Source organism: Akebia trifoliata, chromosome 14 (genome assembly GCF_017979445.1).
Source record: "Akebia trifoliata isolate Shusen 1 chromosome 14, ASM1797944v1, whole genome shotgun sequence".
NCBI classification, from domain to species: Eukaryota; Viridiplantae; Streptophyta; class Magnoliopsida; order Ranunculales; family Lardizabalaceae; genus Akebia; species Akebia trifoliata.
Window position 1 is genome coordinate 23,798,478 of NC_141388.1, and position 72,089 is coordinate 23,870,566.

At 35.6% G+C, this 72,089-nt stretch overlaps 1 protein-coding gene across 1 annotated transcript; it reads left to right on the plus strand.

The window, feature by feature from the left end:
* Positions 1 to 5,498: 5,498 nt before the first annotated feature.
* On the plus strand, positions 5,499 to 51,101 carry LOC147386579 (furostanol glycoside 26-O-beta-glucosidase-like). Its single transcript, XM_086423579.1, has 13 exons — positions 5,499 to 5,819; positions 12,917 to 12,986; positions 13,082 to 13,116; positions 39,663 to 39,738; positions 43,405 to 43,476; positions 43,575 to 43,662; positions 43,752 to 43,968; positions 49,467 to 49,585; positions 49,678 to 49,895; positions 50,138 to 50,169; positions 50,292 to 50,391; positions 50,515 to 50,614; positions 50,815 to 51,101. The coding sequence occupies exons 1-13, from the start codon at positions 5,565 to 5,567 to the stop codon at positions 50,999 to 51,001; spliced, it is 1,569 nt and encodes a 522-aa protein (XP_086279705.1). The 5' UTR covers positions 5,499 to 5,564; the 3' UTR covers positions 51,002 to 51,101.
* Positions 51,102 to 72,089: the final 20,988 nt, after the last annotated feature.

Below are 72,089 nucleotides of genomic sequence, written 5' to 3' on the forward strand. Positions count from 1 at the left end.
TTATCCGATTCCTCTTTTGTTGTCCAGCTTTTACAACAAAATACGATGGAGCCGTTGGATATTGATCGAGGGTTTGAGAGAGTGCGAGAGAGGGGTTCTGTCGAGAGGGACGTAGTTGCAGCTAGAGAGCGATAACAAGAGAGAATGAGAGAGTGAGAGAGGGGGTTTCAATGAGAAAGAGAGGGTTCCACAGAAATCTCTGTTTTTTTTATTTTTTTGTTCGATTGAGTTTAAAGAGAAGAGGGAGGAAATACGAAATAATATGTTATTGAGGGATGGCGCTGTAAATAAATATAAAGTTTATAACTTAACGCAGATAGGTGTTGGTTTTAATCTTGTCCGTCCAATTTCTTCGTATCTGACGGCTCTAAAATGTTTGCCAAAATGTTTGTTACGTGGTAGGGCGCCGAACGGGACCCATATATATATATATATATAGGGTCCCGTTCGCCACCCTTAGTTTTACCACACACTTTAACAAACGCGTTTTGTCTTACATGGGTTAGAAGTTTCGGAATGAGCTGATTTTTGGTGAGGATGATCTCTATGGTGAGGAGATCATCCTCACCAAAAATCAGCTCATTCCAAAACTTCTAACCCCATCAAAATTGATTTACAAAAAATGGACGGTCCACGATTTTTCAACGTGTAAACATGGGGCTAAACATTTCGGAATGGGCTGATTTTTGGGGAGGATGATCTTCTAATCATAGAGATCATCCTCACCAAAAATCAGCTCATTCCAAAACTTATAACCCATGTAGGACAAAAAACGTTTGTTAAAGTGTGTGGTAAAACTTAGGGTGCTGAACATTTCCCTATATATATATATATAGGGAAATGTTCAGCACCCTAAGTTTTACCACACACTTTAACAAACGTTTTTTGTCCTACATGGGTTAGAAGTTTTGGAATGAGCTGATTTTTGGTGAGGATGATCTCTATGATTAGAAGATCATCCTCCCCAAAAATCAGCCCATTCCGAAATGTTTAGCCCCATGTTTACACGTTGAAAAATCGTGGACCGTCCATTTTTTGTAAATCAATTTTGATGGGGTTAGAAGTTTTGGAATGAGCTGATTTTTGGTGAGGATGATCTCCTCACCATAGAGATCATCCTCACCAAAAATCAGCTCATTCCGAAACTTCTAACCCATCTAAGACAAAACGCGTTTGTTAAAGTGTGTGGTAAAACTAAGGGTGGCGAACGGGACCCTATATATATATATATATATATATATATATATATATATATATATATGGGTCCCGTTCAGCACCCTAAGCTTTACCACACACTTTAACAAACGTGTTTTGTCCTACATGGGTTAGAAGTTTTGGAATGGGCTGATTTTTGGTGAGGATGATCTCTATGGTGAGGAGATCATCCTCACCAAAAATCAGCTCATTCCAAAACTTCTAACCCCATCAAAAATGGTTTACAAAAATGGACGGTCCACGATTTTTCAACGTGTAAACATGGGGCTAAACATTTCGGAATGGGCTGATTTTTGGGGAGGATGATCTTCTAATCATAGAGATCATCCTCACCAAAAATCAGCTCATTCCAAAACTTCTAACCCATGTCGGACAAAAAACGTTTGTTAAAGTGTGTGGTAAAACTTAGGGTGCTGAACATTTCCCATATATATATATATATGGGTCCCTATCCGTGGCCAACCGTTTGGCAAACATTTTGGCAAACACTTTTTCAAAACATGGGTTAGAGGTCTTGGAATGGGCTGATTTTTGGTGAGGATGATCTCTACGGTGAGGAGATCATCCTCACCAAAAATCAGCTCATTCCAAAACTTCTAGCCCCATTTTACAAGTTGAAAAATCGTGAACCATCCATTTTTTGTAAATCATTTTTGATGAGGTTAGAAGTTTTGGAATGGGCTGATATTTGGTGATGATGATCTCCTCACCATAGAGATCATCCTCACCAAAAATCAGCCCATTCCAAGACCTCTAACCCATGTTTTGAAAAATGTGTTTGCCAAACTGTTGGCCATTGAACGCTACTCTATATATATATATATGGATCAGGTTCAAACGACAACCATTTCAACACACATATAGACAACGTGTTTTGTCTTATATGGGCAAAAATGTTTGGAATGGGCTGATTTTTTGTGAGGATGATCTCTGTGGTGATGAGGAGATCATCCTTGTCAAAAATCAGCTCATTATGAAACTTCTAGACCGTCCAATTTTTGTTGAAAAATTATAGACCGTCCAATTTTTGTAAATCAATTTTGATGGGCTTACATGTTTTGGAATGGGATGATTTTTTGCCAGGATGATCCACTCATCACAGAGATCATCCTCACAAAAAATCAGCCCATTCCAAACATTTTTGCTTATATAAGACAAACACGTTGTCTATATGTGTGTCGCAATGTGTGTTGCAGGAACCCGACCCTATATATATAAATGTAGGGTCCCGTTCAGCAACAAACATTTTGGCAAAACATTTTTCAAAACATGGGTTAGAGGTTTTGGAATGGGCTGATTTTTGATGAGGATGATCTCTACGGTGAGGAGATCATCCTCACCAAAAATCAGCCCATTCCAAAACTTCTAACCCCAGTTTACAAGTTGAAAAATCGTGGACCATCCAATTTTTGTAAATCATTTTTGATGGGGTTAGAAGTTTTGGATTGGGCTGATTTTTGGTGATGATGATCTCCTCACCGTAGAGATCATCCTCACCAAAAATCAGCCCATTCCAAAAGCTCTAACCCATGTTTTGAAAAATGTTTTGCCAAAATGTTTGTTACTGAACATTTCCCATATATATATATATATATATATATATATATATATATATATATGGGTCCCGTTCGGCACCCTAAGTTTTACCACACACTTTAACAAACGCGTTTTGTCCTACATGGGTTAGAAGTTTCGGAATGAGCTGATTTTTGGTGAGGATGATCTCTATGGTGAGGAGATCATCCTCACCAAAAATCAACTCATTCCAAAACTTCTAACCCCATCAAAAATGATTTACAAAAAATGGACGGTCCACGATTTTTCAACTTGTAAACATGGGGCTAAACATTTCGGAATGGGCTGATTTTTGGGGAGGATGATCTTCTAATCATAGAGATCATTCTCACCAAAAATCAGCCCATTCCAAAACTTCTAACCCATGTAGGATAAAAAATGTTTGTTAAAATGTGTGGTAAAACTTAGGGTGCTGAACATTTCCCTATATATATATATATATATATGGGGACGGTTCAACAGCCCTAAAGTTTGCCAAGTTTGGTGCCAAACATTTTTCAAAATATGGGTTAGAAGCTTTAGAATGAGCTGATTTTTTGTGAGGATGATCTCTATGATGAGGAGATCATCCTCACCAAAAATCAGCTTATTCCAAAACTTCTAATCTCATTAAAAGTGATTTACAAAAATTGGACGGTCCACGATTCTTCAACTTGTAAACTAAGGTTAGAAGTTTCAAAATGAGCTGATTTTTGGTGAGGATGATCTCTTCACCGTAGAGATCATCCTCACAAAAAATCAGCATATTCCAAAACTTCTAGCCCCATAAAAAGTGATTTACAAAAAATGTTTGGCACAAAACTTGGCAAACTTTAGGGTTGCCGAACCGCTCCCATATATATATATATATAGATATATAGGGAACGGATTTACATATGAAAAAACATGTAAAAACAATGTAACATTAATAAATTTTCAAAATATGGGTTAAAAGTTTCGGATTGAGCTTATATATATGGGTTAAATGTTTGTGCCAAACATTTTTTGTAAATCACTTTTGATGGGGTTATAAGTTTTGGAATACGCTGATTTTTTGTGAGGATGATCTCTACGGTGAAGAGATCATCCTCACCAAAAATCAGCTCATTTTGAAACTTCTAACCTTAGTTTAGAAGTTGAAGAATCGTGGACCGTCCAATTTTTGTAAATCACTTTTGATGGGGTTAGAAGTTTTGGAATAGACTGATTTTTGGTGAAGATGATCTCCTCATCATAGAGATAATCCTCACAAAAAATCAGCTCATTCCAAAGCTTCTAACCCATGTTTTGAAAAATGTTTGGCACAATGTTTGACAAACTTTAGGGTTGTTGAACTGCTTCCTATATATATAGGGAACGGATTTACATATGAAAAAACATGTAAAAACAATGTAACATTAATAAAATTTCAAAATATAGGTTAGAAGTTTCGGATTGAGCTTATTTTTTGTGAGGATGATCTTTATGATGGGAAGATCATCCGAAAAAAAAATCAATCCAATTTGAAACTTCTAACCCCATTAAAAGTGATTTAGAATGTGGACCGTCAACTTTTTACCAATTTTTACCAATAATTTATAAATCACTTTTAATGGATTTAGAAGTTTCAGATTAAATTGATTTTTTGTGAGGATGATCTTTTCATCATAGTGACCATCCTCGCAAAAAATCAGCTCAATCCAAAACCTCTAATCCATATTATGAAAAACCATTGTTTTTACATATGTCCCATGAACCGCCCCATATATATATAAATTCAGAAAAAAAAAAATATTGACCCTGATCCAAAGTTTTGCAAATGGGATGGCTATCAAACTTCTACATAACTCCCAAACTTAAAATTAAAATTTAACAATGAAAAATAATTTTTTTTTTAGATTGTTTTTTTAAAGTTCATAGAATTTTATCCTCTACAACCTGAAACAATGGATAATGTTTTTGAATGCCACAAGTGAAGCCCAGGTACCCTTAGTGAGGTGAAATCCTTACTAAGTATAGGCAGTCGGACGAAAAAAAAAAAAATTGATCCAAAAATAAATGGGGTTTTCCTCTATTTTTTTTTCTTTAAACAAAAAAAGAGGAGAGAGAGGTCAGCTAGAGACCTATGTGTGGATGAGGGATTCGACAATGAATCCCTAGATGAGATCATCAGCCAACGTATGTGTTTTTGAAGTCGTGTTGGAGTAACATTGAAATATATATCATGGGGGACATTTCTAACATGGATGTGTATGTCAGAATCAAAGATACTTTTCATCAAGATACAAGTGCGATCTTAATAAAGGCATTTATGATTCTAACACACATCCACATGACAAATATCCCTCATGATGTACATTTTAATGTTGCTTCAGCATTATCTTGTTTTTTTTTATTATCAAACAATCATAATTTTCCGGAAGAACCTAATCGGCACATTTGGCCCTATCCCAAAGTCAAAAGCAAACACAACATAAACCAATGGCACCGACCCGTTGTTGTCATGAATCATGACTTCCAAGAAAAAATAAGTAAATAAAATATCTAGAATCTAATCAAAGGCTGATATGGGACGATTACCCACAAAACTTGTTTTTCTCATCATCTCTCGTATCGAACACAGGATGGAATGAGGGTTACGTAAGACGAAATAATTCAAAAGAAAAAGGACAACCACTTAAGAAAACTGTATCTTTTTCCACATGTCACGATCAGGTTTGTTGCTTATTGGTCCCTTATAATTTAAAAAAAAAAAATATTCTGCAAACAAAACTCCTCTTACTTTCTCACACTTAGTTTCTCTTTAACCTCCAAACATGGCAGTTCTTCTCCCCCAGTGTTCATCGTTATCTTTTTCTCGATTAGAGAGAAGTCATGTTTTTGTTAATGGAGGAAAGACGAGATTACCTTGCAATCTCAGTGCGAAACGGAGTCATTCGATAAGATGTGAATCTACTGATGAAGTAGTAGTGCCTGCAAGTTCAACGATTGCTCCAGCTGAATATCCAGCAATAAAAAGAAGCGACTTTCCTACTGATTTTATGTTTGGGGCGTCGACCTCTGCAGTTCAGGTTTGTTTTTGTTGACTTATTGTTTGAAATGACTGCATGTAGTTTTCAGGATCAGATCATGAGTAAGACATACACTTTTCTATTGTATCAACAGAGCAACATGTCCACAAGACTCTGAATCATGGTTTTAAAACTCGTCCGAGACCGAGACTTATCAGTATCGGGGCTGAACGAGACCAACTCACAAACCTATTTGATATGTCCACGTATCGTGAGATAATCGAGATGTCTCAGACGAGATTTTGTAAAATCTTGTCCGAGACAAACGATACCTAACAGCAATGAATAAATCGCTAGACAAGCGATACATATAAGACGAGATTTTCAAAATCTCGTCCGAGTTAAACCAGTTAAACGTTTTTACCCCTATATTCTTTCACCAAAATCGATTTTTCTTTATCTTCTCAACTAAGTGAATAAAAAAAAAAAAAAAAGGTTTTGGGAAAAAGCTTCATCTTCTTCATCCGATTTAATAGGAATCATTTCTGTTTTCTTTTCAGATTTTTTAAATGGTTAAAAACCATTGTCTCAATGCTGAACGATCGTCTGAGTTAACTCAGCATTGGGGCTGAACGAGGCGAGATGTGAAACTGAGTTTCAAAACCATGCTCTGAATCACTCCATTTAAATTTGGGAGTTCATTTTCAAAAGCACCTTTTGGGAGTTACATAGGTTCCATTCTCCTATGTTTCTAATGCAGCAGGGAGATCGAATAGAACACATGAGAAAATGGAATAAAAACTAGAGAGGATTACACACCCAAACTCTCTCTAGTTTAAGTCTTCTTTCACAGACAAAATAGCCAAAAATCCCCTTTTTGTTCTTTACAATCCACCACTTTGTCGATACAATATAATAAATAAAATTATTAAATTACCCTCTAAAGACCTAATAACATAATATGAAAATTAAAAATAAAACCAACTAATTAGATCATAATAACTCATTGCAACCATTTGAATCATTTTCCTAATTGTGCTTCTTCATATATGGAAAATAGAGGAATAATTAATGATTTGGTTTTTCAAAATTCAAACAGCCTTTATTATGCTAATAACATAATGGGGATGGTTCAGCAGCCCTAAAGTTTGCCAAGTTTGGTGCCAAAAATCAGCCAGTTCCAAAACTTCTAACCCCATCAAAAGTGATTTACAAAAACTGGACGGTCCACTATTCTTCAACTTGTAAACTAGGGTTAGAAGTTTCAAAATGAGCTGATTTTTTGTGAGGATGATCTCTTCACTGTAGAGATCATCCTCACAAAAAATCAGCCTATTCCAAAACTTCTAACCCCATCAAAAGCGATTTACAAAAAATGTTTGGCACAAAACTTGGCAAACTTTGGGGGCTGCCGAACCGCTCCCTAACATAATATATATATAGGGAAATGTTCAGCAACAAACATTTTGGCAAAACATTTTTCAAAACATGGGTTAGAGGTCTTTGAATGGGCTGATTTTTGGTGAGGATGATCTCTACGGCGAGGAGATCATCATCACCAAAAATCAGCCCATTCCAAAACTTCTAACCCCATAAAAAATGGTTAACAAAAAATGGACGGTCCACGATTTTTCAACTTGTAAACTGGGGCTAGAAGTTTTGGAATGAGCTGATTTTTGGTGAGGATGATCTCCTTACTGTAGAGATCATCTTCACCAAAAATCAGCTCATTCCAAAACCTCTAACCCATGTTTTGAAAAATGTTTTGCCAAAATGTTTGTCAAAATGTTTGTTGCTGAATGGGACCCATATATATATATATATATGGGCATGTTCGGCACCTTACTATTTACCCTGCATTTTGCCCTATGTGTATATATATATGCGCATGTTCAACCCCCTACTATTTACCCTGCATTTTCCCCTATATGTCTTGTCCTACATGGGTTAGAAGTTTTGGAATGGGCTGATTTTTTATGAAGATGATCTCTATGGAAAGGAGATCGAGGAGATCTTCCTCACAAAAAATTAGCCCATTCTGAAACTTCCAATCCCATAAAAATGATTTACAAAAAATGGACGGTCCACGATTCTTCAACTAGTAAACATGGGGCTAGAAGTTTATGAATGGACTGATTTTTGGAGAGGGTGATCTTCTCACCATAGAGATCATTCTCACCAAGAATCAATCCATTCCAGAACTTCTAACTCATGTAGGACAAAACGTAAAGCAATAGCGGGGTGCCGAACATTTTCCATATATATATGGGTGGTGTTTGGAGGCCCTAAAGAGAGCCAAACATTGTGCCAATCTTTTTTTAAATGTATGGGCTAGAAGTTTTGGAATGGGCTGATTTTTTGTGAGGATGATCTCTATAATGAAGAGATCATCCTCACTAAAAATCTGCTCATTTTGAAACTTCCAATCTTTATTTTGAAACATGTTTGACACAATGTTTGGCTCTTTTTAAGTCCTCTGATCGGCTCCCTATTATATATATATAAATATAGGGATGGTTCATGAGACAATAATTGTGATAAAATCTGTGACAATGGTATTTTGTAAACCACTTTTGGTGGGGTTAGAAGTTTTAGAATGAGTTGATTTTTGGTGAGGAGCTCATCCTCAACAAAAATTAGCTTATTTCGAAACTTCTAACCCCAATTTACAAGTTGAAGGATCGTGAACCATTAATGTTTTTGTAAATCAATTGTTATGGGGTTAGAAGTTTTGGAATGAGCTGATTTTTTATGATGATAATATCTATGATGAATAGATTATCCTCACAAAAAATCAGTCCAATCTAAAACTTCTAACCCCATCAAAAGTGGTTTACCAAGTTGAAGAATTGTATATCATCGATTTTTATCATTAATTTGTAAATCACTTTTGATGAGGTTAGAAGTTTCAGATTGGGTTAATTTTTTTGTAAGGATGATCTACTTACCATAAAAATCATCCTAACAAAACATCAGCCTAATCTGAAGCTTTTAAGACATTTAATATAAATTTTATCTCCCAATGTCGTCCCCATAAGATTGTCTATTGAACGCTACCTATACAAATTTTGGAACAGTTGTGTGTGTTAAACCTCTCATTAGGCTATAGTGTCATGGGACACACCTAATTTCCTTTATTCTTCACCTCCTCTAATTTTATTATATTTTCTCTTCTACCATTTTAATCCATTTTATTAATTTTCATATTTTCTCTCTTTAATCTCATGTTTTTAATAATACCCCTCTAACTTTATTTTTTTCCACTTTTACCCCCCTTAATCGAAAAGAGATGTTCCCCTTTACTGTATTTTCTCTTTTATCCATTTAATCTACTTTATTATTTTTCATCTCTTACCCTCTGTAATCTTAATTTTTTTAATAATACCTCTTACATCAAGTTATAGTTTCTTGAGCTCACTTTATTACATTTATTCTTCACTTCCCCTAATTTTACTATATTTCTTCTTTTACCCCTTAATCCATTTTATTATTTTTTAGCTTTTGCCACTCTAATTTCAAATTTTATAATAATACTCCTCCAATTTTATTTTTTCTTTTTAGCCCCTTAACTCCATAGAGAATGCCCGTGCCATAAGCATGGGTGAACTCTAGTCTATATAATAAAATGCAAATTAATTGGAATAATTGTACGTGACACAAACGTCCAATCAACTATAGTGTTATGGGAGACAAATTCAACTAGGACAAACCTCTCATAATCTACAGTTTTGTGGGTTAAACCTCTCATCAATCTATAATGTCATGGGACCCATTTTATTTCCTTTATTCATCACATTTATTAATTTTACTATATTTTCTTTTTTATCCCTTTAATCCATTTTATTATTTTTCATCTTTTACCCCTTTAATCTTAATTTTTTAATAATACTCCTTTAACTTTTTTTTTTCTACTTTTACTCTTTTAACTCGAAAGATGATGCCCCTCTAACTTTACTATATTTTCTCTTTTACCTCTTTAATCTCCTTTATTGTTGTTTATCTTTGACCCCCTTTAATCTCCATTTTTTTTAATAATATCCTTTCAATCAAGCTATAGTTTCTTGGGACCCATTTTATTTCATTTATTCTTCACCTCCCCTAACTTTACTATATTTTCTCTTTTACCCTTTTAATCTACTTTAATTTTTTTTATCTTTTATAACCTTTTAATATCAAATTTTTTTAAATATTTTTGTGCGTTAAACCTTCCATCAAGCTATAGTTTTATGAGACACACTTTATTTTTTTTATTATTCACCTTCTCTAATTTTACTATATTTTCTCTTTTACACCTTTAATCCACTTTATTATTTTTTATCTTTTGTCTTTTAATCTCAATTTTTTTAATAATACTCCAAATCTAATTTTTTTTTTTACTTTTAGCCCCTTAATCCAAAAGTGGATGCCTTCTCCTCTAACTTTACAATATTTTTGTTTTTACTCCCTTTAATCCATTTTATTGTTTTCATCTCTTACCCTTCTAAACTCAATTTTTTTAATAATACCCTTTCCATCTAGTTATAGTTTCTTGGGATCCATTTTATTTCATATATTCTTCACCCTTAACTTTACTATATTTCCTCTTTTAGTCCTTTAATCCATTTTATTGCTTTTCATTTTTTACCCTTTTAATATTAATTTTGTCATAATAATACCCCTCTTGCTTTACACTTTTGACTTTTGCCTCCTTAACCCGAGAGAGGATGCCCGTGTCATAAGCACGGTTGAATTCTAGTACATATAACCCCGAGGGGTTGTCCTAGTGCCAAGCTGAGCCTTAATAAGCTCCTCAAGAAGGGTAGGTTGAGTGTTCGAAACCTCACGAAGCTAAGAATTCCTTGAGGCCACCCTACAGGGTCCAATTGACCCTTGACTCAACCAGTTGCATGTAGGACTTTTCGAGGGGGTGGTGCATGTGACTGTGGGATTAGTCTCACCCAAAGGGTGGTGATACCTACTATAAACACACACAAAAAATAGAAAATATACGTTGTTATTTTAAAAGTGAGTCGTGCTGGAGCGATTTTAAGATTGACCATAATTCACAGTTTGTTTACGTGGAGGTGCGCACAGAACCATAGATGTTTTTCCCTCGTATCCCGATGAAAAGCATCTATAGTTCCATACACACCTCCATGCCAGCAAAGTGTGAATTGAGGTCAATCTTGAGGTCACTCCAGTATAATTCTTTAAAATTTTAGAAATTTTAATTTAAAAAAAATTTAAGCCATTATTTTCAGCTCTTTTCTTTAAAAATAATGATGAATGTTCAAATTAAAATTCTGAAAAATATTCCATTTCAAAACATGGATTTTCAACTTAACTTTTTAAGGGACTTGTACATATCACCTAGCACAATTTCACTCCGACCTAAAAAATGTCATTTTATCTTAAAAGTTTACATCACAGCCCCAGTTTACTTCACAGCCCCACTTGTTGCAGCCCATATAATTTTGCTCCGGAACTAAGATATAGTAGAACCTGTCATTAGTAAGAGTTCTTGCAAAATTTTACAACAAAACTCTCATTAGCAAGAGTTCCTTCAGATTTTTACCCGACTCATAAATCATGAAGCTTTGAAAGCTGAACCCAGAAGTCATGAATCTTTGGTATGGTGAACTCTCTTTGATTTTCAAGAAGAATTGTGCTAGAGTAACATTGAAATGTACATTGATTCTGACATTTTGATGTATCTCAATGAAAAGCATTTATGGTTATGTGTGCACCACCACATCAGAATGTACAATTGATGTACATTTTAATGTTACTTCAGCATTTTTCTTTCAAGAAAGATGAAAAAAAAATGAGTCGTGCTGGAATAACACTGTGGGGGACATTTCTAACTTGGAACTGTGTGGGAATCATAGTTGCTTTTCAACGAGATACAAGTTCCACATCAGAAATGTCTCCGCACGATGTTATTTCAGCATTATAAAAAAAAAAAAAAAAAACCCACTTTGAATTGAGAGCAATCCGTGCTAGGTGATGTGCAACCAGTCAGTCAACTTTCATTATTATTGACAACGTAGCCCATGAGACCATAAAAATGTTGGATTTTATAGGTATCGTGGCCTTTCAAAATGTATTCCGTTTCCCTTAAAATAAAGAAATAATGTGGGAGAATGATGGTACTGACCTGAAAAGAAGTAGGTCCACTTTGTATTAATATTTCCTTCTATTTAAATTTTTATTTCATACAAAGGGATCAACATCCAACCTTGATTAAAAGGAAATCACCAAGAGATGAATAACATGGAAAAGGCATGTTAAGATGGATGTAATGGATTTCATTATCATTTAGGATCTAGGAAATTCTGAACCTGAAGACAAGGTCGCTTTCAAGAGGAATGAATTGATGCGTTCATGCACGTATGAGAAAGAGAGTAGAATAATAACCGTTCATAGGGTTGTATGGGATAGCTCCTATATGAGGTAGGTTAGTTAGATGGTTTGTGTGGCGTGGGATCATTACTTATTTTAAGAAGATGGACTCATGTTACTTGATAGACTTCCATTACCTTTGATCAATCCTCAAAATTTCTATTTCATGTAAAGGAATCAAGACTCAACCTTGATTAAAAGAAAATCACCTAAAGACGAATAACATGGAAAACGCATGTGAAGATGGATGTAATGGATTCCATTATCATTTGGGATCTAGGAGATTCCGATCTTGAGGGTAAGATCACTTTCAAGAGGAATGGATTGATGCGTTCGTACACGTATGGGAAAGAGAGTAGAATAGTCACTGTGCCTAGGGTTGTATGGGATAGCTCATCGATGAGGTAGGTTAGTTAGATGGTATGTGCAACTTGTGATCATTCCTAATTTTGAGAGAATGGATCCAAGTTACCCGAGATGAGATGGGAGGGTAGTTCCAAACGTGGGTTGGAATTTAAGGTTAGTTGGGTTAACACTTGTTGTCTGTGGATGTTATATTTAAATTTAGAGTGAAAAATTATTAAGTCCTAATTGAATTTGGAGATTGAGCATCTCAAATTGATTAATTTGGAGGTCCGATCTTCTTCGAAAGAGATCACTTTCTCATCTGCATCAATTTTGTTCTTCTATTGCACTCAATTATCAAGTTACGATTTAGGTTCGTAACATAATTCATGGCATATGATGATGTTGATTTTTTTATTTTTGTGGTGCAGTCAGAAGGACCAGCTGATATAGGAGGGAGAGGACCCAGCACTTGGGATTTTATTCTCACACAAGGATCATGTACCTAACAACACTTTCCTATTGTATCTGTTTCATCATATTTGACTTTCTAAAATTTAGGCTTAATTATCTAACTCTGACTTCCTTCTCTACAGACTCCAGCGCCGCTCTTTCATACCTCTACTATAAAGTAAGTCTTTACTAGCTATCTCAAAGATAAATGTACATTCTACATTTTTAATGAAATATGTGACTTTGAAGAAATCAAAACCGCTTCAAACTTTTGGGGCACTCCTTTCAAGGAATGGAGATTTGTTGTTTCGAAATTTATGTACCTAATTTAGTGAAGCAATGGCATGATGACATATGTATTGAAACTCAAGTAAAATACAATGTTTTAAAAACCAGACCGATAATCAAATTGAAATTTTGCTTAATAAGTCGGACTAGGGTCCAACCGGGGTTTCAATTTGATCAAATCAATTTCTAATTATATATATGAAAAATTTATAATCATTAGATCATTAGAAGTTATTTTCCAAAAAAAACTTAAAAACTTAACATATGGTAAATGTGGGGGTCAAATTCCGGTGAACGGTGCTAATGGATTCTACGTCACAGATCCGAAGTTGTTCCCCCTACCTCTCTTTTAGCATTGGCATGGTACCTGTCAAAAACTCTCTAATGCTTAAGTTAGAGTAGCAGATGAATAATTGATATTACTAGTTAGACTCTCAATTGGCCGAAAGATCTTTAAGCTTATATTCATTGTGCTATTTATAAATCTTTCATTTGAATTAGGATTTTCGCTTCTCGTGGGGGGTAATCCTGGAGGATCCCTTAATCCCTAGGGTCCTAAACGGAATGGGGATCTTTGGGATTGTATTTGCTATGTTGGGGGCATCTCCTCTGAGATCTCTAGGCATGATGTGCTCAAACCAAAATTATGAATATTCTTTGACCAGGTCTGCCCTATTTGGCAGACCAGTTCTTGTTTAGTGTTGTGCTACCCTTTTAGGCAGGCCAGGCGCTCTCTACCTTGGCCTGCCCTTCTACATGGCAGCATTATGTATCTTGATCTGCACATGGTACCACTTAACTGGTTGGATATGTGTACGATCTGGATGATCGTGCGAATATTACCCTCTAGAATTACCCCCTCTTGAGGAGACACGAAGTCTCACCGTCTTCTCAAGACACGTATCCTCCTTCTAATTGGCTGTCATGATTTTCTATTATTACTTCTACTCTTAATGAATCGATGCATTCAATGCAGCGTTGTTTAAAATCTTTTTTGACAGCTGAGGTGAATTGTCTCTAATCTATGGTCATCCATGTGTCCCACTAACGTCTGCATTGCATCCTAAGCTATGATGGTTAGGTTGGACTAGGCAATCCTTTCAGGCGTACATACTCTTTTACGTTCTTCTATAAATAAAAGACTTGTACTAGCTTTTCTTCCTACTGTGCTATTGCTTTTGCGATCTCATCTCTTTGTTTTACCGTTATCTTTACCTTTTTCAGGCTGAGGTAATCTTCTGTTCTCACCTTCTTTTTTCTACAAACTTAATTTTTCAATGGCTGCCAATATGACTTTACTTTGGAGGGGACTTTATATCCTTGCCTCTATGTCTATTCGGGTTTGGAAAGACCCCAACAACTTTGACGAACATCATCAGGGGAAAATCATGGTTTACGTTGGCCAAATCAAGGTTGGCCTAAGTTTTCCTCTATCTCATTTCCTTAAGGAGGTGTTGAGTAAAATAATTCAGGCCCCAAGCCAAAATTCTAGTAATTTTTATTGCCTAGTGGAGAAAATGGGTATAACCCCCAATGACTTCCTCTCCAAATATAACTTCAAAGCTATCCCCCAGCATCTTGGGTACTACTTACTGTCCTCCAAGAATGCAGTAGCTGCATGGGTTCCGTCTCTCCTTAAGACTGATAAAGAGAAGTACAAGGACTCCTTGATTGTTTCCTGAAACTAGGAGTTTGCCCTTGGCATTTCTCGTGAGGGATTTAGGGTTCCTCTGATCTTCCAAGGTAAGTCCAGCTTTTAGGCACCTAACTACATCCCATTTTTCAGCCATGTATAAAGTTTAATCTAACTTTGACTTATTTCCCTTTTTACAGATTCTTTTGTCCTTTTCGTTGTTGAGATTAGGAAAGAATAGTATAGAACATCCAAATATAGGGGCTAGTGGTAGTGGGTTTCAAAACCAGACTGACCGATGGGGTGATCGAAGAAGATTAGACCTATCCTTCCCCTTTTCATTTTCCTTGGCCACTTGCACAACCGACTCCTTTTGATCAGGTCGAGCAGATCTCGGAAGGCTTTCCTTCACCCCCTTGCTTCTATACCTACCCTTCCATCTCTTTTATTTCCCTTAGGGTCTACTGACGCCATGAATATTGATCTCTCGGAGTATCTTCCTCCCTTGACTTTGTCGTTAGGGTTACTCCTCCTTTTGACCAAGGTAAGAAGAAGAAGAAGAGGAATCTAGCATCGTGTGCCTCCATCTACACTAGAGAAATATGTTAGTTGACACTGGTAAGTGGAGAACAGGTTGCTCCTACTTTTGTTGGTACTGCTTCTGTTGCTTCAGTGGAGCTTCTTGATGCTCAGGTAGTGCAGAGCACAAACACCATCAGGGAGCACAACCCTATTTTTGAGCTCTAGCTGCGCAATAGGCGCAAACTAATAAGGAAAAGCTTGAAGAGCCTTTCACCCCGAAGAGAGTTCAAGCTAGAGGGCCCTAGTGACTTCATGACTTTCCTAGAGGAAGCAACATTCTTTTGGAGGAGTCGTGTGGCATTCCTCCACCAGGAGTTGTAGGGTAAGGAACCCTGTTATTGCTACCTCCCTGCTCTTCCACTTTATTTTCCCCAAGGACTGGGCCAATGTTGATCTGGTCTATTTGTTCATGGCCTCTACCAGGTAATTCTATGCTCTTCCCTCTTTGCTCCTTACACTTTGTGCTTTATTCACTTAGCTACTTTATTTTCTTGTAGGCCAACTCCTACGGTACCTTCCTAAAGTGGCATGAAGTTGATGACCAAATAGCCATCCTGATTAGGGAATATGAGGAAAAAATCACTCTACTCCAAGTTGAGGTGGTCTCCTTTAGCCAATTTTCTCAAGAGGCCAAAGAAGAGATAGAGGCAAACTTGACACAATTTTCCAAGGAAAACTTAGTCTTGAATGCCAACAATAAGAAGCTGATAGATTCCCAGGGTGTTTTTCAACTAGAACTGGCCAACTACAAAGAAAGAATGTAGAGGAGAGACGTAGAACTTGTGGATCTCCAAGAGAAAGTACAACAACAAAAGCTTGAGCTAGCTTCCTCAGGGCTGGTCTTTCTCTGAATGAGGACATGTCTCTTGTTTTTTTGTTGTACTCTGTTTTTACTGGTTTTTTTTTTATACTCTTCCATTTTTGGGATTTCTCTTGTACATCTTTCACTATTAATGAAAAAACTATATTTTTATGCCAACTGCTACTCAACTCTTAACTTAGCTGAATATTAAAGACTTTACTCTTTCGTACTGTTTGCATTGTATACTTTGTTTTACTTAAGTACTTCAACAAAAATTTGATCTACTTTTTATACTATTTGCGTTGTATACTTTGCTTTACTCAATCACTTTAGTAAAAATTTGATCTACTTTTTGCACTACTTGCGCTGTACACTTTATTTTACTTAAGCACTTCGGCAAAATTCTAATCTACTTTTTGCATTGCCTGTACTTTACACTTTACTTTACTTAAGCACTTCAGCAAAAATATGATCTACTTTTTGCATTGTTTGCACTGTATCATTATTTCTTCCCCCCAGGTTCTACCTTATGCTTTTATTACGTAGGTTGAATCTTTTTGAAAGTAGGTGCGTAGTGAATATCACTTAAGATTTTAGGCAACATAACATTCTATTTTAAAGAGATATTTCTGAATTACTGCCCTCCAATAAGGCTGTAACTCAATGTTACGACCATTAAGACAGTGCAAGATATCTCTCAATACTATTAAGGCATAGTGGTATCATGCACATACTTGTCCCCAAAAGGATGCAAATTGCAATTGTGCAAACCTTCAACTTGTTGATTAAGACGGAGAGGAGATTTGATGCCCTTATTTATGAGGGAACCCAAGTCTTGGTCCTATCTTTTAGGACAAAGCATGATCGTCCAACTCTTTTCTTTATCACTATAGGTAGAAGAGAGCTATAAGAACCTATCTCTCAAATGAGTCCTTTTTTATGCTCTGTTACTCATGACAGAGCATGGTCGTTCAACTCTTCATTCCACTAGTTAAGGCATAGGAGAGCTGCGAGGACTTGACTCTCGAAAGATCCCAACTTTGTGTTTTGTTACTCAGGACAGAGCGTGGTTGTCCAACTCTTTACTCTACCAATTAAGGTAGAGAAGAACTGCGAGAACCTGACTCTCGAAAGAGCCTAACTCTGTACATTGTACACTGTACTCTGTCACTCAAGACAAAATGTGGCCATCCAACTCTTCATTCTATCAATTAAGTAAAAAAGAGCTACGAGGACCTGACTCTTTGAAAAGCCTAACTCTGTGTTTTATCACTCAGGACAGAATGTGGCCGTCAAACTCTTCACTCTACTAGTTAAGGTAGAGGAGAGCTGCGAGGACCTGAGTCTCGAAAGAACCCAACTTAGTGTTATGTTACTCATGTAAGGCCCCAACCAATTCCAAACCTTACCAATTAAGGCAAAACATAACCACGTAGATCCGGACCCAAGTGGAACCCAATTTAATACTTTATTACTTGTGACAGAATAAGGCATCGACTAGCTCCGTACCTTGCCAATTAAGGCAGAACAGAACCACGTAGACCCAAACCCAAGTGGGGGCTATCTTAGTACTTTATTATTTGTGACAGAGTAGGGTCCCGACTAGTTCAGTACCCTGCCAGTTTAGGTAGAACAGAACCACGTAGACCCAGACCCATGTGATGCCTAATTAAATTATTTTCACGCGCAGGCTATCACCAATCAAGTGAGCTTTCTTTTATTGATAGTATCTTTTGAGATTACAAGTATTTCATGGTCTATGCAGTTCTTGATTGGACATTGTTATTAAGTAGTATACTTCCTTCTGGCCTACTTTTGCCATTCTATATGACCCTTCCCAATTTAGACCTAATTTTTCATTATTCTGTTCTTCTATATTCTGGAATACTATGCGTAGCACTAAGTCTTTTTCTTTAAATTGCCTATGGTGGACCCTTTTATTGAAGTAATTCTATAACTTTTGACGATAACTCTCTAGCCTTATCAATGCTGTTTCTCATTTTTCTTCCAACACATTCAACTTTGTTATTATTTGTTGATTATTCTCGTCAATCTGCACCACCTTTAACCTTATTATAGGGGAAGCTATTTTTCGTTTGTATTACTGTTTCCATTCCATAAGTTATGGCGAATGAAGACATCCTGATAAAAGTCCTAGTAGTTGTCTTGTAGGCTCATAGTACTCTGTGTAGGACTATTGTTTACCTACCTTTCCATTCTCCTATCCTTTTCTTTAGTATATCTATCAACATTTTGTTTATGACTTCAACTTGTCCGTTGCCCTGCGGATACTATGGTGTGGAAAATAACTGTGTTATCCCATGCTCTTTAAAAAAATCTTTGATTTGTTCTCCTATAAATTGCCTCCCATTATCTAAGATTATTGTGCGTGAAAGACCAAATTGATAGATTATATTTTTTCAGATGAACTTCTAGACTTTTTACTGGAAAATTTTGGCAAGAGGGAGTGTTTCTGCCCACTTTGTGAAGTAAACTATTGCTACTACCAAGAAGGTTAGGTTTTCTAGTACTCTAGGGAGAGGACCTACCAGATCAATCCCTCATTGTGTAAATGATTATGGGTTGATTAGGGAATTGGTGAGACTATTGTTGTTATTCTCACCGGAGTTAATATTAATCTTACTTTTACCTTACTTGTGGGGCAAGTAGGGGATTGAACCCATAAGAAATGAGGAGTAGAGTTAAGCTAAGAGAATAAAATTCAAATTAACTAAAAGGAATTAAAACTATTTTTTTTTGTATTTTTGAACTTATAAGAAGATGTAAAATTGATAGAAAATGAACTAAAGTAAATGAAATTAAAAGTAAGTAAACTTATAAAATTAAAGTATCATTGGAGGTGGATCTACTTAGAACATGTTGGTGAGAAATTTCTAGTCTCTAACCTTTTTATATCTTAATTGTAAGGGCTTGGTGTTAGCTCCTTAGATCGGAAAGTTTTGCAAATGAAATCAAATGAGGGAACATAAACAAAGTAGAATTATTTAAAAACTTCCTACTACCAATTATCTAGTTTAAGCATACTTTATCTTGATATAATCTAAGCATAAAGTACTTATATTAAGAATAAAAGGTGCAAGAAATCTTAAAGAGAACTCAAAAACATTTTAAATAAAAGAAAGACATGAAATTAGAAACAATACAAGAACTTGCTCTAGGCTTTTTCACTCTCCAATGGAGGGGAACTTAGCCTAATGTCATTGCAAGAGAGGGAAGATAAGAGATGAAAGAACTTTTCTTCATTTTATAGAGAAACTTACAACTTCTTCTTCTTCTACTTCTTACAAGACTTTTAGCCAAAAGAAAATAACTAGAAGATGAAAATACAAAAAAAATAAGAGAATAGGCTAAGAGTTTTGGATAAGAGAATCAAGAGGAGATGGAGAGAGCCTCTAGAGATTGAAGCTTTATTTATAGAGAAAAATCTGTGTAGAAGAGTCTAAAAGTAGCCTCCAATTTTCTTTGCACAAAAAGATAAAAGTTGTGAACATTAGTTAAGGATTAGGGCATTCCAAAGTGGGCTCAAATGCTTTTGTCTTGAGATTTTGATTCCAAAATGTTAATTTTCTGTACAAGAAACACACGTAATTAGATTTATCTAGTAAATGAATTTATTTATGTAGAATTAAGCCTAATTAACATACAACATGGTGTTTCGAGGCTTATAGTGATTATTACCTTAAAACGGGGAAATAGGGACAAAAATCCAGATAAATGTTCAGAAAATGTGTTTATAATTGAGTGTTTCGAGACACTCATCACACCTCAAACTTACATTTTTCTAGTCCCTAGAAAATAAAACTACCACTTTCACAGGCACCTCGACTGCATTTAGCTAATGCAGCAAGCCCTTGAACCGTTAGGTTACCCCTAATGGACGAGGTTGACTCGTGAGGATTTGTAGAAAATATACGCACAAAATTCAAAAACTTTACAAAACTATCAAAATCAAAGTATATAAGACGAACATAATGATATTTCACAAATCAGTCAAAGGTTATTTACGTTTGAACAAAGTTCTAATTTTTTATTCCTCATTTTAGAAAATTTCAAAGATAACTTGAATGCTTGTGCGATTTTATGATTTTTTTCTTTTTAAAAATAACATCTTTTTGAGGAACAAGATTTCACCTTTTAATTGTTAAGAATGATCGATTTTACCTAAGTTCTAACTCAAAACTAGGCATCCTGTCTAGGATTGTGAGAAGTATGGATGTTCACTTTAATACCTCTAAGGGGTTTTATATGTGATATTCCAATTTACTCATGTTTTTACCATTGACGGATTTCACCCTACTAATTGGTCTTATTGGACTCTTTTTCATTTTTGTACTTTTTCAGTTTTAATCTTTTGGTTTTACTTTGATTTTTTTTTCACATCTTTCTGCTTTTTATTTTCTCAACTTTTTCATACTTCACTATTTTTTGGTGTTCTTTTTACAAAAAGTAGGTAGCCTTTTTCAAGGTACCCAGTCTAATCCTATGGTTGTTGTCCAAGTCATATTAACCCCAATTCTATTTTTCTTCTAATCAGCCAACCAAAGGACAATGAAGTCATAGTTCACTAAATTAGGTTTCCCCTAACACTCTAGACAAAGAAGAGGGTCAATTCTTGTTCCATAAATTTTTGTTTTCCAAGTACTCAATCAAAAGTGAATTTTTCAAAGTAATTTTTTTATGATTTTCTTAATAAGGAACAAATTAAAAGAATTTATGATCAAAAGTTAGGACATGAGTCAGATATTTGAAATTCATATGTAAAAAATACATACAAAGATTTTGAATAAATATTTCGAAAGAGTTAAATATTTTTATATATTTTTTTTTAAAATATGAAACTAAACTAGAATGCTATGTAATGAAATTGTGAGCTAACCTAATACCCCCAAACCTAAATGAAATATTGTCCTTAATATACACGCAGTAAGGAAAGAGAAAAAAATGTTAGATCACACCTGAAACGGATTGGGCATTAATGTGTAAAATTTTGTTACAACTGATCTAAAAAAAGATTGAAAGTTATAACAATTATAATTTTCGAAATAATTTTGCATAAATAAAATCCTACCTAAGAATTAAGAAACAACTTAAAAACATTATAATCTAAGAATGAAACCCATCCTAATCTGAATCCAAAATTTCATTGACCTGTGCCTTCTTCTCCTCAATTTAGGCCAACATCTATCGATATTACTTAATCAACAATTGCTGACCAGTTTGCAGTCCTAATAGAGCTGATTAATTGGTTTGATTGAGAGTTGTCTTGAAGAAAAATGAATAAGAAAGGGATTAGGGTTGGAGTTTGTATTTTTATTTTTATTTTTTATTTATTTTTTTATTTTTAGAAAATTTGTTTCCTAACTACACTACTTATTAAAACAAAAGCACATGGGTTGCCTTCCAAGCAGCGCTAAGTTTAATATCTTCAGTCGAACCTATCAAAAGGTCTGATTTTTAAGAATTTTCCTAACATCTAATTTGACAGACACGACAATCGATTTACCACCCCAAATGACAAGTAGATAGATTTTGATCATCATTGGGATATGAAAATAATTTTTTTAAATGATCAACATCCCTCGTTTATCCTCAGTTCTTAATGTCATCACCTTTTCGAAATAGTTCTTAACCATCGTATTTCCTAAGAGAATGGAAGTTGTAAGACAGACATGGTCTTTACAATCTTGTGAAAGGATAGGCTGGATGGGGTACGAGGTTAGATCAATAGTGGTCAAAATTGATGTGATTAACAAATTAGAGATCATCCTTGGTTCTCCCTCAACAACTATTTCCTCTAATGGTGGATCAATTTTCTCAGCCAAATTTGTACAATTGATTAGCTCATTGGGAATTTGAAACATTGGTTGGCTCTTGGGGGTTATCTCATTTGAAAATTGATCATTCTTTTTTTTTTCTAAGGGCACAGTAAGTTGACCCAATTGAATTTCCATCATTGCTTCGATTGGAACTGTAATCTCATTGATTTGAATTTGAACTTCAATTGAGACGGGATTATTAATTATTGATGGACAATCATCGAAATCTTTAAAAGAGTAGAACTGGTCATTAAGGTTATTTTGAAAGAATGGTAAATTTTTTGGGATGGAGATATCCTCATTTTTTAATTTATCAAAATTTCTTTCTTCTAAATATAGCGCTAGGTGACTCAATTGAGTTCCTATGCTGGCTAAGGCTTGACTTACGTCCTGTTGTTGTTGATTTAATAACTCAATCATCAATGACTTTAATGATGAAGTTGGAGGAGAGATCAAAAATAAGTCATTGAATGTTGACTCTGGCTCTACAGCTCTATATTCGGAGAAATGTTGAGAAACATAGGATTATCGGGGAATTATGGTTGGATTCATCATCAAGGTGTCGTGCATATAAAATCTTCATGGTTACCAAAATGTCTACCTTGAGTGAACGCGTACTGACACGGTATGGTATCCAAGGGAAATCAATTATCTATGTGATATGGTTTGTCGAACAAACTAGGTATCGGCATCTAATAAGAATTTTGAGAATGATGTATATTACCTTGCGTAGCATGAAACATGGGTATACTCAGACAATACTTGGGAGGATGACCATAATTATCACATAGGACGCATGGGATCTAAGATTCTCTACTAAACTCCATGACAATGCAAATCACACAGTCGATCAAATAATCACGAAAAGAAAAGACTGGACCTAAATAGGTTGCCTAAAGCTAGACAGCTCCTAATTGGGTAGAAGTAGCATAACTAGCCTTCCAACTCGGTTCTATAAAGTCAATTTTGAATCATTCAGATCTCCAGATCGTAGGTGGCGTACAATGCATAAGCAAGGATACTCTTAAATCATCTTCATTTCTTGAATAAACTGAGTCTATCTCCTCAAAGAGCAAGATCTTACTAGATACAAAAGATGATCAAGAAGAGCAATTGGCACAATTTGAAACGAAATTTCTCCTATTGAGCTCGTGGGCCCTATAGTCAAGTCTAATTAATTTTATTTAATTTGATTGGATGACTAGTGAGTTGATTGTACTAATTAGAGCAAAAAATTGGTAATGACTTCCAATCCTTATCTTATCATACCATCCTTAGGAGAGGGGTGCTTTTTACTACTTAATTAACTATTCTAAGTGTGTGCAAATTGAAAAAATAACACACAAAGACAAGGAGTAACCCATTAACATAGAGAGGCGTGGGTGTTACGGGATTACCTCCCGTACTAGATGGGGTGAAGATGGTTTGAGTCGACTTAGGCCACCAATTCCAATTTTGGTGTGCGAACCTAAGGAGCCGTGATGGTATTGTCCACTCGTCGTCCTTCCTTAGTTTATTACAATCCAAGCATTCTTGGATAATTAAAAAAAAATTACAACGAATCTTATACAAGAGTTTCTAAAATAGAAAATAAACCTACCTAAAGCTTAAAGGAAATTGAAAGAAAAGAAGAAAAAAAATGTTCACCTACAAGGAGTAAAATAGAAATGTTAGTAAATGGACTCAAAAATAGAATTTGACTTAGCAAAATCTTATTGACTTTGTCATATTTTATAGAAAATTTCCTTCTACTCCAAATCGATATACTATAATAGTTAATTGGAGATTGGAGCAGAAAGTTACAGTCAGTTTAAGTTCTGCTGTCTAGGGTGAAAAAGAAAAGGGGAATAACTTTTTTTGTCTTTTTTCAATATTTTTTCTTCTTTCTACCATCTTAAAACCTCAACAAAACTTGAACTTATAGAAAGAAATAAAAAAAATAAAAATAAAAGAAATAAATTTTAAATTAAAACTTACCACTACTACTTTTACTTTTCCCCGACAGCAACGTCAAAATTCTGGTGAGACTATCGTTGTTCTTCTCATCGGAGTTAATATTAATCTTACTTGTACCTTACTTGTGGGACAAGTAGGAGATCAAACCCAAGATAAATGAAGAGTAGAGTTAAGCTAAGAGGATAAAATTCAAATTAACTAAAAGGATTTAAAACAATTTTTCTTTGTATTTTTGAACTTATAAGACGACGTAAAATTGTTAGAAAATAAACTAAAGTAAATGAAATTAAAAGCAAGTAAACTTATGAAATTAAAGCACCATTAGAGGTGGATCTACCTAGAACATGTTAATGAGTAATTCCTAGTCTCTAACCTCTTTATAACTCAATTGTAAGGGGTAGGTATTAGCTCCTTAGATCAAAAAGTTTTGCAAATGAAATCAAATGAGGGAACATAAACAAAGTAGAATTCTTTGAAAACTTCCTACTACCAATTATCTAGTTTAAGCATACTTTATCTTGATCTAATTTAAGCATAAAGTACATATATTAAGAATAAAAGGTGCAAGAAATCTTAAAGAGAACTCATACGCGTTTTAAATAAAAGAAAGACATGAAATTAAAAACAACACAAGAACTTGCTCTAGACTTTTCCACTCTCCAATGGAGGGGAGTTTAGCCTAATGTCATTATAAGAGAGGAAAGATAAGAGATGAAAGAACATTTCTTCATTTCATGAAGAAAGTTACAACTTCTTCTTCTTCTACTTCCTAGAAGACTTTTAGCCAAAAGAAAATAACTAGAAGATGAAAATACAAAAAATAAGAGAATAGACTAAGAGACTTATATTAAAGGAGTCTTGGATAAGAGAACCAAGAGGGGAGGGACAGAGCCTCTAGAGATAAATGTGTAGAAGAGTCTAAAAGTAACCTCCACTTTTCTTTGCACAAAAAGACAAAAGACGAGAACATTAGTTAAGGATTAGGGCATTCCAAAGTAGGCTCAAATATTTTTGCCTTGAGATTTTGATTCTAAAATGTTGATTTTCTATATAAGAAACACACGTAATTAGATTTATCTAGTAAATGAATTTATTTATGTAGAATTAAGCCTAATTAACATACAACATGGTGTTTTGAGGCTTATAATGATTATTACCTTAATACGGGGAAATAGGGACAAAAATCCAGATAAATGTCCAGAAAATATGTGTATAATTGAGTGTTTCGAGACACTTATCAAAAATTGAGTTGCACCGCATGCTGATGGATAATCCTTTCATACCTTTGGAAATTATCACAATGCTTAATGTATAATGTTGCGTCTTTTTGTAAGTAAAGTCAGAAATACCCTTGTGAGAGTATTTTATAAACCAAAGACTTTGCCTCTGAGTGGTTCTCGCAATCTCCTTCGTAGATTTTACTTAGCACCTCTTCTACTTTTCCTAGTGTTAGGCATCATAGGAATGGTCCCCCTATAGATTTCTTGTGCAGCTTCCCATCCAGGATTGTGGAACTCTCTACTTTAGTCTTTACCCTTTTTGCTTCTTTAAGATCATTAGATAGAAGTCCTAATTGTAGGAAGACAATAATTGGGTTCATCTATCGTTGGTTCTTGATCGCAGCTACTACATTGACCAGATCTGATTGGTCTACCAAAGGCCTTTCTTGGTAGCCTATTGGCAGTTCTCTCTTATCTTGTCCTGCCAACATTGAGGTTATAAAGGCTAATGCGTGTGCATGCCTGTTATTCACCCTAAGTATGTGTTCTACTTGTACTTCCCCTACTTGAAGTGTGGTAGATCTAATCTTCTTCAGGTAGAGCTGCATTTTGGGATCTCATACCTCAAATGTTCTGTTGACATGGTTCACTATTAGCTACGAGTCATTGTAGACTGTAGCTTCTATTACCCCTAACCCAGTCAACGTGTTGAGGTCGAGCAATATTGCTTCATACTCTACTTCATTATTTTATACTCTGAACCTAAACCTGATTGTTTTCGTTATCTTGGATCCATTAAGAATGATTAATACCACCCCTAAACCAGATCCTTTTAAATTTGATGACCCATCCACATAGATCTTCCATCTGGGATGATTACTTATCTCTTGCCTATCTTCAACATTCTTCAGCTCTTCTACCAGTAGATTTTCTTTTTTCTTCTAGTGGAAAGTATGCAAGAAATTAACCACTGCTTGCCCTTTTAGCGAAACCCTAGGCTTGTATTCCAGCCCGAATTCTACTAGCAGTACAACTCATTTTTCCATTATTCCTGATTCTTCCGTCTTTCCTAAAATTGACTTCAAAGGGTACTTTGTGATGACTTGCACTCAGTGCATTTGGAAGTACTGTCTCAACTGTAGGGTTATGTAGACTAAAGCTAGTCCCACCTTCTCAATCATTGAATACTACATTTCTGTGTCGATAAAGGTCTTGCCTACGAAGTAGATGGGCTACTCAGTTGTTCTCCCTACTCTGATCAAAACTGAGCTGAGCACGCACTAAAAAACTACCTTGTATAGTCTAAGCTCCTCCCCAACTTCTAGTTGGGAGAGTATAGGTGGTCGTCCCAAGTATTTTTTCAATTCTGTGAAAGCACGCTCACACTCCCTTGTCCATTCGAATCTGGTGTTTTTTCGTAGTACTTGATTCAAATGTCTATATTTATCAAAAGACCTAGATATGAACCTATTTAATGTTGTGACCCTCCCCGCCAACTTTTGAACTTGCTTTTGTGTTTTTAGTGAGGGTATTTCTAACGGTACTCTTATTTGGTCTGGATTTGCTTCTATCCCTCTCTTTGTGACTAGGTACCCAATAAACTTCCCTAAAGCTAATGAAAATGTGCTGTGAACACGTGATTTATTCATTTTTGAATATATCAACCACTTTGGGATGGGTTTGGAGTCACCACCATTCATATTTGAAATGGGTTTGAATGGTCATCCGAATTGTATTTTTTGAAAAATCATGTTTTTATGGCATTTGATAACTCCTGTACGGATATGGCTCATTTAGTCTAACTTTTGATTTAAGGTAAGGGAGTCTATTTTATGGAATAGGGAAGGTGTTAGGCACCCTACTCCATCCACCGTTGGTGGTAACCTTGAACTCGATCCATTTTCAAAAATAAAAATAAAATAAAAGGAAATCAGAAATATCCGACGTGTGTCATCAAGTTTGAGGGACTTTGATGTTGGTTCAAGCCATTAAGGGCACCCTTATTAAAAAGGGGCCCTTTAATGACTCAAACCATTGTGATGTGTGTGCAAAAGTGTAGAGAAGGGGTATAAGAAGAAGATAGAAAGTTGGAGGGGAGAAAGAGAGGTGATCCTTGTCCAAAGCCCAACTTGTTCTTTTTGACCTTTTTTGACTTTCTTCAAAAGATGAGTCTTCCTTGAATTTCCTTGACTTGTTTGAGAGAGTTGAAAGTTGAGAGAAAATGAGAGTTGAGTATTGAGGGTTAAGAGTTGAGGTGAGTTGAGAGTTGAGAGTTTAGAAGGATGAGTATGATAGTGAGAGAGAGTGATTTTTCTTATGAGACTTGGGGGTTTTTCTCAAATTTTCATTGGGTAGTGAGAATTGAGAATGAGGGGAGTTTTTATAGAGTTTGGGAGTTATTTTAGGGGTAAAATGGGGTGAAATATTAGGAGAGTAGAGAATGGCATGAGTTTTGAGGGTGGAGGGTATGAAATTAGGGGTTGGGAGAGGGGTAATTATGTAATGGAGGTAAAAGGGTTGTGTTTTGATTCAAATGGTTTGGATCTTATCCAAATCATTTGGTGGAGTGTTTGGTGAGGTGAGATAATGGGTGTTTAAGAGGGTGGTTGTAATTAGTGATGTTTGGTTTAAGAGAATGGGAAGTGTAAGAGGGTGGTTGGGAGGGTGAGGGAAATGGTGACATGTGACAAGATGTGTGGAGATTAGGGGTTTAAATTTAATTGATAGGAGAGAATGAGTATTTGATTTGAGAGGAGGGGTGTATGTTTAGGTTGTAGAGATAGGTTTGTAGGTAATGATAAGGGTAGATTATGGGAAGGTGATGGTTGGTTAGTAGGAAGTAATGATAGTAGGTTAGGGGGGTGTGAGTTGATGTGATTTTTTTTAGAGAAAAAGTAATGAGGTAGTTAATTTTTTAGAGAAGGAGATGGGAGTTGGTGGTTTGATGAGGGAGGTGAGATGAGGTGATGACATGTGTCATTTTTGATGAAAAAGTGATGATTGGTTTGATGTGGGTAGTGGTTTCTGGGTTAGGGTTAATGGGTTGGATATGGATAAGGGCTTAGGGGTATTGGACTTGGGTTTTAGAAAGGGTTTTGGATTTTAGGAATTGGTTGGAGTCATTTGGATTAAGTTTTCAAGGGTGGGTATGTTTTAAGTGATGTGGGATTAAATTTAGGTTAGGGGTTAAGGTGAGAAACGCATTTTGTGTGTGTTGAGGGTTCGTGGGCTTTTAGATGGGCTTCGGATAATTTGATTCGGGAGCGGAACGGTGAAGATTGTGGAAAGTGGTAAGTATCCCAAATCTCATTTTGCATTTATTTATCATTTTAAGGATTTTGGGGATCATTGGATTGATCAAAACGCCACGTGTTGGCAAATCGGACTTTTTAGGCCCGTTGGTGAATTTATCGAAAAATCGAGTATTTTTGCTTTGGGAGCGAAGCGGTGGAGGTTGGAGAGAGGTAGGATAAGTCCTTTTGGTGGACCCAGTAGACCACTAGGAGGTTTCAAGGGCCTCGGTTCGATCAATATGCCATATTTGAGTAATTTGGCTTTTTGAGGTCTGTTGGCCAATTTTATTGAAAGATTGTTGTTTTTGGGCCCTTTCAAGTAGGGGCCCGTTCAAATTGGGGTGTCTACATGTGCATTTCTCCATGTTAAGCTTCATTCCAACCTTTCTTATTTGAGAGAAGACCTCCTTCATGTCAGCAACATAAACTCCCTTCTTCTTGCTTTTAACCAAGAAATCGTCAATATAGACTTCCACAATCATCATTAACAGGTCTCTGAAGAGCTCTGTTACTAGCCTTTGATAAGTTGTTCCTGTATTCTTCAGTCTGAAGAGCATGACTCTGTAGCAGTGTAGCCCTTGCTCAGTAATGAATGTTTTATTCCCTTGATCTACTAGGTTGAATTGAATCAAGTTTTAGTTAGAATAGTCATCCATAAATAACAGCTTCTTGTGACCTGAAGTGACATCTACCAACTAGTCAATCTTTGAGATAGAAAAACTATCTTTAGGACATGCCTTATTTAGATTTATAAAGTCAATACAAACCCTAATTTTCTCATTCTTTTTTGGCACTGCCACTATATGAACTATCCAATCAGAAAACTACACTTCCTTGATAAACTCTGCTCTGATCAGTTTGTTCACTTCTTCATTTATCGCTTTCCTGAAATGAGGTGATAATCTTCTTGGCTTCTACTTTACTAGCTTTGTTGTTGACTTAACATTTAAATGATGGCAAATCACTTTCGAGTTGATCCCCGACATCTTTTATATAGACCAGGCAAAAACATCCATATTCCTCCTCAAGCAGTCTACCAGTTCTTTCTGTTCCTTTGGGCCTAGAACTACCCTTACCCCAATTTGCCTTATTTTTCCTATATCCACCATCCAGATGTTCTGTAGGCATGGGGGCTTAATAAGCTTAGTTTTCCTCACTGTACTTGTTATTACTGAGTTTTTTTCCTCAGAGAGCTCTTCTTTGCCTAGTGTGTATACTTGGACTACTACCTGATCCTCTCTAATGTCCCACATCCCTTGTGGTGTTGGAAATCTTAGGATCGCATGTCAAAGGTACTACTCTTATCTCATGGTTCCACCATTTACACAATATAGCATTGTAAAAAGAGCTTACCTCAACGACCATAAACCTAGTCATCAAAATAGACAATACTATCTCCTTCTATGGTTGGCTCATCCTCCCATCAAACCCAATCAGAGGGCTCTTGCTTGAGTCAGCATGCTCTTGTTGAAACCCATGTTCAGAAAAGCTTAGGTGTATAGAATGTCGACTGAGTTGTTGCTGTCGATCACCATCCTTTTCAGAGTAAAAGTACTTACTTGGAGAGTTACTACTAGTGCATCATAGTGCGGCCTTACCACACCTTCCAGATCTTTTTTCATGAAGGCCATGATCTAATCTTCATAGGGTTCCATCTACTTTGTGGGCCCACTTTTCGTCATATAAACGTGAGCAAGGTGCTTTGCTTGCCGTCTTTTGATTCTCTCGTCAACCTTATCCAGGCCTGACCTTCTAGGTTCTTGCTTTAGGATAACGTGTATAACTACTGCCTTTCCATCCTGCCCCTCAACTTGTGGCTGATTAGGCCTTTGATCCTTATTTCGGTAGGGCTTTTATTCTATCTTCTTGGCAAGTCCCTCAATTGGCTCTACTTTGCCAATCTATGCAAAAATCTTCTCAAAGCTTGGCACCTGTTGATAGTGTGGACTCATACTTTATGATACTCATAGTATCGCGCATCTTATTTTATTTGATCTTGAGGGAGAGGTACTGACTACTTGAAATATGGTTCATTCATGATGAGGGTAGAATTTTATTAGGGAACATAGAGAAATACGTCCTCTCCCTTCTCTGTTCTCTTTCTTACTCGAGAGGTCTCTTTTTTGCTATACTACTTTGGCTACAACTGCTTGCTGGGTTTTGTCATACTATGTATGACCTTGCTCTTCTCGACTGAATTTCGAGGGTCAACTTCTAGCTTGATGTATTCTCGAACAATTCATTTAGTGTTTCTGGTCTCCTCTTCACAAGAGGCCTGTACAACCCTAAGTAGAATGGCAAAGAGTTCTTGAACACTACTATGGTCGTTCTCTCGTTACAACTCTCTAGGGTCGTCGATTCTTCCTTGAATCTCCTTTTAAAATCTCTAAGGCTCCTTCTAGATTGCAATCTCATGTTGAGCAGAGCGTCTAGATCTCTGCCAACTTTCTTATTGCCAATGTATCGAGTTATAAAGGCAATACAAAGCTCTTTAAAGGAAGCTATTGATTCATATGGTAATTTATGGAATCAAGTCAGAGCATTTCCGTACAAGGTAGAGGGAAAACGTCTGCTCATCAAATCATTGTTTTCTTTCCACAGTGTGAGCATCTATCGAAAGTGGAACAAATGCTCTATTGAATCCTTCATTCCAAAGTAAGGGGTGAAACGTAGTGGCATGAACTTCTTTAGAATCTCTCCAGCCAAGATCTTTCCTATGAAGGGGGATCTATGAATACCCTTGATGGCCTGTGCTGCCACAGTTCCTATATCCATACCTTTCATCATTTCATTTTCCTTTCGAATCATCTCTAATTTCCTTTTGAGTTAAATCTACCACGGGTTCAACTCGAGTAGGGGCAATGACAACTTCCATTCCTCCCTTTTCAATCGGGTCTCGTGGTTGAGAGTTACCTTCTGCATTTGAGGCACGATCATCTTCAACATAAGGTTGAGGATCTTACGGTGGAAGATCTTATCTTGCTTTCTGTTGGTTCTTAAAATATTGACTTAGATTGCGATTCTATTAAGCCAAGTCATCCATCTTCTTTGCATATTCTCTTGTTATTTCCTCATGGTTTCTAACATTGCCAGAAGTTGAGCATCTGGGGCTGGTGCCAAGGGTGGGGTGTATTGATTCCGGTTGTTCTAGTAGATCTCACCATTGTTTCGACTGAAATCAATATGTTGTTAACGTTCCCACGGACAATGCCAAATTTGTGGGGGTCAGATTTCGGTGAACGATATTGATGGACTCTGCCTCACAGATCTGAAGTTGCTCCCTCCACTTCCCTGTTACTATACACGTGGTACCTGCCAAAAACTCTTCGACACTTAAGTTAGATTAATAGAGGAATAATAGATATTATTGGTTAGATTCTCAATTGACCAAAAGATCTTTAAGCTTGTGTTCATTGTGCTATTTATAGATCCTTCATCTGAATCAGGGTTTTTCCTTCTCGTAGGAGGTGATCCCGAAGGATCCCCTGATTCCCAAGATCTTAAATGGAATGGGGATCTTTGGGATTGGATATGTTATATCGGGGAGATCTCCTTCAAGATTTCTGGGTTTGACGAGCGCAAACCAAAATTACGGATATTCTTTGACGAATTTAGTCTTACGTGGCATACCAAGTCTTGCTTAGTGCTATGCTACCCTTCTAGCCAAGCCAGGTGCTTTCTACCTTGACATGCCCTTCTACTAGGCAGCGTTTTGTATGTTGATCTATGCATGGTACCACTTAACCAACTTGGACACGTGTACGGTCTGGATGATTGAGTGAATATTACCCTTTGCAGTAAATAAATAAATAATATAAGATTTACGGAATTAAATTTGTTTAAATAATATATTCTTTGATAAATGGTAATTTGACTAAAAATAATAACATCACCCAAAAAAGATAACATGGCATTTTGGGTCACTCCATGTCTTTAATTGCCGATGCATTTAAAATAAATTTGAAATATGCATTTGAAGATATTTTTAGTAGAAGAGAAAAAGGCATTTTAGGTAGTAGAATTAATTTTTGTGGCATGTTGAATACATCTTATCTTAATGATCTCCCTTAAATTACTAAATGTTGCTTTGAAAACAGTAAGGTTAATGGTGTTTTGGAAACTAACATTCAAAATTTAAGAAGGTTTAAATCCCTAAAAAGACAGAATGATGGAGGCCGGTAAAAGTTGTGATAACCTGACTAGCTCACGTGCCATACTCAATCGCCTATCCTAACGTGAAGAGAATTTTAAGGCTTTCAACCCATCTCTCCTCTACTTATGTGGCTGCCACATAAGATTCCATCACGTCGACCACAATAAAAAAAACCACAGATCTAAAATATGTCTTGGTTGCCATTAAAGCTACTTCATTTTCTTGAGCTTCTCTCCAAACTTTGAATCACAACGTTTTCTAAAGAATTCATTCGAGGTTATCAATTAATACTCCTCTTGTAGGGATTGAGTTTGAATCTGGAAGTCTATGCATAGGGCTTCATTTGATTCTTCCCCTAATTGTAGGATTCCTAAAAGATGTTTTTGGCTTAATTAATCTAACTTTTATTGGTGGATATGGATTTCGATTGAGAGAAATCCTTGGAAGATCTTATTAGTTTGAAACAGATTTTGTAGAGGATAATAATTGCATGAATATCCAGACCGTACACGTGTCTACAACGGTTAAGTGGTACTATGTGTAAGTCAGCATTCCCAACATTACCTAATAACAGAACAGACCAAGGTAGAAGGCGTCCAACTTGGCAAGTAGGGTAGGGTAGCATTAGTATAGGCCAGATATGCTTGGTAGGGCAGGTCTGGCCTGGGAAGTTGCACAATCCTGACTTACACGTGTCAAGTCCAAAGATCTCGGAGGAGATCTTCCTGGAATCCTGGACCTAATCCCAAAGATCCCAATTCCATTTAGGATCTTGGTAATTAGGGGATTCTCCGGGATCGTATCCCGTCAAAGGGAGAAACCCTAATTCGAAAGAAGGAGCTATAAATAGAGGTATTGACAGAAGCTAAAAGTCTTTTGGCCGATTGAGGAAGAATATAGTTCTATCGATTATTATTGTTATTCTTTTGCAACTCTAACTTGCGCGTTGGAGAATTATTTGTAGTTACCACACCGGTGCTTATAAGGAGAATGAAGGAGCAACTTTAGATCCGTAGAGTAGAGTCCATCATAGCATTATCAGATTCTATCTCTAAAAATTTGGCTCAGTCCATGGGAACCACCGTAGCAGATTGATTTCAATTGAAACAATGGCGAGATCCACTAAAACAACCAAAGTCAATGCTCCTCCACCTGCTGTACTAGTCGTGGACACTAATCTCATGACAATGTTAGAGGACATAAGAAACTAGTAAGAAGAGATGTAGAAGAAAATGGTTGACTTGGTTGAACATAACCAAAATTTGTGCTAGCATATAAAGAATTAGTAGAATAAGGCAAGATCTCCTACAACCAGATTCTCTACCTCTTGTAGGAAACAATAGCTCTTTAAACGCCGAAGGCAACACCGAATCTCGAAATTTAATTGATAAGGAAGAAATAGAAACTGTTGCTGTTGCAATATCTCGAGGTGAGGCTATTATGGGTTTAATCCAAGAAGAGATTAGACAAATGATCTGGAAGAAGAAAGAAACTGTGAAGAGTGCATATATAGGCACGGTGGTGGTGCAAGCCGTCAAGGGTATTCAAAGATCACCCTTCACGATGGGAATCATAGTTGAGGAGATTTTGAAGAAATTTGTAACACCACGATTCACCCCTTATTTTGGGACGAAGGACCCTGTCGAGCATTTGTTCCACTTTCGATAGATGGTTATACTTTGGGAAGGGAATGAAGGCCTAATGTGTAGATTTTTCCATTTAGTCTACAAGAAAACGTATTGTCTTGGTCCCACAAGTTGCCAAGTGGGCTGATAGTTTCCTTTGATGAGCTCTGCACTGTTTTTTTGGCGTGCTACATCTGCAATAACAAGGTTGGTGAAGACGTAGATGCTCTGCTCAGTATGGGGATGCAGGAAGGGGAGAGCTTCAAACAGCTCACAAGGAGATTCAGGGAAGAGGAAATGGCCCTTGATAGCTGCGATAAGAAAATGACTGTAGTACTATCCAAGAACTCTTTGTCATCATGCTCAAGGGTGTATAGGTCTCTAGTGAAAGGAGACCAGAAATATTAAGTGAATAGTTCAAAAAAGAAGAGAAATATATCTAACTAAAGAATGATACTTAGATTTTAGCCTAGTAAAGTGATAAATACTATGGCAAAGCCTACTGAGCAACATCAGCCACGATAGAAGAATAAGAAGAGACCGTTCGAGTAGAGTAGAGAGTAAAGAAGAGAAGGGACGTACTTCCTTATGCATCTTAGTGAAATCCTGCCCCTAATTATGAATGAATCTTATTACAAGTGGCCAATACCGCTTCCTCGAGATCAGATAAAACAGGATAAGTAGTACTTCAAATATCAGAAGGTACGGGCCCATACTACTAACAGGTGTTAGGCCTTGAGAAGATTTTTACAAAGGCTATTAGAGTAGGGTTTGCTAAGGGACTTGCCGAGGAGAGGAAGGCGAGATCCTCCTCGAGATAGGAATCAGAGGCACGAATAGCCACCTATTGAAGGGTAGGATAGAAAGGCATTGGTGATTCACGTGGTCCTAAAGCAAAAGCCCAAGAGGTCAAGCCCGGACAAGACTGACAAAAGTGTCTAGAGATGGCGGGCAGAACATTTTGCGTATGTATACACGACAAGGATTGGGTTCACAAAGCAGATGGAGCCTTATGGAGAGTAGATTATGGATTTCATAGAGAAAGATTTAGAAGGTGTGGTGAGACTACATTATGATGCATTGGGGTAGTAACCCTCCAGGTGGGTACTTTCACTCTCAAAAGGGTGTTGATTGATAGTGACAGTTCAGTCGATATCTTATACGCTTCAGTCTTTCTAAAGATGGGCCTCAGCAAGAGCATGTTGACCTAGGTAGGAGCTCCTCTGATTATATTTGATGGGAAGACTAGTCAACCCTGGGAAAAGATAGTATTGTCCGTGTAGGTAGGGCCCATAACTTTGATAACTAGATTCATGGTCATCGAATCAAGCTCTACTTACAATGCCATTTTGGGCAGATGGTGGATGCACGAAATAAAAGCTATTTCACCAACATGCTACTAATTTTTGAGGTTCCCAACATCATAGGGGATGTGGGATATCAGAGAAGATTAGGTGATAGCCCAGGTGTGACATTGGGTAAGGAGAAGCTTTCCGAGGAAAAAACTCAACAATAGTAATTATAGTGGGGAAAAGTTGAGCAAAATAATTCCCCATGCCTGAAAAATATCTGGATGGTGGGTGTAGGGAAAGGAAGGTTGATCGGGATAGGGGAAGAACTAGATCCAGAGGAACTGAAGGATTTGACAGATTGTTTGAGAAGAAACATGGATGCTTTCTCCAAGTTCATAAAGGAAATGCTAGGGATCAATGTTGAACCAGCTATGAAGTCAATAAAGTAGAAATCAAGAAGGTTAGCACCATGATTCTGAGAAGTAGTAAATGAAGAGGTGAACAAACTGATTAGAGTAGGATTTATTAGGAAAGTGCAGTTCCTTGACTGGATAGCTAATTTAGTAGTAGTGCCAAAGAAGAATGGGAAAATCAGAGTGTTATTGACTTCATAATTCTAAATAATGCTTGTCCAAAAGATAGTTTTCTGATGCCGGTGATCTATCAACTAGTAGATGCCACTCCGAGCTATGAGAAGTTATTCTTCATGGATGGTTACTCTGGCTACAATCAGATTCAGCTCAATCCTGTAAATCAAGAAAAGACAACCTTCATTATCAAGCAAGGGCTATACTGCTACAAACTCATGCCCTTCGATTTGAGGAATGCGGGGGCCACCTATCAGAAATCAATGATAGAACTCTTCAAGAATCTATTAGGGAATATTGCGAAGGTCTACATCGATGATTTATTGGTAAAGAGTAAGAAGAAGGAAGATCACGTCATTGACTTGGAAGAAGTCTTTTCACGAATAAGAAATGTTAGAATGAAACTCTACCCTAAAAAGTGCATTTTTACACTAACGTCAAGAAAATTCCTAAGATATTTAGTCACGAAGAAAGGGATATAAGCTAACCCGAATCAGATCAAAACACTACTAGAGATGCCCTCGCCAAAAACATAGAAGCAAGTTCAAAAATTGGCTTGGAGGGTAACAGCTTTTAACAGGTTCATATCCAAGTCTTCTGATAAATGCAGACCTCTGTACAAGCTGCTATGGAAGAACACAAGGTTTGAATGGACAGAGGAGTGTGAGCGGGCTTTCACAAAGTTGATGAAGTACCAAAGGGAACCACCCATACTCTTTAAACTAGAATCTATGGAGGAACTTGGCCTATATTTGACAATTTCTAAGTATATGCTTAGCTCAATCTTGATCAGGACAGGGACAGTAGTAGAGTAGTCCATCTATTTCTTGAGCAAAACCTTCACTGAAGAAAAAACACAATACTCAAGGATTGAAAAAATGAGACTAGCTTTAGTCTACACGGCTCTACGGTTGAGACCTTATTTTCAAGCCCATAGATTTTAGATAATCATAGAATATCCCTTGACGTAAGTCTTAGGAAAGATACAAGGGTCAGGCAGAATGACGAAATAGGTTGCGTAGTTGGCAAAATTCGGATTTGAGTACAAGCCTAGGGTCTCACTAAAAGGGCAAATAGTTACGAATATTTTAGTTGACTTCCCAATAGAAGAAAAAGTAGACTTGCTGATAGAGGAGTTAATGAATGCGAAAGATGGGCAAGAGATGAACAATCAACCTGGTTGGAGGTCTACGTGGACGGGTTTTCAAACCTAGACGGATCTAGAATAAGAGGGGTAGTACTCACTCCTGATGGTACTAGGATAGAAAAGACAGTCAGACTGGGGTTCAAGGCATCAAATGATGAAATAGAGTACAAGGCGATGCTACTCGGCCTAAACTTGTTGGAAGGGCTGGGAGTTAGAGAAATCACAGTGTACAGTGACTCACAGCTAGTAGTTAACCATGTTAATAGAATATTTGAGGCGCGAGATCCCAAAATGCAACTTTACCTAGAGAAGATCAGATCTACCATACTACGAACAGGGGAAGTAAGAGTAGAGTACATACCTAGAATGGACAATAGGCATGCAGACGCACTAGCCTTCATAGCCTCTATGTTGGTAGGATGAAATAAAGGAGAGCTCCCACTTGACTACTAGGATAGACCCTAGATAGATGAACCTAAGTTGGTCAGTGTAGTGGCTATGATAAGAGATCAAGGATGGATGAACCCTATCATTGATTTTCTCTAGGAAGGGCAATTGTCTGGTGAAACGAAGGAGGCAAGACAAGTAAAACAGAAGTTATATTTTCATGGAAAGGCAAATGTATAGAAAATTTGTGGGTGGGCCACTCCTACACTTCTTGACACTAAAAATAGTAGAGAAGGTGTTAAGAGAGATCCATGAAGGAAAATGTGACAACTACTTGGGTGCGTGGTAATTAGCACATAAAGTATTATCACAAAGATACTTCTAGCCTTATTTACAAAATGATGTAGCCCTGCACGTTAAGCGTTGCAACAACTACCAAAAACATGGTAGGATCATTCGTTAGCCAACAGTGCAACTCAATTTCCTAGTCAACCCTTTGCCTTTCGCGCAGTGGGGAATTGATCTAGTGGGTCCACTACCTAGAGCTCCAGGGATCTTACTTTCTTTTTAGTGGCGAAAGATTACTTCACAAAGTGGGCATAAGTACTTCCTCTTGCCAGGATTCGCCAGCAAGAAGTACAAAAATTCATATAGGAAAACATAGTCTGGCGGTTCGACTTGTCCCGAATAATAATGTTAGATAATGAAAGACAATTCACAGGTAAGCAGATCAAGAATTTTGTAAGGAGTATGGGATAACACAATTCTTCTTTACGCCACAATATCCGTAGGGCAACGGTCAAGCCAAAGCCACAAATAAGGTGTTGATAGATATGTTAAAGAAGAGGTTGGGAGAAGTGAAGAGTAGATAGACACCAATCCTACACGAAGTATTATGGGCCTACAGGACAACTGCCAAGACTTCTATAGGGGCATCTCCATTTGCCATGGCTGATCGAATAGAAGTAATGATACTCACAGAAAATAATTTCCCCATAATTTTGATCAAATATGCTGTAGATTGATTATAATAACAAACAAATAGTATCAGAGTTAGATTTGCTGGAAGAGAAGCGAGAAGCAGTGCTAATAAGGCTAGAGACTTATTACTAAAGTTGCAAAGTTACTTTAATAGAAGGGTCCACCATAGGCATTTCAAGGAAGGGGAGTCAATATTACGCAAAGTATTCTAGAATACAAAGGAGCTGGATAGTGGGAAATTAGGTCCAAATTGGGAAGGACCTTATAGGGTAATTAAAATTTTTCAAAAAGGGGTTTACTACTTGTCCACAATGTCTGGTCAAGAGCTACCTAGACCATGGAACACTCGTAAACTTAAAAGATATTATCAATAAAAAAGTCTCCTTTGATTGCTGATAGCTTGTACGTGGAAATAGTTAAGATAGGTCCTTTTGGAGGTCTGAGTTTCATGGTTCTGCTCTGTCTATCATATATCATTGTCTCATCTCCTATCATCATTATACCCAAGATGTTGATCAAGATGACTTTTTTTGGGAAGAAAAATCAAAGATTTCTTAATCATTTTATTCATTTTCAGTAGTTGATAAGAAAAGACCGAGGTCAAAGGGTGTAAATTTGAAAATAATAAGAAATGTCAAATATTCATCAAAACATGGACCATTCACATGTGAAGTAAATAGGATCTAGTGTTCCTCAAAGATTTTGAAGTGGGCTAGCCATGTCACAATATTTTCGCAAAGAATCTAGAGTCTACGATTGAGGTAGGGTCCATAAAATATGGAATCTCCATCATATTATAAATTCCCCATCAAATGAATTAAGTTCAATATATATATGAATCTTAGTAAGACCAAAGAAAATTGTCATTAGTTATAAGTTGATAATAATGTCATAAGGACATTTTACTTTAATTATAGTTTATCACTTTATTATAATTGCAGGATGATGTACAATTGCTGAAGAAAATGGGAATGGATGTGTACAGATTCTCCATCTCTTGGAGCAGAGTTCTTCCTAGTATGTTCTTCAACCTACTATTTTTGTGTGATAAAATTCTTAAATTATATTTGTCCCCTTAGTTAAAATCAAAGCTATGATAATGATCATCAGCAGGAATAAATTAAGATTACGCTAAGGCCCAATGAATATATGGTCAGAGTGTTCTTTTACTTGGTTTAATTAAGGACATCCATGCCTAATTCCCAGAGGTGGGATGATTTTTCCAATAAACATGTTTTAAAAAAACAATAATAATAAGTGTTTTATAAACATTTTGTTCACATTAACAAATAATTCAGCAATTAAGGGGTTAGAAAAAAAAATCTAACTTATTTAGATAAAGAATCATGATATTCTGACTACCCCACGTGGCACACTTTGTCACGTCCCAAAATACAACACGAATCCCAAAGATTCCTATGTTAGATCTCAAGGAATGATTAATCATCCCATCCCATGATAACATATAATAATAAGAAAAATAGATCTTGATAAACAATTATAAAGCATCAGAAATATATAAATAATACGAAAGGTTAACAAAGTGTGGAACCTAGTAACAATCAAATTATGATCCAAAATCTTCAAATTTCAAAATAAAAATTGTATTGACTGAAACAAGACATAACTAGATGACAGTACTAAATATAAATTGGCACATAATACCTAAACATAAGAGTTTCAATCTGAAACATAAAATAAACTATTAAGACTTTAAGACCACTCAAATTGACGAAAGAGGCTTCTCATTCAAATACTAAGCCTCGGGTGCCTCCTTATAAATCTCATTATCAATAAATGTCTCATCGACAACTGCAAAATCTAAAAGGTGAATGTTAGGCTGAGAAATGATAGTTATCTAGTAGAAAATCTATCATTCTAACACTAGTTATAGTATGTCACGTATAATCATTCTGAAGTTTAAATCATGCAAATTTTGATAACATATAACATTTGAATAAAGACTAATTGAAATAATAAATATATAATAAATATAATAAGTTATCTATCGATCAAATCTTTTAACAAAGTAATTATCTCATCATACTTACAAAGTAAAATTTTCGTCTATCGACATACAATAAAGAGATACATAATACATACACAACAGTGTAATCAATAAGAGTATTGACGGACACGCTGATATAACCACCTCGACTATGAAAAATCGGTATTCCAATAATTAACCTTTGGTGTAGAATTTCATCGTTCTTATCTAATTTTGTGGCCGATCTAACATACCATAGTTGGATAATCATTTATCAAGCTCAAACTGGTTGTTGACCAAGAAGCCAATAATGAGTTCAAATAATGGTAAGATCGACCGTTTGACCATTACAAACTCTTAGTGATCACTAACTAGCCCAAAAAAAACTTCCTACATCTAAACTTATTAAGAAGCAATACTTGTGAACCTTAAACTATCTCTACACTATACAAAGATCGTCTTTACACACAAATATTCTCTAGGAATGAATATGAGAAATTCTTAGATCTCACGAGCTATACTACTCTTTAAGGTATCACATACTACTCAAGATAATAGAACATCAAGTGTTACCTTAGATTGACCCATCGCTTTCGGAAGTATAGCAACGCGTCACTCTTTTTAAGTTTTCTACGATCTTTTTCTAGTAAACAAAAATAGTTTTATTTATATATATATACATATATAATTTCTTTATATCAAAAATACAAACAAGATATGGTAGTGTCCTCCAATAACATACATCCAACAATCATATCTCACATGGTCGTGGGAACATAAGATATTCATCTATCTATCTATTTTTCATGCACAACGTGGCATAGCCATTACATAAGTTTGGAGGCATTGTCCTATCAATCAGTTGAGGACATAAGTTCTCTCTATCCATCTATCTTCCTATATATTTATTATAGTATATATCTTTTAGAAAGTGTCAGTGATTCTAAGGCATCAACCAATTCCTTATGATGGTTTTGGTTGAGTAAAAAACTTGGAAAATGCGATAAAATTATAAATAGTTAAAATTGTGAAAAGTTGTGAAAATTTGGCTAAGTATCAAAAAAGTGATTTTTTAAAGTTCTCTAAATGTAAAAGTGGGTTTTTAGAAATGAAAGCCTTAAATAGAAGATTGACATCATGTAATTTTTATAGTTTAATTCAAAGTAACGTAAAAAATAACGGGATTTGAAAATCTAACAAAAACATTGTAAATTATGTATTATTATTGAAATCAAAAATTAGATTTTAATAAATAGATATTTGGATTTTTAAATCATTCTCATTATTTTCAAATGGGGGGTAATCCCTAATTTTATTAAGTAACTTAAAGTAAATGAAAAACTAAAATTAATGGCATTTTAACATAGGGTCGGTCGATCGAACTTTTCTTGGGTTGACCAAACCTGAGAGGAGTGCATTCTACAATCCTTCATGGGATGTTGGGTGGGTCAACCGAGCCTTGTTGGGTCGACTGAGTGTAATAATTTTTATCTTCTTCTTTGATTTCACCCAAAACTCACCCATAATCCATTTAAAATTTTTCTCAATTGTTCATGATCATAAAACTAATAGATATATTTTTTTCTAACTTTTAAACAAGATTTACAAATGAAAAACAAGATCAAGGATTGAAATTATCTAATCATGCAAGGTTTTGAAGAATGTGCCCATAGATTTGGATGTAAAATGATTTTTTACTAAAAACTTAATAACTAAGGGTAGAAGGGAAAGTTCCTACTTATTTAATGTTTTCTACGATGTAATGGCTTTGTAATCAACTCCTAATATCCCTCTTAGATAATTTTCATTTTTCATCTCTGACGAAATCATAATATCCTTAGATTCCACGCGAAGCCCTTGATGAGAGAAATTTTTTTTTCTTTTGTCAAGTATTGAATCTCGCTCTACAGTCCTTGAATCAATCTTTTATCTCTAGAGAAGCTAGGGGTTGTCTTTGGGGAAGAGAATGAAAGACTTGTAAATTTCTAATTAGTTTGGTATTTATAATTACTTAAGGATGTATAGGTCATTTTTGAATTTATTTATTTATTTATTTAAAAATTTTATGTCCCAGGCTTTGATTTTCTCAATCTTATAGTTTATTTTGGATAATTTTTCGATACAAACCTAATGGTGTTATCAGATTTTCAAGAATAATTTTCTAAAAAAATATTTATTTCTAAGTACCAAAACTTAACAATCAATATGAATCCCTCAGGATACATAATGGGTTTCTAAGACATTACACACTCAATCGACTCTCCTGATGTGACAAGTTCAGGAATCATAGATCTATATGCCTCGGGATACAAAAAAGCACTTCCCCAAAAAAATGTGTATCTCAAGGGAATAGTGTATCCTGAGGCGTACAGATCTACGATTCTCGAACTTGTCACGTCAGAAGAGTCAATTGAGTGTGCCACGTGGGGTAGTCAAATTATCATGACTCTGATAAAATGTCTGTAAACATGTTACAATATTATAATGTTATCGTGTGTGGGTTAGAATGCTTTATTTCTTGGCGAAAGGTAATTGGGTCCCATAAAACACAAGCAAGTTAACTCTACAAATGAAAGGAAAAAATAATAATAGAAAATCAAAAATAGTATTTGTAAATGTGTAACTAAAACCATACTAGTATAAAATGATAGACATATTCACTTTTTAATAATATCTTTGACTTTGGTATCTTGCAGATGGTAAGGGGGATATAAATCTAGAGGGTATCCAATTTTACAACAGTCTCATAGATGAATTACTCGCAAATGGTAAGAACAAATTAATTGTTCTTCTTACCAATAGTAATTTTAAATACATTTTTCTATCGTTGTTATGACTAAGTAAATTATTTCAAAATATTTTTCAGGAATACAACCATTTGTGACATTGTTCCATTTGGACTTACCGATAGCTTTAGCAAATGAATATAATGGTTTTTTGGATAAAAGGATTGTGTACGTATCTCATTTTATTTATTTGACATAGAGCATTTTGTTTAATTTCTTAATTCAAACTTATGTTTACTTTCTTTTTATGCTTCTAGGGAAGATTACAAAAACTACTGTGACATATGCTTCAAAAATTTTGGAGATAGAGTCAAATATTGGGGAACAATCAATGAGCCAGATATTTACGCCCAATATGGGTATCTAAGGGGCCTTGTCGGAGAAGATGATCCTGCAAGATATCCTTACATTGTTGCTCAAAACCTCATATTGGCCCATGCAACTGCTGTTAGACATTACAAATCAAATTATCTGGTAACAAATTGAATTTGACAAAATAATGAAACTGTGTTTATTATTTTGATTAAAATTAACAGTATTTTTTTATAACATGTATACAATCCCCAATTGAGATAAACTCTATCACTAAGAAATTATAATTTTGGATAATAAAACACATCCAATTGTCATCATGATGATAATCTAGTGTCTTAATGTATACTTTTTTTTTCAATCTATAAGCTAGAGGTTAGGGCCTCCACCGTTCATTAGAAACAAAAAAGGGGTTACATGCACAATTAATTGCAATACAAATCATTTTGCAAAATCACATATAACTCAAAAAGAATATTAGAAAGAGATAGATGAACCAACGAGTGTAGAGTAGAGACACCTTTATGAGCAAAGTAATCGGCTCCTCTATTAGCTATTAGAGTTACCACATAGTAGATTCATAATAACCTTATGGTCTAATCGGCTCCTCTATTAGCTGTTAGAGTTACCAAATATTAACCTTTACACCTCAAAGAGAGCACTAGTTGAAGCACACAAACAAAACAAGGGAAGAATGCCACACACATCTAATCTAAAAAAGAAGAAATGAAAGAGTTGAGGAAATAAAATAAAATATTTTTAAAACATTTCTTCACACAATTCGGCACTAACTAACTCACGGCTTTGGGTGTCTTTTTATAGAAGAAAAAAAAATTAAACTCCTAACTCAACTAGAATTCTTGAAATAATCTAACTTTATTTAATTAAAAACAATCCTAATCTAATACAAATAAAATCTTAATCTAACTTAAAGTCTTAATCTAATCTAAGAGTGATTCCATCGATCCAATAGTTGTAGGTCGGTAATGACTCTAACACTCCCCCTAAAAGCCGACTCTTTACTCATGACACCAAGTTTACATCAAAATTTGGAGAACTTTAGAAATGACATTCTCTTTGTGAAGATGTTCGCCAGCTATTATTTTGTATTAACTGGGAGTAGACTAATATCACCTTTCAATATCTTCTCTAATGAAATGATGATGCATTTCAATGTGCTTCATATGAGTAGAAAACACTGGACTTTCATCAATTGAATCGTATTCCCATATCGTAGTATAATCCCATTGATAATTTACTCTGTTGTTTGATGTTTAACATCAATTCCATGAGCTACTCAATTGTTGCTCTACATTTTGCTTCAATTGAAAAAAGTGACATCATCGATTCTCTCTTGCTATACCAATATACTCCTTCTAAACCCAAGCTGAATATGTAGCTAATAGTGGATTTACATGTTGATAAGTCTCTTGCATAATCAGCGTCACAGTACCTAACTACTTCACAAGAGATTCCATTTTCATAAAGAATCCCAAAATCAACTATGCATTTAAAATGTCGTACGTTGCGTTAAACTACTTCCAAGTATGATTTTCTTGGATTCTACATGAATCTGCTTACTACTCCAACTGCATAAGCAATATTTGATTGTATCAGCATTAAGTAAATTAAACTTCTGGCCAACTATTTACTTGGTTCCATCAAAGATTACATCTCATGAGACATAAAGTTCCTTGTTCATATATCACAAGATTTACAACCTTTTCTCTTGGTATCATAACCCACAAATATTCACTTTAATGCCCTTTTATCGAGTTTTGTCCATAGATTTTCTATGGGAAAAACATAATAGATACACCCAAAAATACGAAGATGTTTTATTGTTGGCTTACGCAAGCAATTTCTCATTTAGAGAATAAAACTTGAGCCAAGGTTGTGACAACTGATTGATCACATATGCCAGTATCGCCATATACTCAGTCAAAAATGTAGTCATACATTTTTAGAGTGCAACATGCATTGACACGTGTTGTCCAAATGTCAATTCTTCCATTCAACTATTATATTTTGTTGGGGTATGTTTGCACAAGCGAGTTGTCTTCTAATTTTGTGCTCTTTCAAGTACTTGTTTATCTCTTTTGAGGTATGCTCTTTACAATTGTCTGATCGTATGCAACAAATATTGTGATCGATCAATGTTTCTACCCTGCATGACATTCCTTGAACTTTCCAAAGGCTTCAAATTTATCTTTCAAGAAGTACGCCTAAATAAATCTCAAGAAATCATCAATGAAAGTGATCATGTAGCACTTATCACTTCTCCACAAGTACTTCACCTTGCTAGGGACGTTGGTATGCACTATTTCCAATGGTTCTTTCAACATTCTTCAAAAGATAGTCGATGAGCTTTGTCGAATTGACATCATGCACATAGTGTGCCTAAACGAAGCTCTAGCTGCGGTAGTCCTCTGACAAATTTACGTTTTGCCATCTCGTGAAGCCTTTTTTGAATTATGTATGCCCTAACTATGCATGCCAAAGGTCTAGTGTCTCATGCTTCTAAGTCTTCTCTACGTATGCTTCTTCTACCGACATTACGTACATAGACTTCACTTTCATTCCTTTCATCACAAGTATGCCATCTACTTTGACATTATTAAAGATCTGCATGTTTTTGGGTCCGAACAATACGTATCATCCTATCTTAGTTATATGTGGAACAGATAACGAATTTTTCACCATGCCAGAAATAAGGTAGACTTCATGTAGTAACTAATCATCGCCAAATCTTGCCACGTTTTCGGTATCACCCACATGCTTTACCAGATGTTGTGAGTTGTCAACCCTCACAACCACTTGATTTCCATCATTCATATTCATAGTTATGAACTTCTTCCCATCACCCGTCCTATGGATTGAATAGCCTGAGTCAACGATCCAATCCTTCACATAATCAATGGTTGCATTCTATTTTTATGTGCAATACTCTAAGGCAAAATTAGTTTCAACATATTGATCTTCCACCACAATTGTGAATGCATGTTCCTTAATCATCTCAGTTGTTGTGTTGTGGATGTATCTTGTGTTTCAGTAGCTGATGCTTTGTGGGTCCTAATATTCCTCATCATTAGCTTCCTATTGCTTGCTAATTTTTGAATGTCGTGAGTCTTCACGACAATATCATGACCTTTGAATATGTTTATCACGTATCTTTTTGTTTTTATTTCTATTGATGTTGGTATCTCCCTCATTTTAAATATGTTTTTGTTGTGTTTTGATTTAGATTTGCCTTGCTAATTTCCTTTTTAATGTTTGGTGAACCTTGCTTCTTCCTTATCTTTAATCTTCGAGGTACTAATTTTGATGAGCGCCATCTCATTACTAAGTCATCCATAGAAGGTTGTGTCACCCACTCAACAATGGCTACCACCTACACCACACTCTGGTCATAGAACATGGATTAAGAGTTTGCTTATCTTGGTATCCAAAATTATATTCTTGAATCTAATAGGGATAACTCCTTACATGTTGTCTTCATGCGAGGAAATACTCTATCACATAGAGTATCCGTTGTTCAAGGCTTCCAATCTTATTTTTCTAAAAGTTGAAAGTGAAGCGTGTTCTTCTTTGAAAATAGACTTGCGAATATGTCGCATGCCTCTTTTGGTTTCTTTGCATGCAAGATATGAATCAACATGTCGCCATTTATGAATTGCTTCAGTGTAAAGAGAGCTCAAACAGCTTTGGCGTTCCACTTTGTTTTCGACACAGGATCTTTTGGCTGCACCATGTTGTCTCCACACGTCACGTCCTAAAGCTCGTGACCCAACATGTACAACTCCATAGTTGATTTCCATAAATCATAGTTGGAGTTGTTGAGTTTATGTGAAAATGAAAGACCTGATTCACCGATCATCTTCTTCTTCAATCAAAGTCATTGATTAGTCGTATCGAACACTTTATTCCAACAAACCATTACACTCTGATACCAATTGGTAGAGTTACCCCGTAATAGTCATACTAATCTATGCTCCAATCTCTACCAAATATTAAACTTAACACCTCAAAGAGATCAATAATCGAAACACACAAACAAAATAAGAAAAACATGCCACACACACATCTAATCTAAAAAAGCAGAAGTGGAAGAGTTGAGGAGAAAAAATAAAATATTATTAAAAAATTACACAATTCAATACTAACTAACTCACAGCTTTGGGTGTCTTTAGATAGGAAAAAAAATTGAACTCCTAACTCAACTAGAATTCTTAAAACAATCTAAATTTATTTAATTAATGTTGCTAGGCATGTTGGGTACGTATCTCAAGGATGCCAACTAGGGTACATACACCACTAGAAGTATGCCAAGTCATAAGGGAGTGATGGGCCTATTGATCGGTGTCGGAGTCATCATAACAGTAGGCGCCATAGGGCACATTCCTCTTGCGCTACTTGTAGTGTAAACTCTACACCAAGGACAATGCAAATATAGGTGCTAAAGGGGGGAGCTTCTGAGGTGTAGGTTTGGTGGACGAGAGATGAGAAGCAAGCAAGTGTCAGGGTTAGTAGATGGCAGAACGTAGGAATTACTGCCCTTTTGGAGGTGTCAGTAGGGTTGACACCCTTATTTTCCCTTATCAATCCCTAGGGAAACCTATCACTATAGTGGGAACTATCAATACTACTGACATATAATTTTGCCGATCCTAAGGAAGGTTTGTTATCCAAGGATGACCTATTTGACAAATAAGGTCATCCTTGTACAATGGTTTATCCTACCTACCATTGACATTCAGGCCAGCATTGGTTACCAAGGCAAACAGGGTGAAGGAGAGCTCCTCTATTTAAGTAGTGTGGTCCCATTGATCGGACAAGAATTCTGGAGCTCAAGGGTCGAAACTCTACCCAAACCTCTAAGGTCATCCTTTTTTGTCTTTCTCGTCTCTTCTTCACCACCACTTAACATCACCTTTTCTTGTAGCAACAAAGACAAATCTTTCTTGTCCCCTTCCTGATTGAATAGTGTCTTTGGAGCCACTTGTTGGTCAACTTGAGTATTGGATCCTAGTCAAACCCTTAAATTTACCCATGTAATCTAAGACCTTATCTATAGGCAGTTCTTTGTATGAACAATTAAAAACAATCTTAATCTAATAGAAATAGAATCCTATCTTACTTAAAGTCTTAATCTAAGCTAGGAGTGATTCCACCGATCCAACAATTGTAGAGTCAGGGATGACTCTAATATTAGTATCCCTCCAAAAGAACTCAATTGTGTAAACTGCTTAAAAATCCCTAATAAGGTTCTGGATTATATATTGTCACAAAAAAGACATGCTTCCAAGAAATAAGAATTACCTTATTCAATATAGATATCCACAACATAAGAAGAATTAGATGTGATAACGACCTTCCTTAAACCTCATTCAAGCATTGAATTACCTCTTTCCATGCTTGGTGTATAATATTTGAATGAAATCTTCTTTACTATTTGTTTAGCTTATGCATCTCCTGTTATCTCTTGAGTAATACTATTATTGTTGCATATAGTGATCTTACCATGTATAACCTTCCCCAAAAAATAAATTATAGACCACATTTAAAAATGATATGTGTTATTTGCAACATAAATTTTTTTTTTTTCTCTAAATGGTTTGTGATTTCCTCTAATTGTCATTTTGTTCTCGACTATTTTTCAGGACACTCAAGGTGGATTAATGGGTATGACGGTGAGCCTTATATGGTTTGAGCCATACTCACCCGAATTGAAACAAGATAGAGAAGCAGCAAATAGAGCCTTTGCCTTTCATACAGAATTGTTAGTAACTAGTTAAATTTTTAATTGAATATTTTGGATTAATAAAAATTTAAAGTCTAATAACCTTTTTATTTATTAACAATGTTAATTAGGTTTGTGGAGCCATTTGTCTATGGAGATTACCCATTTATAGTTAAAAGTTTGGTGAGGGACAGACTTCCAGAATTCACAGCTGAAGATAAAGAATTGATTAAAGGAGCCTATGATTTTGTTGGTATCAATTATTATACTTCAAGATATGCCAGATTTGTACCAGTAAATCCCAATGGGCTTGTTAACTTTGATAACGACCAATATCTGGAAGCAGTAGGTGAGACTAGCTAACTAATATCCCTAATTACATGTATTTTTCATATTTTTCTGAAAAAAAAAAAATATTTTCCATTTTGTCTTTAAATGCGAAAAAAGAACAACAACAACAAAATGTTCCACAACAATATCTAAAGATTGGTTTGATATTGATCTAATCATTTAGGTGTGGTTAGTTTTGCATAGATCGTATAGTTGAGATTATCTAATCTTTTTTTCTTTGTGTGTGGGTGTTTCTCATAGAGGATAGGGATGGAAAACCCCTTGGAGAAAATGTAAGGCTGGTCACCAAATATTTCATAACTTGTTTAAAGTTTTTGATTTCTTAATTAGAGTAGCCTTTAGTAAGAAAATTATTGGTTTATAAATATTTAAATCTTATTATTTCATTATGTAGATCGCCGAAAACATTTACATGGCACCGGATGGGCTAAGAGATGGGCTAATAAATTTGAAGGAGAGCTACAACAATCCTGCGATTTACATCACTGAGAATGGTTTGTTTTAGTTGAGCATCATGTGATGCACTTTGAAGATGATTTGTTGATCTACAAATGAAATCCCCTGGATGAGAGCCAGTTTCATGTTTTTGACTACGAAATTTTCAATGATAAATGTAGGGGTCGTTGACCTTGCTAGAGAAGATAGACTAATAACCGATGATGGTCACCGAATCACGTTTGTTAGTAACCATCTCAAAGCAGTTCAAGAAGCATTGAAGTAAGCTCAAGACCCTTTATCGAAAAATCATATATGATCTTGTAAGGCATTCAATCAGTGGCATAATTAACTAGTCATCCATATAATATGCCATTGGTTGGACCTTTCAGAGGGCCCAAGATCATAATGAATTCTTCTCTATTATTCTATTATTGTTGAGGATAAAAATGTTAATCTATTTTTTCTCTTTTGTGTAATAGAAAGGATGTGAACGTGAAAGCGTACATGGTATGGTCGATGATAGATGTTGTGGAATTGGGAGGCGGCTATGATGTCAGATTAGGACTTAACTACACAAATTACGATAATTTCGAAAGAACCCCTAAAAAATCTGCTAAGTGGTTCTCACAGTTCTTGAAAAAGCATATTGAAGCCAACGCTAATTAGCTCTCTTCCTCTCACTCTCTCTCTCTTACATTATTATAGGAGACAATGTAATAAGGTGTATTCCAAGGCATTAAACCTTATCAGATACAAATTACTTTGATTTGATTATATTAGTCTATTCTTGATTTTGTTATAAACTCTGTTAGTATTAGGGTTTATTGTAAATCTTTGAAGATTAGTAGAATAATAGTATCTCTCTCTCCTTAGTGGCCAGCTAAGGATTATTAGATTTACTAGAGTTTGCCCGTGCCAATGGCACAAGCATCCTCTTTGGTGTTAAAGGGGTAAAAATTGAAAATTAATAAAATTGAAGGGGTATTAATAAAAAATCTATAAGATTTAAAGTGTGTAAAAAGGGAAAATAATAAAGTTGAAGATGCATTATTAAGAGAAGGGATTACTAAGAAATCTGAAGTTACTGTAGTCTGAAACTTTGATGATATACTTGTTCCAACTAGAGTCACTACTGGTTGGCGTATGTGTATAAATTACAAAAAATTTAATGTTGTTACTAGGAAAGACCACTTCTCGTTACCCTTTATACATCGAATGTTAAAAGAATTAGTAGGACACCCATATTATTGCTTCCTAGGTAGTTATTCAAAATATAACTAAACCAAAATTTCTCTTAAAGACCAAGGAAAAATCATTTTTACATGTTTATTTGGTACATTTGTTAAAAGTGAATATCATTCAGATTATGTAATGTTCCCACCACTTTTTAACAATTCTTAGCATATTTTTTGATATGATTGAATGATTTTTGAAAGTTTTAATGGACGATCTCTCTGTATTTGGCCCATCTTTTAATAAATATTTACATCATCTTGAACTTATTTTAATTTGTTGTGAAGAAAATAATCTTATTTTAAAAATGTCACTTTATAGTATTTGAGGGGATTGTTTTTTGACATATTATTTCTTTTAATAGAATCAAAATTGATAATGCAAAACTTGATCTCATTGTTAATTTATCGACCCCTAAAAATGCTAAAGAAATTAGTTTTTTTTGGGTCATGTAGGATTTTATAGAAGATTTATAAAGGATTTAAACTCCATATCTATACCTTTATATAATCTTTATAAAAAGAGAATTCATTTTAGTGGAACGAATCTGGCAAATTAGCTTTTGATATGTTAAAGGGTATATTGATATCTGCACCTATAATTCAACCATCCAATTGGAATTTTCCTTTTAAAATCATGTGTAACGTAAGTGATTGTTGTTCGTCGTGTTATGTGAATGCTATTACTGATGCAAATGTTGATGTCGTATGGCTCGTTTCGCACAAATAAAATTTACCGTACTCAAAATGAAATTAAGTGTCGAATCACAAGGATAAGGACAAAACTCTAACTCAAATTGAGGAAGAATTGAACCAAGATTAAAACCGTTTATTTGTTATTTGAAAAGCAAAATAGAAATTAAAATTACTAGAATTGAAATGCAAGATAGAAAAATCCATTGAAAACATGAACTCACCAACAGTAGAAATAATTACACTATTCAATTGCAAACCTCTTTTGAAAACTCAACCTAAGAGCATGTCAAAGCCTCTTAGGTTGGAAGATTTAACTTTGAAAACTAAGAATATGATATTAAAGCAATGATTCCTTCACTCATATGGTATGAATCTCTACCACCCAATATTTAAGTTAATGATAAACCATCTTGAAACTTATTTACATATGGACTATCTAGATTAAGCATAAAGGGTGCAAGGTGCTCATTTAAAGATTTGATCCATAGGACATGGATAATGTAACACTCCAAAATCTGGGTTTACGACCCAACCCATAACTTGCAAGTTAGGATGTAGATCCGAATAATGGGTAGAGCTGGCTGTACCTGGACATTGCTTCCCAAATTTTTCTTCAAACATGAGACATGGAATATGGGATGAATCTTTGCTCCTTCGGGAAGCTTCAATTGATAGGCGACCAGTCCTATTTTTCGAATAATTTGGAAGGGCCCAAAGTACCTTGGCGATAATTTAAGAACCTTTCGGAGAGCCAGGGACTGTTGGCGATAGGGTTGATGTCGTAAGAAAACCCAATCACCTACTTCAAAGGAGCGCTCTGTTCGATGCCTATCCGCCAATTGTTTCATCCTCTGTTGAGCATCTTGAAGATTCTTCTTGAGGATTTGTATAAGATGATCCCTGTTTTTCAGAACTTGCTCCACAGCTTGCACCTTAGTGGTACCCTTGATATAAGATTGTAAACGGGGTGGTGGCACCCCATATACTGCCTCAAAGGGTGTCAGACCTATGGCTGAATGTGTATTGGTGTTATACCAATACTCAGCTAAGGAAACCCATCGATACCATTCCTTGGGTCGTGTACTACAGAAGCTTCTTAAGTAGTTCTCAAGACACTTGTTAACAATCTCAGTCTGGCCATCGGTTTGAGGATGGTAAGCTGAACTCATTTTCAGCTCGGTACCTTGCAACTTGAAGAATTCCTGCCAAAATGCACTCGTAAAAGCCGGATCCCGATCGCTAACAATTGATGCAGGTATGCCGTGTAACTTAAATATGTGGTCGAGGAAGAGTTTAGCCACCATTGCCGTAGTATAGGGATGCGAGAGAGGAATAAAATGAGCATATTTCGATAGTCGGTCAACTACCACCATGATGACGTTCATGTTATGAGATGAAGGTAAGCCCTCAATGAAGTCCATTGAGATATCCGTCCAGATACGAGAAGGGATAGGTAAGGGCTGAAGTAAACCAGCCGGTGCCACATTTTCAGCCTTGTGACATTGGCAAATGTCGTATTCTCGTACATGCTTTCTCACATCACCCTTCAAGCCAAGCCAATAAAAATCAGCTTTCACCCTTTGTAAGGTCTTGTGAAATCCCGAATGTCCCCCAATGGGACTGTTATGTAGCTTGTGCAGGATTTTTTCTTTAAAAGGTGAATGAGGACTTAGATAAAGTCTACCTTTGTAAAATAGAAGTCCGTTATGTTCCGTAAAACGAGTGGGATCCAACGATCCTCGCTTTAGTTGTTGCAACTTGTCTTGAATATCAGAATCTCCCTTATATTCAGATTGTAGTTCATCCAACCACGTGGCAATAGGGCTGGAAACAGCCTTAATCTCGCCATCTTCATTCCTACGGGATAGAGCATCAGCAACCTTGTTGAGATGACCACTTCGGTACTCCACCACGAAGTCATACCCAATGAGCTTAGATACCCATTGTTGCTGTGAAGGTGTCCCTACTCGCTGTTCCAAAAGGTACTTGAGGCTTTGATGATCTGTTTTGACCATAAACCTTCTTCCGAACAAGTAAGGTCTCCATTTTCTGACTGCCATCACCAAAGCCAGCAGTTCCCTTTCGTAGGTTGATAAAAATGAGGATTTCCCCTTCAATGCTTGGCTGTAGAATGCGATAGGCCTTCCTTCTTGCATGAGCACAACACCAACACCCCGAACCTGATGCGTCACACTCGATGATGAAGGTCTTACTGAAATTTGGAAGTGCCAAAACAGGTGGGCCTGTCACAGCTTCTTTGAGCTTTGCAAAAGTCTCTTGAGATTCCGGAGTCCAATGAAAAGAGTTTTTTATTAGCATGTCAGTGAGAGGTTTGGCAATTTTTCCATAATCTCTCACAAACTTTCTGTAATATCCTGTTAGACCCAAAAATCCCCTTAAAGACTTTAGAGACGAGGGTAACGGCCACTCCACCATAGTAGATATTTTACTAGGGTCCGCCGCTACTCCAAACTTCGAAATTATGTGACCCAAGTAGTCGATTTCTTCACAGCCAAACCTGCACTTAGATTCTTTGGCAAACAGGTGGTGAGAACGTAACAACCCCAACACTACGCTGAGGTGCGTTAAATGCTCATCCCATGAGTGACTATAAATTAGAATATCATCAAAAAATACTAAGACAAACCTCCGTAAGTATGGTCCAAATATGTCATTCATGAGACTTTGAAAGGTGGACGGTGCGTTTGTGAGGCCGAAGGGCATTACAAGGAACTCATAGTGTCCCTCATGAGTTCTGAATGCTGTTTTTGGTATGTCATCTGGATGTACCCTGATTTGATGATAGCCTGAACGCAGATCCAATTTAGAGAACACCTCCGCTCCATGTAATTCATCTAGCAACTCGTCAATGACAGGAATAGGAAACTTGTCTTTGATTATTGATTGATTTAGTGCACGGTAATCCACGCATAAACGCCACGTACCATCGTTCTTCCTTACTAACAACACGGGCGAGGAAAATGGACTGTGGCTGGGGCGTATTATGCCTGAATGTAACATCTCGCGAACCATTTTTTCAATTTCCCCCTTTTGATAATGGGGATATCGATAGGGTCTGACGCTTATGGGCTTAGTTCCTTCTTCAAGCAAAATTCTATGGTCCTGCGGGCGCTGAGGTGGTAACCCAGTTGGCTCACTGAAAACATCCTTGAATTTATCAAGAATGGCTTGGATACGTGTGTCGGGACGAGCATTTGGGCTACTCTTCGTCATGCAACAAATTTGAAGAAGCAAGCTATACTTCTCCTCCTTGTTAATTTTCTGCAAGTTACCTTCATCTAAGAACTCCATATTTTTAGCAGATTCACCCTTTAACTTACATTTCTTCCCACCATAGTTAAATTCCATGGTTAGAAGTGAGAAATCCCAAGTTATTGGGCCAAGTGTTTGAAGCCATTGTGCTCCCAATACCGCTTCACAACCACCCAAGCTTAACAAATAGAACTCAACCTCTATTGAGACACCTTGCAAAGTTAATCCCACCCCCATACATCTGCCCTCACAAGGAATTTTATCGCCATTAGCAACCGCCACCTCAAATTTGTCACCCTTTTTTATGTTTAGTCCCGCTTTGTGGGCTGCCATTGTATCTAAAAAATTGTGAGTGCTACCTGAATCGATTAGAACTACTACCTCTCTTTTTCCAACTCTTCCCCTAACTTTCATCGTTTGTGGAGCATATGAACCGGCAATGGCATGCAAGGAAATCCCGGGCTGGCTGTTGGAATCCTCACCTTCTTCGTTGTCTCCCATTTCCGCACCTTCCTCCATTCTATCTTCATTTACTTCGTCCGGCCAACTTCCTTCGAGAAGGAAAAGTTTTTGAACCTTGCATTTATGGCCAGGAGCGAATTTTTCATCGCAATTGTAGCATAATCCACGATCTCTGCGCTCCTTCATCTCTACCGGTGTGAGTCGTTTGAGAGGAATTGTGGAAGATTTGTTAGTAGCTCCCGAAGAAGCAACTGTGTTAATGCTGTTTGGGGTTTTGATTTGTCGTCGCCGAGCTAACACTTTTTCCTCTTGCATTCTAGCGAGCCCAACAGCCTCAGAGAGGGATGTGGGCCTAAGCATTTGAACACTTAGTCTTACATCCTCTCGTAACCCTCCAATGAAGCAACTAACCATGAAGGATTCTTTCAAACCCTCCGTCTTGTTAGCCAATTCTTCAAATTGTGTTTGATATTGCTCTACCGAAGACGTTTGTCGCAGTTTGGACAGCATAGCCGTTGGATCTTCATATGGTGAAGGTCCAAACCTAATTTGCAAAGCAGAGGCAAAGGATTCCCAAGTCGAAATCGCCCCTGACCGCTCCATCCAACGAAACCATTGGAGTGCCTTACCTTCCATGTGAAAGGAGGCTATAAGCAGTCTTTGAGTGGAAGGAGTTTGCTGATGGACAAAGAATTGCTCTGCCCTATAAAGCCAACCATCCGAATCCACCCCAGTAAACCTTGGAAATTCCAAGCGTACTGTCCGAGTCTGAATTCCCTTGTCAACCTCAAATTGATGAGGTTCATCTTGTCTGTTAACGGTTCTGCTCGAGCTCTCCCCTATCTCTTTGCTTTGTTCTTTCGAGAAATGCTCAAATTTTGTGTCCATACTCGAAACCTTCATCATTAGTTCATTAAGCATCTTCCCGTGGATCTCTGTGGTTTCCTTCAAGAGACCCATCATCTCATCAAGTTTGGCATTTCGCGTTCCCTCTGCCATTCCAGAATCAACCGCTCTGATACCAATGTTATGTGTCTTGCTAATTTCAGCAAATTTGGAAGTAAAGATGGTTACTTCGAGGGTAACCTGCCTCCTTAGAGACACTTTGAATTGATGCATTCTCTAAATAATTATATTCTTAATTCAATGTATTTTTCATAACAAACAATATAATAGTTACACGTTAAAGAAAAAAATACGAGAGAAAAATTAAAAAAAAAGTTAATAGATGTGTGTTGTGCCATTGTGGACAAACACATTTAAAAATAATAATTATTGTGGATTACACACTCAATATTTTCATAAACGATCAGTGGAGCTGAAAAGATAACACATATATATTAGAGAAAAATGGGCCGAAATGGAGTCAATTTGTAAAGACTGCAAAAATCTAGATTTGCATAGTTTATTTCAAAAAAAAACATATAAAAAATTCAATACTCATTCGATTTCGATTTAAATGATTTTATCCTATTTAAAAAAATAATTTATTTTTGACCTCTATGGTGGAATATTGTACAACAAATAATTTATTAGGTAAAATAAAAATAAGTTCTAATCTACTCAAAGTTCGGAACAAATCCTAACTTTAACTCATTATTCAAAGAATTTAAAAAAATAACTCAAACATTTTCCTAGAATAATCCATCACATAGGGTTCAAAAAAATAAACTAAAAAGTATAAATATATGAATCACCATATGGTTTATTAATGTTTCCACAATTTATTCGATATAACTAAATATTGAAATAAGACTAAAATTGTCTGAAATTGAACTGAGGCACCTCATTGGGTTGAGCATCTGAAAAATTTAATCTCAATAGATACTACTATACTCACCCATGATTTAATCGATATAATAATCATATCGAGTAAATGAAGAATATTTTAAATCTTCTATTATGTAGTTGATAGAAACTAAAATAAATAAATAAATAAAATAAGCTATGCATTAATAATTCATGTAAAGATCTCACCTATATAACTTAGGGACTTCCATACGAGGTTTCGAGCATTTCACCTTAGGGTACTTTGGCTTTTTCTTACTCAACTAGGATTTTTAGCCTTCCATTATGCCATGCAAAAATATCATTTTTCAAATATCATTATCATGATATCATTAACAAATTTTTCTTCCATAAATGATATATAAAAAGAAATACACCCATTTTTCTTATTTCAAGAAAAGATGCAAAGAAACTTTAAAAAATAAGATAACACTATTTTAACGAAAAGGTAAAAAAAAGTATAGGTGTGCACCTACCTAATATTTTAGTCTATAAATAAAGTATGTTTTATGCCTTGATTAAATGAAGAATTTTTGTGTTTCATATAAAAAAATGACTTTTGTATATAGAAGTTTCAAGAGCTTCTTCGATGGTATATTTCCACTCAAATAATTATGTTTTCCTAAGTATTCTGAAGTGGGGTGAGGTGAGCATGAATTTGGGGAGACCTCTAGGATTTTTAAAATCTCAAAAGTTTGTTTTGTTGATTCCTCAATAGTAGTCTAGGTTCCCAACAAATTAGTGTGGCCTTGATCTTATAGTTTACACTCATTTAAGTTAAAATACTCCCTAGCTCATCATGACCATTCATTATTGATTTTTAAGTCACATGGAAACATCTTATTATACAACATATAATGATAAAATATAATATTATTGCAAAATAAATCATATAGAAAATAAAGAAGTGTCGACACCCCATTTTTGCATTCGCCTGATTAATAAACTCATCAATCCGATCGCAACGATTCCCAATGACGGATGTTTATTCCATTGCTTTATTTTGTTACCAGATGTGTTTCAGAAATTCGGATGAGGTATCTCAAACTGACAAAATTGTAGAAACCATGCTATGCTAGGAAAACACGACCCCAGAAACATAGAAATCATCATCTTGTAGACAAAAAGAAGCTTTACGATAAAAATCACTAAAAAATGATCAAATTACCAAAATACCCCTAACCTTAAAACATCCCTAGAGCCTACGTTATGCTTAGGAAAACCCATTCAAATACATAAAATAATAAATCGAAACTAAATAAATCATTTCGTCAATTTTCACAGAATTCGACAAAATTATGAAAATGCCCCTCATAAAGTTCACGACCATTCCACACAAAAAATTTCATAAATGACACAAACCAATATTTTCATTGAATTCCTTACAAAAAATCGATTCTAAAACATCCTAGAACATTGAATAATGACTTAAAACGCAAAAAGTCCTCTCTGAGGGCAAAACAGTAATTTTATAATTTTAATAATTAAAAATTTTGAAATTAATAAATAAAACATTAAATAATGTAAAGTGAAACATTAATAAAATTAATTTAAAATTTTAAACCAAAAAATCGATCAATCAGGCTTTCAGGCAAAATTGTTGATGGTTGCGAGGATATTTATTCAAGGACCCCTCCATCTGGGGGCCCAAAGAATTAAAGATATAATAAAAGGGGGCTCTCCAAAAATTAAAGTCAATCAAGTAAGACTAAAGTCAACCTTAAAGTCAATCAAATTAGACCAAAAGTCAACCAAGAAAGAGTAAAGTCAAAGTATTAAAGTCAATCTCATACGACTAAAGTCAAAATCCTAATCTAAACTAATCAAGTCAATCTCATAAGACTAAAGTCAAAACCCTAATCTAAACTAATCAAGTCAATCTCATAAGACTAAAGTCAAAATCCTAAATTAAAATCCTAAAGACTAAGTCAATCTCATAAGACTAAAGTCAAAATCCTAAAAGAAACCCTAATCAAACCTTAATTCTTCTAAAAAACTTTATAAATAGGATCCTCCACATCCTATTTTCGTATCAAATCAAAAACCCTAAGAGAAGTAGGTTAAAAAGCTTCCCTAGTCTCTTATAAACCCTAATTTTGAAGCCCCAACTCCTTACCTAACACTCATACTTCGATTTTAGCTTGAAAAACACTTAAAAACTCTTCAAAAATACCTCAAAATTCATAACAAATTCGAAGAATCCAGATCTAAAAAAAAGATACCTTGCCTCGGAGCTCAGAGATCAGATTCGGAGACAGAACAAAGCGAAAAATACTATACGAGGAGCTATTCTATCAGATTTGAGGGGATAAAATCGTTACGTTCGAAAAATGTGAGTATTTTTATTTTTTTATTATTATTTAGATCTTGTTAGCAATATAGTTTTATTTGGGAATTAGTAGAGACCGGTGTTTGTCGGGCGGGGTTGGTGCCTAACACCTTCCAACCCTGTAACGTGATTCCCGAACCTGTATTTTTCTTTCGTAGATTAGTTTATTTGCCTTTTAGAGTCAAAATTCGATTCCTAGACCGTAATAACTAGGTGGCGACTCCCAAACCTCAAAGGTCAAAAGTGGATCCGTCCACCCCGCGGATCGAGGGCGCTTTCAAGAAGACTAAAAAATATGCGAAGGACAAAATAATCAAAAAATCCTTTGTCTTCTAAAATTTAGAAATTTTGATATTTTGTAAAATTATATAATAAGAATATTTTATATTTTTTTAGAAGTAAAATTTTGATATTTGAGTACTCAGAATACATATTATTCAAATAGAAATGATGGTAACGTCCTTAATATAAAGAGATTCTTATTTTTCAACTACAACAAAGATTCATCAAACTCATGTCAAATGATAATTATTTGCTTGATAATGATATTTTCAAAGTGACTAAACTATTACGGGTTGAAATTACTATCTTATCCTTAAAGAGAAAAAATAAGATTATAAATACAGAAAATGATAGAAATACAATTTATATCTATATGTTATCAATTATATTTAGCCAAATATATCTATATGTATATACTATTATATTTATACAAAACCTTGAAGATAACTCATTACACAGTAATCAATTAAATAAGAGAAAAATAATTAAATAACATAATTGAAACTTGCTCTAGGCTTCTTCACCTCTCCGATGAAGAGGGAATTTAGCCCATGATTATTGTAAGATAAGTAGAAATAGTAAAAGAGAAGAAATTTTTTTCATTGATGGATAAATTACTAGACACTTTTTTTCTCATTCACAATTTCTTGAAATTTGCAAAAAATAAACCTAATATAACTGGGGAAGAAGATCTAAAGAACAAAGGAAGAAGAAATTAAAATAAAGACTTATTACGATGGACTTAGAATCTTATTTATAGATAATTATCAATTTCTAGATGGATTTGGTACTTGCAATCATCAACAATCAAAGTGTCCTTACGTGTGGAGCATGGCCATGCAATTTTGAACTGATTGATCACCCTTTCAAAGTGGCACGATGGAAGTGTAATGGAATGTAAGATTTTTTATCCACTTCATTAATGTCAATCCTTGATTTCTTTGGTGTGCTTAAATTGCTTCACTTTATTTATTTCTTCATTTTTTATCTAAAGCCTGCACAATCAACCACATGATCATTATATTTTTTCAGTTTATTTGATTATTTATGCAATTATGCTTATTTATCATGGTAAAGCATGTAGAGTGGTGATATGAGGTATAAGCATGATTATTTATTAATTAAGATAAAATTGAGATCTAGAATGTGATAAGTACCTTAAAAATGTGTATTAAAATCAGGGTTTTAGGGCACTAATCATTATGTAGTGGGAACAGGATTAGGACAAAGAAAGGGTCGGAAGTCCTATCTTATCTCCTATGTGAGTTAGACATTAAATAGTGCTGAAATGAATTATTCAACTTCAAAAAAAAAAAATTATTATTTGTAAATTTTGCCTTTGACAAATTTAGATCTTACCTCATAGGATCTAAGATATTAATTTAAACTGACCTTGTCGCACTTAAATATCTTATTTTAATAAATGTGTTAAACCACACACGACTTATTCATTGGATACTTTTTCCCCAAGAATTTGATTTGAAAATTAAAGATAAAAAAGAGTAGATAATGGTGTGACTCACCATTTATCTCACCTTGTCATCTTGGATTTTATGAAAAATATGTTAACCAAAAAAAAAATTTCGATGGAATTTTTTTTAATGTTTCCCAATCACCTTGGTATGTGGATGTTACCAATTATCTTATTACGGGTCAAATTCATACTCATTAGAGAAAAATAAAATAAGAAAAAATTCATCACCTAGGTAAGAAAATTCTTTTGGTATGATATTTATTTATTTAAGTATTGTCCAGATCAAATTATTACGAAATGTATGCCAAGTAATGAACAATTGAATGTTATTTCCTATTGTCATTTGCATGCATGTGGTGGTAATTTATCTGCAAATAAAATTATTTTCAAAATTTTACAATGTGATTTATACTACCCTACACTCATGCATTCTTTAAGGCTTGTGAGCATTGTTAGAAATTGGGAGGAATATCTCGTAGAAATATGATGCCATTAAATCCAATTTTGAATATATTTATATTTTAGTAGGTGTAGATTTTTTTTTTTCAAACGGATAGAGATTGTTTAATATAGAAAGAATGATCACAAAACTATTTTTAATTTTTAAAAAAAAAATATTTTTCTAGAGTTGGAACGCTTTGAGCCATTGTAAGTGATGGGTATAAATTTTTGTAATACAACTTTCGAGATCTTAATGAAAAAATATTTTATCACCCATAAAGTGACTACACCCTATCACCTTATGTTCCCAATAGTCAAATAAAACATATTTAAACAAAATAGTGAATCCAGATCGCAAGGATTGATCTTTATGAATGATCGATATGTTTTGGGTTTGCTATCAACTTTTAAAACTATGATTGGAATGTCCCTATATCGACTTGTCTTTAGTAAAGCATGTCACTTGCTTGTGGAATTGAAGCATAAAGCCGATTGGATAATAAAAAGATCCGAATTTGATCTTGACAAAACTAGCACACTTAGGAAACTCCAACTTAATGAGCTGGAAGAGATCCAAAATGATTCTTGCGAGAATTCTAAAATTTATAAGGAGAAAATGAAAGTATTTGATAACGAAATATTTTAGAAAATATTTTTAACCTTCACAAAAAATTCTCATTTATAATTCTAGACTCCATCTATTTCCAAGAAAAATTAAAATCTCATTGGGCATGTTCCTTTATTGTTAAAATAGTTTATCGTTATGAGTCTCTATGTACTTTTTATATATTAATTTTTTTATGAGTTATGTGTGCAAGTTTATTTCGTATTTCTATATTAGTTGTTAATCATATTTTCTTAATGTGTTATTCATCATGATTTTTCTTTGGAACATTGAAGAAAATATTCTATTTGGATTAGCGATATATGTACATAAATATTTCTTTTGGAATAATCTTTGTTAAAAGTATTGATAACTGCACTCTTCCAAAAAAAAAAAAAAAACCATGATAGCATAATATTTGTTGAAATATTAGATTCTGAATAAAAAGTCACATGGTGAAAAATCTTTAATTAGTTATGTTGACACCCCAATTTGTCTGGATCAAACCTGAGAACTCTCGAAATCCAACAAATAGGAGTCCAAATCAAAAGCCTTCAATTTAATAAAGTGGAACCCACCTCAGTGGATCCTAACTCTTCAAAGTGTGAAATTTTGAAGCTTAAAGCTAAGCTAGGCCAAGGGTTACCCATGACCTAGATTGATATTTTTCCTTTGGGTCGTGGGTTACCCATGGCATTAAAAATTTCCACACTGAACCTTGGGTAAGTCATTGACTCATGTATTTTTTTTTTTTTTTTTTTGCATTAGACTTCACTAACCAAAGGTATAGATAGTTGGTTTTTTTTTATCATTGAGACTGATGCACTTTCACTTGGTATTATAGATTTGCTTAAGGAGAATTGACATTTAAACTCACCTAATATCTTGTTTTCCAAGAAAACTCAAGGAAAATTCTCACTCTACCCTTTCTTTAATGCTTGCTTATTTAATTAAGTTTGGTATTTGTGTAAATTGTGTTTTTCTCCCAGTCTTGACCTTAAGTCACTCTTGAGCCTCACAAATAGCCAATACTCTTCTATCCTTAGTTTTTTGAGCTTCTATTAAGGTAATTTCCTATTCAACCCATCCTTCTATTCTCAATTCAAAGCATTCTCCAATAAATCCTTGTACATTGACCAAATTCAAAGGATTTAGACCATTTTACCTATTAAAGATAATTCTCTAGAACTTTTGTACAATGACCTTTCCTACCCCAAGTTAGTTGAGACTCTATAAAAGTAATTGATCTCTAAACTCTTTTACCCTTAGACAAATTGCATGTCATTACTACCAAATTCAATAAAGGTTGACCATATTCAAAAGGTATGGACACTTTTGCCCAGCTATAGGAATTCTCTAAAATCTTGAATGTTTTGACACTTTTACCTCTTGATAATCATGATTGGTAAGAGTTAAGAAGGCTCAATGACCATCAAGGAAAAGTTGTTTGAGGGTATTTAAAGTTATTTATTGATATTGTAGACACCCCAATTTGAACGGACCCCACTCAAAAGGGCCCCAAAATACCAGATTTTCAATAAAAAATAGTCGACGGGCCTAAAAGGCCCAATTCATTGAAATACGATGCTTTAATCGAACCAAAGGCCCCTAAAACCTCTTAAGGGACTAGCGGACCCATAAAAGGGGACTTAACCTATTTCACCTTCACCGCTGAGCTCTCAAAACTAAAAACAACCGATTTTTAATAAGATTCACTAACGGGCCTAAAAAACCCGATTTGCCAACATGTGGCATTTTGATCAATCCAATATTTTCAAAAACCTCAAAAAAATGAATAAAAAAAAATGAGACTTGGGACACCTATCATTTCCTCTACCCTTACCGCTCCATCTCCGAGACCAAAAATACCCCAAGCCCATCTACGGCCCACCAATCTTCAACTCTCTAAAATCAATCTCTTACCTCCCTTCCCCTAACCTAAGTTCAACCCCATTTTACCTAAATCCTAAAACTTACCCACCATAAAAAATCCAATCCAAAATGACCCCAACCAATTCCTATAACCCAAAAATCTTCCTATAACCTAAGTCCGACACTATTAAGCCCAAACTCATTTCCAATGCATATCCAACCCATAACCCTAACCCACAAACCACAACCCACATCAAACCAATCATTACTTTTTCATCAAAAATGACCCATGTCATCACCCCATCTCACATCTCTTATCCCCAACCTATCCCATCACCTTTTCTCTAAATATCATCGACCCACACCCCTAACCTATACCTCCCCCTAATCTACCCTCATTATTCCTTAAAAAACCCACATCTATAATCTAAACCCATACCCCTCCTCTCAAATCAAACACTCATACTCTCCCATCAATTCATCTCAATCCTTCATTTTCATCCATTTTAACATATGGCATCATCCCCACACCCTCTCAAAATATCATCAACCACCCTCTTACACCCCTCATTCTCTCAAATCCAAACACCACTCCCAAACCCTCAACCCATCCATTACTCTCTTACACCCCATTCTCACTATTTATTATTCTTCACCTAATACTCAATCCAAATGGGTTGAAAGATCCAACCCATTTTGGTTGTAAAACAACCCATTTAACCTTCTTACACAAATACCCTCCAAACCCTTCTAATTTACCCCTACCTTTCTCTTAAACCCCACACCATTCTACCATTCCTCGTCATTTCACCCAACTTTACCCTTAAAAATAACTCTCAAATTCTATAAAACCCCTATCATCCTCAACTCTAACTACCCAATGAAAATTTGAGAAAAATCCCTTAGTCTCATAAGAAAAATCATTCTCTCTCACTCTCATACTCATCTTTCTAAACTTTCAACTCTCACTCTCATCAACTCTTTACCCTCAACACTCAATTCTCTCAAACAAGTCAAGAAAATTCAAATAAGACTCATTTTTTGAAGAAAGTAAAAGAAGGTCAAGAAGAACAAGGTGGGCTTTGGACAAGGATCACCCCTCTCTCTCCCCCCCAACTTTTCCTCTTCTTCTTACACCCTATTTTCTACACTTTTGCATACACATCACAATGGTTTGAGTTATGAATGGGCCCATTTTTCAATAAGGGTTCCCTTAATGGCTTGAACCAACATTAAAGTTCCTCAAACTTGAGGACACACATCAAATATTTTTTATTTCCTTTTATTTTATTTTTATTTTCAAAAATGGACCGAGTTCAAGGTTACCACCAACGGTGGATGGAGTAGGGTGCCTAACACCTTCCCTACTCCATAAAATGGACCCCCTTACCTTGAATCAAAAGTTGGACCAAATGAGCCATATCCGTACGAGAGTCATCAAATGCCAAAAAAACATGATTTTTCAAAAAATGTAATCCGGGTGACCATTCACACCCATTTTAAATATGAATGGTGGCGACTCCAAACCCCTCCCAAAGTGGTTGATATATTCAAAAATGAATAAATCACGTGTCCACAGCTGTGCAACTCTACTTGGGAGAGAAGGCTCTACCATTGTGTCAACTCGATCATTTTGAAAAAAATACAAGATATTCTTATTTGCAAGCTAACAGTATTTGTTGTATTATTGTGTTTATTATTTAGGTGGGTTTTTTTTCTTTATTTACCCCCTTGGGTAAAAGGAAAAAAAATTGATTTTTTCTTTAGTTATTTGATTTGTTTTTAAGCATGCATATCATAAAAAAAACAAAAAAAATGAAAAAAAACAAAAGCCCAAGCCAAAAAACCAGAGGCAATATGCCTCAAAATGAGTAAAAAATAAAAAAAATAAAAAAACATTTTTCTTTTTTTTACCAAGTGGACAGCCGATCTTAAACTCATTGTAACTTTCTGACCTGATCTCCAATTAACTATTATAGCATATCGACTTGGGGTAGAATGAAATTTACTTTCAAATATGACAAAGTCAACAAGATTTTGACAAGTCGGAATCGATTTTTGAATCCGTTTACTATCGTTTCTGCTAACATTTCTGTTTGACTTCTTGTAGGGATGCAAAATGAGTAAAAATATAATAATAATAAACATAAGAAAATTTTTGGCCCAAGCCAAAAACCAGGGAAAATGTGCCTCAAAATGAACACAAATAAAAATAAAAAATATATATATTTTTTTTGCTTAGTTTGTTCCTTACGTCAGTCTTGGCAACTTTCCTCTTGGACTTCATTTTTATTTTGAGTTTTAAAGCTTCAAAAGATTAAATGGATCATTTTTTCGTTAAACTTAGGGCGTGCCGCTCGTCACTTTTTGATTAATCAAAATGAAAATTCAAAGCTATGGTTTCTATAGATATATTTTCAATGTGCTTACATGATCTTAATGTAGAGGTAATGGATTTTGTATCCTTTGAAGCATCCATGTATGAATGGTTTGATTTGACCCACTGGCCCACTCCTTTGGAAAATGCCCCAGGCACACCCAATCCTATTTGCACACACCACTGGCACGTTTACTTTATTGCACTGCACCCTTGCATGTCCCTAATAGCCAACATGGCATTAGTGCATGGTCCGGTCTCCTCGGAGATGCAACGTCATTCATGAAAATCACAACTCTAGTCACGTATCGTAAGGTATATAAAATTGGGACATCAGTGCCGTTTGATCAGGTGATTCTGAAAGGTATATCGATGCACCCATGCTGGAATGACCTGAGCCTTTGTCCTATTGTAAGTCGTACAGTCACATGTCCAGATTGCCAACGTAGTGCTAGTATGTGGTCGGTCCCCCCACAGGATGCGAAAATCATTTATGAAAGCTACAACCCTAGACTCGTACATATACGGTATATCAAAATAATCTAAGTTCACCAATTGCATTTTTTGGTCAAAATCAGTGCCTAAGCGAGATCCTGCCTCGTTGTACTACGGTACTTGGGGGATAGACGACGTCTATTTTAGACGAGAGGTGACTTAAGAGTTACTCAGCATCGTGCGCCACCTCTCAATTGGGGATTAAATTGGCTATTTTTTACGTCAGAGATTGTTAGTTGGAGTATTAGATTATCACCTATACGGTATATCAAACCAAGTCACCACATATCGTCTGATTGAGTACGCTCAAGAGGTATATAGGTGTACTTGGGCAAGGGTGGCTAGATAAATTGCATTGCACATAGTAAACCTAGAGTCTAAGAACCTTCCTATAGGTCACAACTCGAACTTATCGTGGGTGTTCCCGGGTTGCTTTTCGAAAATAGAAATTACAAATTGGTGAGATCAGGAAGTTACGGTTTTGTTTTCAAGATAATCAAATCATTTGTTTAACCTAATCCAAAACTATTATATCAATGGGTGCACCAACCCAATAAAGAATCCATTTTAATATAGTAGTGATGCACAATGACCCAGTTCATCTCAATCACGATGGGCCAGACCATTTAAGTCGAAATGGCGTTTAAGTTATTTTTTTCTCTGATTTGGGTCCCAACCCATTTCAAGAGAAGAAAAATATTTTTCAAAAGAAAAAAAAAGGAAAAATGATTTACAAAAGATTTATTGTTTGCAAAAAATAAAAAATAAAAAATAAAAAAATGACTTACAAAGATATGTTTTGCATAGACCTTGAAAATGTACTAAAATATTCTTTTGTATCAACTCAGGATGCTAGCTGCAGGCAATAACATAATCGACCAGTTGGTTGAAACAACCATCATGGGGATGCACACCATAGAGAAATTCAACTTTGAAAAATTCATGTTGAGATGTGTCTTGTACTTCCACGAGTTTGAGATAGATTGTAACCTTTTGCACGTTATGGCTAAGCGTTGGAATCCTTATCTTCCACATTGGGCATATGCACTTGTGTCCTACTCATGAAGATTATTGCGGTATCATGGGGATATCTACTACAGGTCCTCTAGTCAGGCTTCAATGAAGACATGATATTTTAATGACCTCGCCACAGGCCTAAACATTTCAAAAGAAGAAGTCAAGACCTTAGTTCGTAACGGGAGATTAGATTTAGTACCCTTATTGAGTCCATACCACTCCCGCAGTCATCCCTCAATGTAAAATCAGAAGCCTGACGAGCCAATAGAGACTATCGGTTATATTTAGGGATCTTAGCCTAGTACATATTGACCTCCTAAAGTGAGGGTCAAATTTTCCTTGAGTTCTTCATAGACATAGCTTCCCAACTCTCTAAAAAAGCCAACTTTGTACCTCTCATTTTAGTTGAAACCTTTCCAGGTTTGGATGCCATAAAAAATGGTGAGGGAGGGGTTTCAAAGGAAGTCCTCACCTATTTTATATGTGGCTTTGCGAGCATCTTAAAATTGTGGACATTCCTTCAACTCTCGAATATAAGTCAGAACACTTTTGCAAAAGAAACATGTTAATGTGTCACAACTCAGTCAAGGCCTGGAGCAAATGGTTGAATTCTCACCTTGCCCAATATATTAGTTTGAAATGCCTTTTGTGGATGGCTGACTACCCTGTTTTAGGTACCAAAGGATCCTATTATGTCTGTTTGATCGGGCTGGATGAGACATCTTTTTATCAATCTACCTTAATCCCAGAATAGTACGGAGTGCCTATAGAGTTTTCGCTGCCTCAACACAAAGAATTCTTTCCTCCCAAACCATTGACTGAAAAGTTAGTGCATCTCATTGAGAAGGCTTAGAACAAGCGTACCTTAGGATATCTAGATGGACTAGCGGAGTTAGAACTGAGAGAAGCAAGCATAATTGTCCTAGCAATCTTGATGATGATCAAAACAAAGCCAAGCATCTATGTAAAAAAATAATCTAAGTTAGAGTTATTGAAAGTTGTTTTTCAATGAAAATCTTATTTGTCAATAATTTTCAATAGTTCAATAAAATTATTTCCTTTAGTTTTTATGTGAATAATCATTGTATAAATGAATTATTTAATGGGTTGGTGTACAAAATTCAATCTCAGGATTCACCAAAATATTATCAAAGGGGTAACACAGAAATTGATAATCCACCTCAAATGGGTCCACGACCCATATCCATCTCAGATTGTGTCCACAATCCATATCCGATTTCAAATCAAGCCCATGACCCATCAGTGATTTAACAAGGATGACAACCAATCAAACAACTTAACTTGTTTCAGTTAAATCTACTTTTATAAAATGTCATATCGACTCCGTATCGATGCCAACTCCGACTGATGTAATTCTTTTTCAAAAATGTTTGTTTGACTCCGTGTCGATGGCAGCCCCGTGCTGAAGAAATTCCCTTTTCAAAATATTTTACCAACTCCGTGTTGATGCCAACGTCATGCTGATGTAATCGTTTTTAAATTATACTGACTCTGTGTCGATGCCAGCTTCTGTTGATGTAATTCTTTTTCAAAGTGTTATACCGACTCCATGTCGATACCAGCTCTGACTGATATAATTCTTTTTCAAAATATTTTACCGACTCCGTGTCGATGCCAGTCCCGTGTTGATGAAATTTCCTTTTCAAAATATTTTACAAACTCTGTGTTGATGCCAACTCCGTGTTGATGCCAGCTTCGTGCTGGTGTAATCGCCTTTTAATTATACCGGCTCCATGTCGATGCCAGCTCCAACTGATGTAATTCTTTTTTAATATTTGATTGACTCCATGTCGATGCTAGCCTTGTGCTAATGTAATTCCTTTTTTGTTTTACCGACTCCGTGTCGATGCCAACTTCGGCTGATGTAATTCATTTTCAAAATGTTCTACCAACTCCGTGTTGATGCCAACTCCATGTTGATGTAATCGCTTTTTAATTATACTGACTCCGTGTCGATGCCAGCTCCAACTGATGTAATTCTTTTTCAAAATGATCTTCCAACTCCGTGTTTATGTCGACTCCGTACTGATGCTAGCCTCGTACTGATGTAATTTTTTTTCTCAAACGATCCAACTCCGCGCTGATGAACCACATTTTTTTCTTACCTAACTAAAATTTTTCTTTTGGGTGTTATCCTAAATAATTATCGAACTTAATAAAACATCATGCATATTTCTTTTTATAAATAAGACAGTAACGTTTGGTCTTCTGTACGCACAAGGTGGCCAAATGAAAGTGGTACAAACACCTTGAGAAACTTCCATATTTCCTTCGATCTATATCAACTATGAGTAACTCAGAGGACCCACAACCTGCGACAAGTGAACTTGCTGAAGCTAATGCAATGATAACGAAGTTAATAGAAACAACGTAAAGATAGGAACAAATGTCAATGGCTGTTTTGAGTAGTACTAACTTTCTACAAGAGCAAGCCACTCAGCACCAAGCATCTGGATCAAATCCGGAACCTCCTAAACAGACACAACCAGATCAACACACCACCCTACCTCCTACTGTGCCAATGTATCAGGGCCCTCCACTTTACATCCCACAGAATCAACCACCTCCAGTGGTAATCCCAGAGGATGAATGTGACTTTAGGGTTTTCGATGCCAAAAATGCCATTGATGACAAAATGGCCCAGCAGATTGAGTCTCTCCAATGAGACGAATGAAGGGTACAAATACTTTAGGAGGGATAAGATTCAGGGATCTTTGCTTTTATCCCAACGCCCAGTTGCTGGCTAAGTTCAAATGCTCGGAATTCGAGAAATATAATGGCATTGGGTGTCCTCTGTTGCACCTCAAACTATACTGTGGATAGATGTGCCAATATGGTGAGGATGACAGATTGTTAGTGTAGTTATTTCAGAGAAGTCTAACAGGGTCGGCTCTCAAATGGTTCTCAAGGTTGGACCACTCACTTATCAAGAACTGGTAGGACTTGACTGAGATGTTCTGGCACAACTACAGGTTCAACACAGATGTGAGGTTGGATCGGAATGATATGGCTTGCATGGCAAGGAAGCAGAGGAAAATAGTAAAAGAATAAGCCCAGAGGTGGCGAGAGTCATCTTCCCAAGTACAGTTCGCTATGACCAACAAGAAATGAACACCACGTTTATTTTTACATTGGGACATTCGTTCTACACCCATCTAGTAGGGCATACCACTGACACTTTCTCAAATCTTGTTCAAGTAGTAGACCGGGTTGAGGACGGGGTCTGAACCGATCTAATATTTGACTTCACAGCCTTAAGTACAGTAGCAAGAACATCAATACAGAAGAAATTAGTTTCTTTTGTCAAAAAGAAAAAGGACACTCAAGTCAACAATGTACAACCCAACCAACCTCTTTTTATTCAAACACCAGTTTAGAGGCCACCGGCGCC

What these genes read in the sequence shown, in the direction of transcription:
- LOC147386579 (XM_086423579.1), top strand. Translation starts at nt 5,565, where the DNA reads ATGGCAGTTCTTCTCCCCCAGTGTTCATCGTTATCTTTTTCTCGATTA. An exon ending in TTGGAGCAGAGTTCTTCCTA is followed by an intron (nt 39,739 to 43,404) that starts GTATGTTCTTCA and finishes GGTATCTTGCAG; the next exon opens with ATGGTAAGGGGGATATAAAT. An exon ending in TTTTTGGATAAAAGGATTGT is followed by an intron (nt 43,663 to 43,751) that starts GTACGTATCTCA and finishes TTATGCTTCTAG; the next exon opens with GGAAGATTACAAAAACTACT.